The 60,948-nt window shown below is 44.4% G+C and overlaps 2 protein-coding genes across 7 annotated transcripts; both read left to right on the plus strand.

The window, feature by feature from the left end:
• Positions 1–23,664: 23,664 nt before the first annotated feature.
• Golga7 (golgin A7) lies at positions 23,665–38,926 on the plus strand. 4 transcript variants are annotated; one of them, XM_063275571.1, is made up of 6 exons: positions 23,665–23,764; positions 23,975–24,107; positions 29,874–30,026; positions 34,344–34,445; positions 35,546–35,613; positions 37,593–38,926. In XM_063275571.1, the coding sequence occupies exons 2-5, from the start codon at positions 23,997–23,999 to the stop codon at positions 35,582–35,584; spliced, it is 405 nt and encodes a 134-aa protein (XP_063131641.1). In that variant the 5' UTR covers positions 23,665–23,764; positions 23,975–23,996; the 3' UTR covers positions 35,585–35,613; positions 37,593–38,926. The 4 variants fall into 4 exon arrangements, with proteins under 4 accessions (XP_063131641.1, XP_017455674.1, XP_038950600.1 ...); XM_017600185.3 differs by having other exon boundaries at positions 35,551–35,613; XM_039094672.2 differs by having other exon boundaries at positions 23,711–23,760; positions 35,551–35,613.
• Positions 38,927–43,860: 4,934 nt separating this feature from the next.
• On the plus strand, positions 43,861–56,326 carry Gins4 (GINS complex subunit 4). 3 transcript variants are annotated; one of them, XM_006253313.5, is made up of 9 exons: positions 43,864–43,878; positions 43,977–44,194; positions 44,585–44,704; positions 47,423–47,509; positions 49,218–49,256; positions 52,277–52,374; positions 52,510–52,598; positions 55,844–55,934; positions 56,008–56,326. In XM_006253313.5, exons 3-9 carry the CDS (start codon positions 44,609–44,611, stop codon positions 56,102–56,104), a joined length of 597 nt encoding a protein of 198 aa, XP_006253375.1. In that variant the 5' UTR covers positions 43,864–43,878; positions 43,977–44,194; positions 44,585–44,608; the 3' UTR covers positions 56,105–56,326.
• The last annotated feature ends 4,622 nt before the right edge of the window (positions 56,327–60,948 follow it).

Below are 60,948 nucleotides of genomic sequence, written 5' to 3' on the forward strand. Positions count from 1 at the left end.
TATCATCATGTCGGAAAGTATGGCATGGCCCAGGAGCAGCTGAGAGTTTCAAAGGCAAACAGGAGAAGATTGGCTTTCAGGCAGCTAGGACAGGGATCTTAAAGCCCATGCTCACAGTGACACACTTCCTCCAACAAGGCCACGCCTACTCTAACAAGTCCACACCTCCTAACAGTGCCTCTCCCTGGGCCAAGCATATTCAAACCACCACACCCATCGATCCAGGTGTCAGGCCAGTTTAGGCTCCCAGAGGCATTCTTCAGAGTCACACCTGACCTCTGACTTCTGACCTCAAGGAATCAGCAACAGCGTCTCTTATCTGTCCATGAGGTAGTCTTCCCACCAGTCACCTACAAGCCATGCTGTCCTGGGGAGACGAATAACTCTTGGACACTAGAACACAATCATCGTCTGTCAAAGATAACAAGATCCCTTTGCTCGTTTCCTTCCCAGTGCCAGCATCATTCTTGGGGGAGTCCAGGATTGAAATATTTTCCAGAGAAACACAGAAAGCTAGGACGGGCAGAAATCTTGAGATAATCGAATCCCAGTGTTTTCCAAGTGTCACTTCCCTTTACAGTGTGCTTGAAGGCTTGATAAATATCCTAATGTCAAGGAGCTCTCTGTGGAGAAAAAGACTCCCATGGGCCAATGAGACTTACCCATGATATCACAGCTAGATAGTGCTAGCTACTCTTTGGCTCTTGAACACTTCCCAAAGACCTGATTGGTCCCCAGCTTGTGGTCCTTGAAAGGAGGTTGGACATGGTAAAAAGTGGAATCTGGTAGAGTATCATCAGGTCCCCGGGGGCATACCCAAAAAGTGGATACTGGGATACCGGTCTCTTCTCCCTCTGTCATTTCTGGCCATGAGGTGAGTGCTTTCCTGCACTATGTATCCCTACCATAATGTGCCATCTCTCCACAGACCACTAAATCCCCAATGCCAACCTATCGTGACCTGAAATCTCTAAAAGTATCAGCCAGGATAAGTGTCTCCTTTTTTTAAGCTGAGTAGCAGCTTCCTGTGGCCCGGTGATAGTGACTTACAGCTTTCTAAGTAGTTGCACCTGATTCGGCTAGTCTTGAAAGGTCAGTAAGAGGCCAAGCATCCCAGAGAAAGGAAGACTGTTGTGTTCTGTAAGCCCATCTTGTATTGCGTCTCAAGGGTTCCTTGTGTCCCATACTGACTTAAATTAATATGCTCACACTTCCTAGTGCCGGTGACTAGAAGTCCAAGGCCAACGTGACAGGCAGGTTAGCTCTGGGAATGACCAGCAAGGTCCCCATGATCAGACAAAAGGGACAACATACAGTGGCGGTCACTCCAGCTAAACTGTAGATAGTGTGGCATTTCTCTCTGATGCTTTACTGAACAAAATATCCTTCCATGTTGCATGTGTCTTATGTAGGCAGGATGCTGGATGTCAAAGGTTAAATGGGCTGGAAATCATTGTAAGTTTATTAGCAAAATAAACCCAGAAATAATATGTGATTGAAGGCCAGTATGTTTTCATTGTCTCAAATTCCTAGGAAAAAAAACTATTAAATTGACAAGCAAAGCAGTCTTTGCACCAAACAAAGAACGTTTTCCTTTATGGGGGTCTAAAGATGGCCGCCAACACACACTTCTGCATTTCACCTTCTGACAGTTTGGGACACCACTGTCGCCTCTGACCCAGGAGTAAATTTTTACAAGTTTTGGAGTCTCTTCACACAAAATTAATAATGGATTTTTCAAATCCTTCACAAATCCTGCCTTGTTGCTCTCAATCACTTCCAAATATCCCTTGGTACATAACAAAAGTTATCACATCTATGAGATACCAGGGAAATTCGTCTAACTCACTGGGCCTCTGAAAGAAAGAAAGGAAGGAAGAAAGAGAGGGAGAGGGAGAGGGAGAGGGAGAGGGAGAGGGAGAGGGAGAGGGAGAGGGAGAGGGAGAGGGAGAGGGAGAGGGAGAGGGAGAGGGAGAGGGAGAGGGAGAGGGAGAGGGAGAGGGAGAGGGAGAGGGAGAGGGAGAGGGAGAGGGAGAGGGAGAGGGAGAGGGAGAGGGAGAGGGAGAGGGAGAGGGAGAGGGAGAGGGAGAGGGAGAGGGAGAGGGAGAGGGAGGGAAGGGAAGGGAAGGGAAGGGAAGGGAAGGGAAGGGAAGGGAAGGGAAGGGAAGGGAAGGGAAGGGAGAAAGGGCATCTCAGGCTGGACCTGAACTCCCTGTATAGTCAAAGGTAATCTTGAACTTCTGATCCCCAAGCCTTATGAGTATTGGGACTACAGGCCTGAACCACAAACATCAGGTTTATGCCATGCTGGGGATCAAACCCAAGCCTTGTGCGTGCAAAGAAAGAACTCTGCTAACCAAGCTGTGTCCCTCCAGCCTTAATTTTCTTAAAGACTACTTGGTGCTACTCAAAACTACTGTGGTTTTGCGATGACCACTATATCCCTAACTTTTAAGGGAGAAGATATGGGGCCTTAAAGAAAACATATTTAAACTTTAGTTGGCTGACAAAAAAAAAAAGGAACAGGGAGGAGAAATAGCAGGAAGTGAATCAGCTTTGTCCTACATATGCGCTGCTGGGGCTGCGTAACCTCCAGGAGACATACGGAGGTAGGGTCCTCATACACAGTTCTGGTGAAAACACAGGCTTACCTCCTTTTTGCAGTGTGACCTTCATAATTAACTACACAGTAATATCTCTGACCCCTGGTTTTGTTTTGTTTTGTTTTTTATGTGCAAAGAGAAATCAGATGAGATAGCCTCTATCTTGTATGGGATCGTTTTTAGCAAAACAGCTGGGTGTTGTTAATTGATAAGAATGTGTTTCAAAGAAGACCCATCTGTTTTTAATTAGATTCCGGGTGGGACATCATTTTAAATTCTCTAGATGATACCTGCTAGGAGATACTAGAAAATGCATTCTGAAGCCATGTGGTGACATACAAAGGACAGATCCATTTAAATAGAATTGAGCCAGTGGCTGGTGGAAACCCGAAGTTTAAAGACTGAGCAAGAAGTTAATGATTACTGGGAACCAGAAAGGGAAGTGTATGTTCACCGGGAACTGGTTGTTCGTGGGAACACTGCAGGAAATAAACATCCCTAACATGTGGGCAGACTTTATAAAGGGAATAGGAAAACGGGGACCAAGAATGAAATACACAACTTGGTTAGGACTCAGCCACAGGGTGTAGAAAGGGAAGAAGAGAACGGAATCTACAGCACGTAAGTCTTACCCGGGATTGGGTCTGGTTTTGTTGTTGCTGTTGTTGTTTTGTTTTGTTTTGTTTTGTTTCTTTTTTCTTCTTTTTGTTTTTTGTTTGTTTGGTTGATTGGGTGTTTTGTTTTGTTTTGTTTTGGACAGCGTTCTGTTTAGAACAAAATTGCTCAAATATGAGTGGTGGGCATTTGTTGAACCTGTATTGACACATCATCACCCCAAGTACATATTCTACACCTTATTGCTTTTGTACATCCTTCTGAGTTCCAGAAACATCTGACGACATGTTTCCACCATTTTGACATCTGCAGAACAGTTCCACAAACCTAAAAGCCCTTTGCACCATTATCCTCCTACCCTCTGATACTATTGCTGTCTTCATAGTCTTGTCAAAGATGTCACAGAGTTGGGACCATTCCGTATATGGAACCTTCCAAGCAGCTTCTCCCACTTGCTTGTGCGTATTCAAGGTCCTTCTACATCTTTCCATGGCTGGATAGTTTGTTTCTTTTTGTGATAGATCCTTCCTTATTGCCTATTTATTTCGGGTGATTTATCCAAATACCTGCCAAAAGGCATCTCGCTTACTTCTGTTTAGTGGAGTGTGAATAAGAATTTATTTGCACAGTTTTATGAAGGACATAAAATTCCAATTAGTGTGATTAAACACCAAGAAGTATGGTTGCTGGGTCCTTTGGTACAGATCGTGTTTAGTTTTGTAAGGTGAAAAGGGAGCCCTCCCACCAGTGGTGAATGAGACTTCCTGTTGCTCTGCGGCCTAGTGTTTGGTGTTAACAGGGTTTGGGGTTGGGACATTCTAATAGATGTGCAGTGCTTCAAATTATCAGCCTCCTAATAAAATGTGATATTGAACCTTTTTATATGTTTATTATAAAGAGCGAAGGGGGAGGGAAGGAAAGAGGGAGATTTCCCTTGTGGGGTGTTTGCTCAGATATTTTCCCATTCTTTAATTTCCTAACACTTACTTTTTGATTTTTTTTAATGTAACTTTTCTGAGACTCTCATAATGAGTACTATATTCACATCATTTCAGCCCCTCCGTACTGACTCCATTTAGTGTTAGGACAGACCACCTATGATTGGATGGTCCATGTTGGAGCCCATCCCTGGAGAAAATGGAACCTGTCTCTGTCTCTGTCTTTCTGTCTGTCTCTGACTCTCTGTCTGTCTCTGTCTCTCTGTCTCACTCTGTCTCTCTGTCTCTGTCTGTGTGTGTGTGTGTGTGTGTGTGTGTGTGTGTGTGTCTCCATGGATCGCCTACAGCTCTTGATCTAGGTGTACCAGCCTTATGGAAACTTCCTGGTCCATGTCGCCACGCCAACTCTTGTAGCTGTTATGATATGATAGGTCTTCTTTAGGAAACCTTTTCTTTTTAATTTCATAGGTGCAGCTTCCCTGTTCTGTCTAGATGTTCTCTGGCAGCAGATGTCCTGGATCTTATTCTCATCCTGTCTCTCTTCTAGGACATTTCCTGAGCCTTAGTTGTAGGGGTGTAAATGTCAACTGGGGTTGGACACCACACAGCTACTTCTCTGAATTTTGTCCACTGTGGGTCTCCGCAATATCCTCTGAGCTGCAAAAACAAGCTTCTTTGGTGAGAGGTGAGAGACACACTTAGGTAAATACTGAGAACACGGTTAGAAATCATCTTAGTCTAGAAGGCAGCAGTAGGTTCTCCTCTAGAATCCCTGAACTCTACACGGCCACATGGAGTTGGCCAGGTTTACAGTACCAGGAACGAACTCTTTCGAATTAAGTGGGTCTCAAGTCCAGTTAGTAGTGTTGGTTGCACCCCAAGATACAGGTGCCACTATGACATCAATTAGGGATATCCAACCCTGCCGATCACTGTTGTAGTTCATAGGCCTTTACCTCGGAGTAGAGCCGTTGCTTGGTTTTCCTTGGCAGCTTGCATGGTACCTTCCAATTTTCGGAGAGCTTATCCTCAGGCAAGAGGCTTCCAGATCAGTTCCAGCTTGATTAACAGAGAAACATCAGAGTTAAATGATGCTCATCAAAAAGCACTAACGAATCAGTACAGAACATCCCACCCAAACAGGAAGGAGTATACATTTCACTCAGAAGTTTCTCTAAAATAAACAATATACTAGCATTCAAAACAAATCCTAACAAATTCAGAAACCCTGAAACAACTTGATTATTGTATCTGGGCAACAATGGAACAAAACATAAAATCAATAGTAAAGGAATCTCTAGTAATTACTCAGACTCACGATGGTTAAACAGCGCATTACTGAATGGTGAGTGGGTCAAGGAAAAAAAAAATCAAGAGAAAAAATTTTAATCCCAGAATTAAATGAAAATAAAACATCACACACACACACACAAAAACACACAAACAAATACATACACACACACACACACACATTGAAAGCGGCGGTCCCAAGACATTATAACTCTAAGTGCTCACATTTTTTTAAAAAAAAATCAGAATTATGACGAAACTCAAGAGAAACAAGAACAAAACAAACCCAAATCCAGTGGTTGAGAAAACTAATGAAAATCAGAACATAAACTAATGAAATAGAAACCAATAAAGCAATATCTCTTAGTCAGGGTTTATTGCTGTGAAGAGAAACAATGACCATCGCAACTCTTATAAAGGAAAGCATTTAACTGGGCTGGCTTATAGTTCAGAGGTCTAGTCCATTATCATCATAACAGGAAGCATGGAGGGTGGCACACAGGCAGATGTGGTGCTGGAGAGGAAGCTAAGAAGAGTTCTACATCCGGAACAGCAGGCATCAGGAAGAGAGTAAGATACTGAGCCTGGCTTGAATACCTGAAATCTCAAAGCCTACCCCTAGAGACACTGCCCACAACAAGGCCACACCTAATCCAACAAGGCCACACCTCCTAATAGTGCCACTCCCTGTGAGCCTATAGGGGCCATTTTCATTCAAATTACCACACAATAAAAATAACCAACAGACATAAGAAATAGATCTTTGAAAAGATAAACAAGATTGGCATAACCTTAGCCCAACTCACCAAAAGGCAAAGAAGACCCCAATTAAAAGTATCAAAGATAGAGAAACATTACAATATACACCAAAGACATTCAAGACACTATAAGGGCACATTTTTAAAAACTTTTACCCTAGAAGAAAGAATATAATCAAAATATACTGTATATAAAGTTTAAAAAAAAAACACAATATTCCATTAGGTTAGAGGACCTAAAATAAATGGATGAATTTGAAATTCATTAGAACCACCAAAGGTAAACCACCAGAAATAGAACTTACACAACAAATAAGGAGATTGAAACAGTAGTAAAAAAGCCTTCTGACTTTAAAGAGTTCAGGTCCAGATGTATTCACAGCAGAACCCCGACAGACATTCAAGGGAGAACTGCAGCAAGTACTTCTTTAATTATTCAAAAGAATAGATAGGGAAGGAGGACTAAAACGCTTTATATGATGCTCTAATACCCAAGCCAGGTGAAGATATACCAGAAACAAAATCTACAAACCAGTGTCCTGATGAAAATAGACGGGAAAATAAAAATAAAACACTTGTAGACTAAATACAGGAGTGCATCAAAAAGGTCATGCACAATAATCAATCTGGTGTTATCCTGAAGATTCATCAACGTTTCAACAGACACATCAACACAGTCAGTAAGCACAATCGATTGTATATGTGATCTTAAAGTCAGAAACAAAATGATAACCTCAACAGATACAGAAAAAGTCTTTGACAAAATCCAGCATGCCTTCCTGACAAAAAGTCCGAGAGATAATAGGCCTGCGGGGAAGCAGTTTATTTTATACCTCAATAAAATAAAGGTTCCATATGACAAACCCATGGCCAACATCATTGTCCTAAGTCAAGGAAAACTTGATACAATCCTATTAAATTGGGAGGAAGGCATGGCCATCCACTCTCCCTACTCCTTTCCAATGGTTCTTGAAGCCTTAGGTTGCACAGTAAAAACCAGAGAAGGAAATTAAAGGGATGAAAATAGGAAAAGAAGTCACGTTATCCCTTTTGGCAATGATATGATGTGTGTGTGTGTGTGTGTGTGTGTGTGTGTGTGTGTGTGTGTGTTGTGTGTTTGTGTGTGTGTGTGTGTGTGTGTGTGTGTGTGTGTGTGTGTGTGTGTAAAAATCCCAAAAATTAAATCAGAAAACTTTAAAAAGAAATTGTCATCCTCTTTTAGCCAAGTTAGGTTATAAAATCCATTTTCTTATTGTTTTGAGAGATCTTTATGTTTTAGATAACATCTTTATAAGATGTATCTTTTGTAAATATTCTCTCTTGGACTGCAACTTTCTTATTTTCTTGCTCACGCTTTTAAAATAACAATCTCTGGATAGAATAAACGAGGCTGACCTCATCAGAAATCTATGACTCCAAGGGAGCAATGGGTGATCAAAAGAGGGGAAGGCAGTACCTTGTCCGGTCAGACTGTGTAGTCAGGCTCTGGTTCACATGCTGACAATGCAGATAAATGCATATAGTGAGGTCTCGGGGGAGGGCTTGAAAATAGCACCCCTTGCCGTGGCTCACACATCCTTCTTTCTGTCCTCCATACAGTTCATCTTAAGCATCATCAGGTTTGAAGGACACCTCTTGCAGGAAGCCATGCTTTTGTGTACTCCGCCACACCAATCAGAGACTGTCTATGCATCCTGGTGTGTGAGCACTGGCCTTACTATACTGGGGCACGCATGCTATGGAGCGGAAATTGCCCAGTCTTGGTTCTTGCTGTATTCCAAAGCCTAGCATGGCATCTGTCATGTGACCAATCTTACCAAACGTTAGCTGCATGAATGTGTGAAGCAAGTACTGGAGGATGATGCAGAGCCCGTTATATTATTTTATTAGGGCAACCCTTAAAAGTGCCACAAATTGAATAGCTTAACCCACAGAAGCTATGGCATCATGGCTCTGGAGGCTATAAGTCCAACTGGAAAGTGTCAGCAGGACCATGTCCCCTCTGAAGTATATAGAGCGGGCCTCTCTCCCACCAGTTATGTTGAAGAAGAAGAAGGGCCCACTGAATTTTTTTTTTTGAGACAGCATCTTTTTATGTGGCCCTGGCTATTCTAGAACACACAGAAAGGTACTCGCCTTGCCTCCAGGGTGCTAGGATTATAGGTGTGCACAGTTATGCCCAGCCCTGACCCCAGTTTAACTGGATAATCCCTGTAAAGGCTCAGAAAAATGCTGGGATTGTGGTTACAACTTTTTTTATACAAAGGAGGAAAGTCACAACCAGACCAATGATTTAAGGGGAGAGAAAGATGCATTCCAAAATATTCCTTTGAAGGATTAAAAAAAAAAAACCCAAACTTCCCAGTAGGCCCACCTCCTAAATGATCTATAACCTTCCAGCAGTACCACATGAGGCTTTGTGAAGTGTTTCAGATCCGAACAGTAACCTCAACCCAGGCATGAGTTAATGAGTGCCGAAAGTGGATGGTTGCAGGAAAAATAAAGAACAGAATCCAGGGATGTTTAGGAGAAAGGCAGGAGGGGACAAACGACTAATGATGGTGACTTCCTAGTGTCAGGGTACTTACCAGTGGCCTCTCAGAGGCTCCGTGTGCAACCATGTCTGTTCCCCTCCCCAGGAAACTGTCTGGTGCTGTCCACTGGCCCAAACTCTTCCTTCCCACGCTTCTCCGTGGGAAGAAAATTCATCTACCTCCCGATGAACTCTTGCAGGCCCTCCAGGCTCCTAATATCAGCAGGATCCAGGCGGGCTGCTTCATAAATGCAAACATGCTTTGAGTGACAAGTGTGTGTGTGCACTTCAACCGTGACTTCCTGGTGCAGCACAAGCAGATCAAAAGCAGAGCCAACCGTTGCAATGGGGCAGTTTTCGAAGCTAAACAATGACTTGTTCCTAAACCTCTAACGCTCAATGACCCCCAACTACCAGCAATTTAAGTAATGGGAATAGAAGCCCATTTCCATTAAACTCTATTAGGAGGGCTGGAGAGATGGCTCAGTGGTTAGAGCACCAACTGCTCTTCTAGAGGTCCTGAGCTCAATTCCCAGCAACCACAGGGTGGCTCACAACCACCTGTAATGGGATCCATTGCCCTCTCCTGGTGTGTCCGAAGACAGTGACCATGTACCCGTATACAAAAATAAATAAATCTAAAGAAAATAAAAATACCGCACTAGGATCTAACTAGATTAATGTTCAAAAACTATATGGAGTTGAATCCATGCATCAGACAAGTATAGCACAACCGCGTAATGCAGCCTTACATTGTCTGTGGCTTGGCATGTGCTGTCAAGAGATGGTGATCTCCAAGCACTCTTCTGCCAGTCACATCAGATACAATAGAATCTGATCTTAACCTCAGAATAGAAGGAAAAGATCCTCTGCCAGCGGCGCCATTCAACCTTTCTCTTCACTCTCACGACACAAGAATCACAAAATTGCAGCCAGGGCAGCTCTTTCTCAGGCATGGTGTGCAGTGTAACCGTGAGACATCCGGGGGAGTCTGTTTCCTGAGCCTGGGACGTACAGTGTTCAGGATGGTGGGATTTAAATGGGGAGAAACGGAGGCTCTCAACTCAGATATGCTAACAGTGTTATCTGAAAAGGCAGCCAAGGCTGCTAAACTAGCTGCTGACTTGACAGCGCCAGCAAATGCCTAAAAACAAAAAGGCAGTGATTCTTGGAGTCTTGCCCACTGTGCACCCTAAAAATACCACAAATAAAAACTCGAAACTGCATCTTCTTGGCCACGTGGTTCTGTTGTGGTTCTCTCAGGGGAAACAAGCAGAGGCAAGCAGAGGCGATGCTAGATGAAGCGGAAGGTGGCTTTAGATAGCAACACAAGCCTGGCCGGGGGTGGCGGCCTAAAGCATCCTTAGAATAAGGACGTCTTTCAGTTTGACTTAAACCATCATGAAAAATATGGGAGGAAGGGATTGGACATTAATAAGAGAAAATGTGGAGGAGAGGGTAGCTGGAGAGAAGGAAAAAAAAACCTGCAGAGTGGGAGGCTGAAAGAAAAGCCGAAAATAACCCACAGGGGGATAGCAGGAATTGAGGCTGTGCTAGCCTCGTTCTGGTGTGGAAACTCTGAGTTTCAGATGAAGGGACTGAAAGAATGGGACAGTAGCATTCCATGCGGCAATGCTCTCAACGGGGTAACTAGTTCGAAACACCAAACAGTTGTGAAACTCATGAAAACATTGAAGCTTTGGGGTCGTGAAACCTCATCCGTTCACCTTGAGGCAGAGACGATATAGATGGGTTAGTACAATATTTACAACCATTTCTCCCCCCTGCTGAAGAGCCTTCCTACTGCAATCCCCACTCATCCCAGACACCCAGACTCAACCTACTTTGGAAAACTCATCATCCCCACTGAGAGTCTCTTCATAGGTTAACCCTCCCTGCTCCTCCTCCCAAGCTTCCGCACCGGTCCTGTCTCATCTACCCTCCTAGTCACGTGAGCTTGCCTTGGGCCTATCCTTTCAGCACCAGCTCCAAGGATTACTCAAAAGGGAACTCATTCTTCGTTTTCAAAAGCGTTCATTGGGGGTGGGGGCCTGGAGAGATGGCTCAGCAGTTAAGAACACTGACTGCTCTTCCAGAGGCCCCGAGTTGTTCAAATCCCAGCAACCACATGGTGGTCACAGCCATCTGTAATGAGGTCTGGTGTGCCTGAAGACAGCTACAGTGTACTCATATGCATTAAATAAATAAATAAATCTTTAAAAAAAAAAAGCTTTCATGGGAATATTAGGGACAAGGCAACATAACAGAGACTAATTAGTGTTCAAAGAAACTAAAGACATGCAAATGGTCACAGGCCAAGAGGAATGACGAAGTGGTAGTTTCCGGTTTCGTCGGAGACTCGGTCGTGTCATGCCATGTTTTTCTTGAGCCTGACTTGTGAGAGGATGTTTTGCTGAAGCAGACACCTGAGAGAGGACACGTGATGTTTGGAAAGAGTACAGATATCTTCCTCCTGCATTGGTTAGCCTTGCAACTCTTTGCTGACCTTTGCTAGGCCTTGCTGGGGCTGGTCTTTGCTGACAACACTCTTGCTTTGGTTCACCTTGCTTTCTTCCTTGACCTTTTCTTGTCATAACTTCATAGGGAGAAATGCTCTGTGATGGTTTGAATATGCTTGGCCCAGGGAGTAGTCTTGTTGGAGTAGGTGTGGCCTTTCTGGAGTGGGTGTGTCACCATGGGCATGGGCCTTAAAACCCTCATCCTAGGAGGGGTTGGGGATTTAGCTCAGTGGTAGAGCGCTTGCCTAGGAAGCGCAAGGCCCTGGGTTCGATCCCCAGCTCCGAAAAAAGAACCAAAAAAAAAAAAAAAAAAAAAAAAAAAAAAAAAAAAAAAAAAAAAAAAAAACCCTCATCCTAGCTGCCTGGAAGCCAGTCTTCTCCTAGCTCCCATGGAGCAAGAGGTAGAACCCTCAGATCCTGCAGACCCATGTCTGGCTGGATGCTGCCATGCTCCCACCTTGATTATAATGGACTGAATCTCTGAACCTGTAGGCCAGCCCCAATTAAATGTCTTTATAAGAGTTGCCTTGGTCATGGTGTCTGTTCACAGCAGTAAAAGCCTAAGTAAAACATGCACCAAAGAACTTCTGGTGGTATTCCAGCTACTTCTTGTTGTTTCCTCAGACTCATGTTGATCAGATCAGCAGGGCTTCACAGTTTCTTCTGGATTGAGCCACTGCTACTGGTTCGTGTTTGGTGTTTGGTAGTGGATTGTTGACAACAAAGATTGGAATCGCCCCAAAGACCTATTTCTAACAGGAACACACACACACACACACACACACACACACACACCACACACCCATTTCCTATTAGCCTTTCTTTTCCCCTACCTCATGTGTGTGTTGGGCTAGATGGGAGGTTGAAGCATTAAAGAACCATAATTAAAGTAGGTTTTGAAAAATCTAAGCCTACAGAATGAAAAATTTATTTGCAACAATATAGACTAATAGCTTTATCCCTTAAATTATTAAAGGATTTTGAACCATTAGAGAATCAGATGAAACTTTGAACCTTGCATAGGTAGATGGTTTGAGACCATATCAGAGTCATGTTATAATCTCTGCCTCCTGGAGTTACTAGCTGATGAGGTCAAGAAGGAGGTAGGACAGGAGACGGCATCTGTAATTTACTTAGCCTCATTCCTAACGTAGTCAAATGAAGAGTGGGTGTGGATGGTTGAGTCTATCTCCAGTAGGAATCCAAACAATGACTACTGCTCTGGTTTGGCTCTTGACCATCCACTTGTAAAAGCCCCATCCTCAGCACAGCATCATTGAGATGCAGCTTTCAGAGGTGGAGCCTAGTGGGAGGCCTTTAAGTCATAGGGGCGTGAGCTCAAACAAGAAGACACCACATTCATCCCCTTCCCATTTGTGGCTTCCTGGCCATGAGGTGATCAGTTTTGCTCTGCAAGTACTTTCTACCACCGTCATTCAGTGCCACACCATGGGCCTGAAGTCAATGATTTCTTGGACTATCTAACCTCTAACTAGTCGACCAAACTAACCACTTTCTGCTTTTTATCCATGTGTGCCTGTGTGTATATGTAGTGTATGTGTATACAATTATGTCGTGTGTGTGTGTGTGTGTGTGTGTGTGTGTGTGTGTGTGTGTGTGTGAAATGCAGGTGTGCATGTGCTACGTCATACCTGTAAAGAGAAGACGACAACTTTTGGGAGTTGATTTTCACCTCCCACTTTGTTTTTGAGTCAGGGTCTCTGTTTGTTGCTATTGTACCACATACTCCAGACTAGCTGGCCAATGAACTTCCTGGTGATTCTCCTGTCTCAGCTTCCCAGCTCTACATAGGAGGCCTTGAATTTCAGATATGTACCACACATCTGGCTTTTCATATAGGTTCTGGAAATCTAAGTCTGGGGTTTGTTAGACTTGCACAGTAAATGCTTTTACCCACTGAACTATCTCTCCAGCCCCCTAAGTTAATGTTTCATGTATTCACTATGTATCAAGTTCCTCACCCAACTGTACGGATTCACTAGACTGGCATTCCAAACTCCATAGCAGCCAAGAATGTCAGGCCTTCATTTGGAAACAGAATCTTTGCTGATATAATCAAGTTAAGTCAGGATTACTGTGTACCCAAAATCAAATGTTCACTGGTTTTTTTTCCAGGAAAGAGGAATCTGAAGACACAAAGGAGACATAGGAAAGAAGTGTGTGTGAAGACAGAGCAGAAATAAGAATGGGACTGCCACAAACCAAGAAATTCCAAGGGTGGCTGTGGCAAGATAGACTTCCCACACTCTTAATCACTCCACATTATATAGAACAATGTTGTTGTTGCTGCTGCTGTTTCCAGACTTTACCTTGCCCTGAGAAACTCCATTTTATAAGCAGCTTTTGATTCTATTTTGAGTGCAGGATTTCTTGCACCTGTTGTGCACACACAAAACCTCTGTCTGGCACCACCCACGGGGCACAGACTTAGAAAGAACCTACTCCCACGGTAAAAAGGAGTCTCCCTTTCAAATGCCTATAAACTCATCAAATCGAAACTACCTTAGTCACTGTTCTATTTGCTGTGAAGAGACACTATGACCAAGACAACTCTTATAAAAGAAAGCTTCGAATTGGGTGCCTCCTTACTGTTCCAGAGGCTTAGGAGCGTGGCAGCAGGCAGGCCAGGTGCTGGAGAAGTAGCTGAGAGCTGCATCCTGGTCTACAACCAGAGAGAGAAACCCCAAAGCCTACCCTGAGTAACGGGTCTTCCAACAAGGCCACACCCACTCCAACAAGGCCACACCTACTCCAACAAGGCCACACCTACTCCAACATAGCCACACCTACTCCAACATAGCCACACCTCCTGATCTTTTCAAATAATGCCACTCCCCGATGATGACTAACCATTCAATATATGATCCCATGGGGCCATTCTTATTCAAACTACAACAGGGACCATATGAGCACACAGACATATTAAAATACCAGGAAAACCAGGACTAAGGATGTATTGAATACATCAAACGAAGGAAAGGATGGAAACACCTGAACCTCTTAAACAGATGAACACCTAGCTCTGTGATTGCAGTAACTTCCACTGGCCTGGTGTGTGTGTGTGTGTGTGTGTGTGTGTGTGTGTGTGTGTGTGTGTTGAGTCACCTATGGGCATAGAACTCCCAAATGTCCTCTCCTACATGCTTCATCCTAACTACAATCCCACTGCTGGCATGGCCAACTGCACTTGCTGTGTGTATCTCTTTAGACGTGCTCTTCCACATGTTTGTCCAGTCCTACCCTTGCCCCCCATGCCCTTCATAGTCCTATACCTTGTTTCTCTGGCTCACCTCAAATCTGTGTTCCAGCAGTCTGACTTTACAGCAGCATCTCAGCAGATCTCCAACAGAGGTCATTTATCTAGACCCCCCAAACTCCACACAGAGATGCTCTTCAGGTCTCTCTAAAGCTTCTTTTGAACTCCTTATCCATAACTTACAGATAGATAGATAGATAGATAGATAGATAGATAGATAGATAGATAGAGAGATAGGGAGAGAGAGATAGGGATAGAGAGAGATAGATAGATAGATAGATAGATAGATAGATAGATAGATAGGAAGAGATATGTTTACTGTGTGATATGTATGTAACAGGTGATCTGAGAGTATTAGCAGTTAAGACTGGAATGGTTTTTTTCAATGCCTCGGACAATTTATAGGTAGTTGACTGTAACTGGGGAGAGCGGGTCATATGCGATATCAGAACTGCTGAGAGAGCACTATGCTAAAAACACAGATGAACCCATCTGTGTCTTTTCACGATGTCAGAACTTATTGACTAGCAATTGATTGATAAGCTGCAGGACTTTGGCAATAATTTGTCAGATAACCCTGCCTTACGTTGGTGATTGAGGAAGACAAGTAGGAGTTCTTTTATTTTAATCTTAATTATTAATATTAATTCTCTCACTGCATAGCACACAGTAAGTGTTATTACATACATGGTCACAGAATAAACACTAAGTCGACAAGAATGCACTACAGTTTAAGAGGTTTTGGGTGCAGGTTGATAGAATCAGAACAGTCTCTCAGAGAAAAGAAGAGCATGAAAGACTTCAGTTCTGCACAATAGAGAGTAATGTGATAGATATTCGTGGTTGTCAACTCTTTGACTACATCTGGAATCAACTAAAAATTCAAGCAACTGGGTACACCTGTGAGGAACTTCTCTTAATTAAATCACCGATGTGGGAAGACTCAGCTTTAATATAGATCTTTTGAGGCAGGAAGGGCCACTTTGAATCTGGGCTATACCTTTTGCTGGTAGCCTCTATAAAGGACATAGAAGAAGGAAGCTCTTGTCCTTTTTTTTTTTTTTTTGTTCTTTTTTTAGGAGCTGGGGACCAAACCCAGGGCCTTGCGCTTCCTAGGCAAGCGCTCTACCACTGAGCTAAATCCCCAACCCCGGAAGCTCTTGTCCTTTATCTGCTTGCTTTCACTCTCACTGGCGATTTTTATTCCCTTGCTAGCATTAGACCCTATTTTTGGGGGATTAAGGTATATACTGAAGACGAGCTGGGGCATCCAGCTTTGTGAACTGAACTGCATTCTGGGATTTTCCATTAGTAGGCAGTCATTGTTAGACTATCTGGATCACAGCCTGTAAGCCATCTAATAAATCCCAGATGGATGGATAGGGAGAGAGGGAGAGAGGGAGAGAGAGAGAGAGAGAGAGAGAGAGAGAGAGAGAGAGAGAGAGAGATTCATTAGAACAAACAGAATGAATATATTAGAACCAATAAAATCTCCTCGGATATAAAACTATCCATTGGAGCCTAGTAGGCTCACCAGTGGATACTCAACTGAAGTCAATGACTCATCCTCTTGAGCACCCATCAATAACCAATAGTTCTCCAGGGAGGGGTGGGGCCCCATGAGCCTGACTGCTGGCAGGTCCAGTCTTGTGCAACCCCAGTACCTACAATCTGCAGCTGGTGTGAGTTTATTGTTTCAATGGCTGTGTCATCCTCAGAAGATAGCCTTGTATAACCTTCCTCCCTGTCACCTGGCTCTTATATTCTTTCTTCTTCCTCTTCCGCAGTATTCCCCTGAGCCTTCTGGGAGTGGTATGAATGTTCTGTTTAGGGCCCAGCACTCGTAAGTCACTTATTCTCAGCATCTTGAACAGCCACGAACCTCTGAATTCATTGCCATTCACTGCAAAGAGAAGCTTCTCTGATGGAGACCGAGAGGTGCATTTGTCTGTAGGTATAGACGTTTAGAAGGCAGTTTGAAGGTAAACTAGCAAAACAACAGGAAATGAATCCAGATGCATATGGAAAGGTTATAGAGGGGGTTTCTGTATAGGATGGGAAGTTAGCAGGTAAACACTTTCAATCTTCATTTCTCTAGAAACCTAATGCTTCTGTAACAATATTCATCTCTGTGCTTACTATGTGCAATTTACAGCCTAAGAATGTCACTCAGTTGCTTGAAAGCCTGGTTAGCAAACACAAGGCCTTGGGTTCAATCTCCAGCACCCCATAAACCCAGCAGTAACCTACACCTGTAATCCCAGCACTTGGGAGGTAGAGGCAGGAAAATCAAAAGTTCAAAGCCACCCTTAACTACATAAGTTGAGACCAGCGTCTAGGATACAGGAGACCCTGGCTCATTATAAGAAATAGATCTCTCTCAATACTTCTGGTAGGTTGGCAGATTAGAAGCCAGAACACAGAAACTCAGTAACAGAGGGGAAAAATCATCAAGATAGTGCACAATAAGTTTTTGTTCAGTAGAGGCAAAGGAGATGGGAGGACTGAGAATTGCAGCCCAGCTGCAACCCCACTCAAATACAAACCACATAACCAAATTAAGCCGTAATCTTACAAGACTAGAGAGCTTCAATCCATACTTGTGGTGGGCAGAAAAATGCCCTCCTCAGGATGCATGCACACTATTGTCTCAAGCCTATAAACATGCTAAGACAGGAAAACGACAGTGTCTACACTCAAGGGGGTAAATGTTTGCAAACCACGTGTCTGTCTGATGGAAGACTTTTTGTCAAAATACACAAATCCCCAAATTCAGTGAGAGAAAACCCACACTGCTATGGTTTTGGAATGAGCTGTGTCCCTGGAGGGCACTGGGGGTCTACGGTAAAGATATGACCCTCAAGACATGGGAAAGTGCTATGGGGCACTGTGGGATATTCTTAGGTCAGTGGAGATGTGCTCTTAGAGTGCACTGTAGGACCTTACCCATCCTCTTCATCTGCTTTCCAGATTAGGAGAGATTCCCTTAGAACATTGCTTCTCAACCCGTGGATCACGAACCCTTTAGAGGTTGAGCAACCTTTTCACCATGGGGATCACCTAAGACCATCAGAAAACACATATTTACACTATGTTTCATAACCGTAGCAAAGTTACAATTAACAAGTGGCTACAGAATTAATTTTATAGTTGAGGGTCACCACAACATGGGGAGCTGTATTAAAGGGTCGTGGAATTAGGAAGGTTGAGGATCACCCACCGCCTTAGGGTGTGCCATCTATGCCAGAGGGGCTGAACCAATGGAGCTACCCAGTCTTGGACTCCAACTTCCAGAACCATGACTAAAATTAACAGCTCTTTACTTTATAAGACGTCTCTGTCACATATTTCGGTACACTGACAGAATTCTGACTACTATACGCACACACACCAAACAATGGAACCTATTGATACATATTCTAGCCTAAAGATTCATAAACAATTCTCCAATCGTCTGAGAGAAGGGGCTGGAGAGATAGTTCAGAGCCAACAAGTACTTAATGTTTCTCCTTAGTCAGGGTGACTATTGCTGTGACACGAGAACCAAAAAGCAAGTTGTGAGGAAAAGTGGCTTACACTTCCACACTGTAGTCCATCACTGAAGGAAGTCCGGACAGGAACTGAAACAGGGCAGGAATCTGGAGGCAGGAGCTGATGCAGAGGCCATGGAGGGGTGCTGCTTACTGACTTGCTCATCGTGACTCGCTCACTCTGCTTCCTAATGCTGTGGCTCTTTAATCATGCTGTAGTGACCCCCCCCCATCATAAAATTATTTCATTGTTACTTCATATCTGATGTGCAAGATATGTGACCCCTGTGGGGGGTCTTGGCCCACAGTTTGAGAACCGATGTTTGAGAACGATGTGACTAGTGTGTGTCACACTGACGTAAAACTAACCAGGACAATGATCTTGAAAAGGATCCAAGTTCAGCTCCTAGCACCCACATCAGGTGACTAATAGCCGCCTGTAACTCCAGAAACAAGAAGACTTCACACCTCTGGCCATACGCATACATACTGATACACATCATTTAAGATAAAACTAAACCTGAAAACAAACACATCCAACAGAGCAGGAAGTGTGCCTGCAATCTTGACAGTTGGAAGGCAGAGACGGAGACTGGAGGCTGGCCTGGGCTAAATGAGAGCCTCCCCCCATAATGCAAAATAAAACATATACTGTAGCTTTTAAACATTTGATAGGTGTGCTGTAACCCATATTACCACAGGGGTTAGGTATCCAGTAAGGGACTAGAGGAGAGTGCTGTCCCCAAGGAAGAGAAAATAGTAGAGATACAGAGAGAGATGGGAGTGAGAGGATTAAATGGGGAGGAGGATGGATTAAAGGAGTCAGGAAGGGAACATGGAGGGGGATAATGACCACTAAGAGCTGTTCGCTGGGTCACTACTACTGTAGAAGCTTTTTTTTTTTTTTTTGGTTCTTTTTTTCGGAGCTGGGGACCGAACCCAGGGCCTGGCGCTTCCTAGGCAAGCGCTCTACCACTGAGCTAAATCCCCAACCCCGAAGCTTTTTAAAATACATACATACCTGAAAGAAGTCTAAATAGAGTCACCAAATACTGGGGGAGACAGGGCCCCAACTAGACATCTTTCCCCCACCCACTAAAATATCCAATGCCGGGAATGGGTTACATCTAGTTGGATTGTTGGCCAAAGAAGTCCCAGGGAAACTTCCAAACATCTCAGACAAACTGGTGGTTTGCTGAAAACAATATTTATAGGTCTCATGGAACACAGAGACATGGAGAAACGCCTTTACCCTTACTGACTAATGTTGCTGGTACTGGAATGTACCCTGTACACTGCCAGAGGAGACAGGCAACACCAACCCAACTGCAAACCCTGAAATCTACCGTAGTGACCTGAGTCCGTGATATATGGTGGTGTGATAGTGGCACAAACGTTGCGGAAGTAGCAAACTACTCTCCGATTGGATTTAAGGCACAAGATGGAGACCATGCCCAACACTGCTCTGGTCACTAAGAACCTGAGACTAGCTAGACCATGGGCTTACGGGGAAAACCAGATGCTATTGTTCTCCTAAGGGAATGTAGCAATATTACTACATTCATAGGTTACTCCTAATGACCTTCTGCTAGACCCATCAGTGCTTTGATCAGCCATCATCGGAGAACTAACCTAGAAATCCACAACTGGCCAAATACGAAGAAACTTTGGAACACTCAGTTCTAAATAGGGTGTCCTGATTAAACCCCTCCCCTCAGGGTTCAGGGAGCCATGCAGAAAAGGGGGCAGGAAGATCGTAATAGATGGATGACACCAAGGAAACAGTGTCTTTCAGACACAACAGGATGCACATAAAAAAGAATACATAGAGACTGTGACAGCATGAACAGGGTCTGCACGGGTTCAAAAGAGATGGCTCCCAGTACTGAGAGGGGAAAGTGGACATGAGTTCTCACCCCTAACCAAGAAGCTATCTACAGCTGCTCATCGGATTTATTAACACCACTGAAGGGCGGGTCCCATGCCTAGCAATGGACGGCCAACACTAAAACCAACTCAATGGTAATTTTGTAGACTTTTTGTATCATCTTGTTTTATTGATCTTTTGCTTGTATGTTATGGTTTCTGATCTGGTGGGTGTGTGGATTTTGTGTGTACATCTCTTCTGGATTTGTGTGGTGGGTGATATTTGTTCGTTCTCTCACAAGAGATGGATAGAGAGGTGGGGAAGATTTGGGAGGATTCAGGGGAAGGGAAACCATGATTGGAATATATTGTATGAGTTTTTTCAATAAAAACTATGAAAAGGGGGCCTCCTTTTTTTGTCCCATTAGCAAGACAGCAGCAGCAGCAGCAGTAGCAGCAGCAGCGCATTGAAGTCCCTTTTCTCCTAATGCTGTTTTGTTCTTGTATACTGAATGCCAATCACTTCCCTCATTTTTCTTATTGCCCTACTTGTACTCCCATTTTCCTGATATAAAGCTTGTGGGCCAGGGTAAGGGGCAGCAGAAAAACTGGCTGATGTCCTCTCAGATAAGTCTATTAGTTTTCCGGAGACAGAATCAGTTGCTTCAACTGAAGTGTTTTGCAAACCAAACCAAGGTACTGTGAAAAATAAATCTATGCTAAGTCTACCAAGGATGATGATGAGGAGGATGACAATGATGAGGATGGTGATGAGGATGATGAGGAGGAGGAGGATGGTGGCGAGGATGATAATGATGATGATGAGGATGGTGATGAGGATGGTGATGATGAGGAGGAGGAGGAGAAGGATGGTGATGAGGATGATGGTGGTGCTGATGAGGATGATGGTGGTGCTGATGAGGATGAGGATGGTGATGAGGATGAGGATGATGAGGAGGAGGATGATGAGGATGGTGATGGTGAGGATGATGATGGTGATGAGGATGAGGATGATGATGAGGATGAGAATGACAATGATGAGGATGATACGAGGATGACGATGATGACAATGATGAGGAGGAGGATGATGAGGATGAGGATGGTGACTAGGATGATGATGAGGAGGATGATGATGGTGACTAGGATGAGGATGATGATGACAATGATGGGGATGATGGTGATGATGAGGATGATGGGGATGGGGATGGGGATGAGGATGATGATGAGGATGATGATGATGAGGGTGATGGTGACTAGGATGAGGATGATGAGGATGGGGATAAGGATGGTGATGAGGATGAGGATGATGGTAATGATGATGAGGATGATGATGGTGATGATGACGAGGATGATGAGGATGGTGATGAGGATGATGATGAGGATGATGATGGTGATGATGATGAGGATGATGATGGTGATGGTGATGAGGATGATGAGGATGGTGATGAGGATGGGGATAAGGATGATGAGGATGGGGATAAGGATGGTGATGAGGATGATGATGGTGATGGTGATGAGGATGATGAGGATGGTGATGAGGATGGGGATAAGGATGATGAGGATGGGGATAAGGATGGTGATGAGGATGAGGATGGTGGTGATGAGGATGAGGATGATGATGGTGATGATGATGAGGATGATGAGGATGGTGATGAGGATGATGACGAGGATGATGAGGATGGGGATAAGGATGGTGATGAGGATGAGGATGATGGTGATGATGATGAGGATGATGATGGTGATGATGACGGGGATGATGAGGATGGTGATAAGGATGATGATGGTGAGTAGGATGAGGATGATGATGACGATGAGGATGATGATGGTGATGAGGATGAGGATGGTGATGAGGATGAGGATGATGAGTGATGAGTTGTGTGGAGTAGTCAGTAAGTGCATAAAACACATTAGATCCTAAAAGTGTAAACTGTAATGTGAAGCTCCACGGCTTCTGTCCTGAGTGTCGATTCTAACTGGATAGAAGTTCATTTGTATAAATTTGGGGTCTGGCTAATTTTGGTGTGTGTTGTCTTTATTTATTTGCTAGCCTGTTAATAATAAAGTTTATAAAAGGAAAAAGGAAAAACTGTCTTTATAGGATTCTCCCATAGAAATTCTTTTTAAAAAAAGTCAACCTCTTTTAAAAATATATATATGTATATATATATATATATATACTTGTAGGTTAATGTCTATAGAAGCTTTATTTGCAATACTAAAACTGGAAATTTCCATGTCTATCAATAAATGTGGTGGTTTCAATATACTTCATCCAGGGAGTGGCACTCTTTGGAGGTGTGGCCTTGCTGGAATAGGTGTGGCCATCTTGGAGAAAATGTGTTACTTTGGGGGTGGCTTTCAGACCCTCCTCCTAACTGCTTGGAAGCCCGTCTCCTCCTGTTTGCCTTTGGAACAAGATGCAGAGCTCTCAGCTGCTTCTTCAGCACCATCCCTGCCTGGACACTGCCATGCTTCCCAACATGATGATAATGGACTGAACCTCAAAACCTCTAAGACACCCCCAATTAAATATTGTCCTTAATAAGAGCTGCCTTGCTCAAGGTGTCTCTTCACAACAATGGAAACCCTGAGACAGTAAGTGAATGAATAAATGGGGAATGTCAAACAAATGAAATTACAAATGGCACAACAGAGGAATCTCAAAATAATCTATATAATAAGAACGAGACCAAAAACTCTGATTCAATTTAAGGAAAATGCAAATTTATTTCCAGTGACAGAAAGGTTAGTGCTGGGCAAAGAGGTCTGCTGAATGACTAAAAAGGATGACTGTAAAGAATAAGGAAGGTTTTAGAGGCAGTGATAATTATCTTGATTGCACTGATGGTTTAAGGGCAAACTGTTAGCAAACTGTGTCCACATTAAGTGACTGGGTTTACGATACACCCTTTTCTGGGACAAAGTTATCCACTTTTGAGACAGGGTCTCACTATGTCAACCCGGCTGGCCTGGAACTATTTAAGTAAACTGGGGTGGCCTTGAACTCAGAGATCACCAGGGAGTGGGCCAGCCTCTACCCAACCCCGATGCTGGGATTTTTAAATGCTATTTTTAAAACCCCGAGAAATCAATTGTCAGTGATAATTGATCAAGTATCCGTGATATTAAAAAGTTGTATTAGAACATCACCACCAGGCGTGGATAGGGATTTTCTGGATGTCTTGCAAAGACAGGGTCAGTAAAGTAGGGAACCAATGAGAGAACTGTAGATACAGTCTGGTCACCTACGCAGGTATAGCTGATGTACATACGTCTCTGGGATGAAAAAAGCCAACGGCTCAGAACAAGAATATTATTCACCTCCCTCCCGCACAAGAGGGTACCAGGGTCCAGACGCACCCCCGGTAGCGCGCTTTGTAGTTGTAAATATAGGTGAACAGTCTGGGTTTAAGGGATTTGGAGAGTGGCGATTGTTTTTGTGGAGGGAGGTGCTGTAGCCCACAGGAAAACTTGAACGCATAGTCAAGAAAGGAAACACTCCTATGATCAGAAACCACTTCCCCACAGCTAACAGAATACGAGTCTCTAACCCCGGAGTCTTTCCAGGAACTCCCGATACACCGATCATATCCATATCCACCTCTTATTCTTCTTCCGCCCGGAAGGGCTTCACCCGCCTACACTAGGAAGACTTCTGTCCCAGCTACCGCGCACCTCTCCGCAGCGCGCAGCCTCGGAGGTATCCTTTACGGCCGGAGGGGGCGGGGTATAAATGAGTGGCGCAGAATGAGTTTAGGAGAGGCAAGGCTTTTTGCGACAGGACGTAAGTGACGACGAACGTGGTGCGACAGCTGCTGGAGGGCTGAGGAGGCGGGTTTGTGTTAACAGGGCCGAACCAGGATGTCGGGGGGCGCGGGTCCTGGGCTTGGGTAGCTGGAGGCTCTCAGCTACAGCCATGAGTGAAGGGGATCGGCGAGGGGGAGGTCTTGGGCATCTTTGGGCGGTGGGTGGCTCCGAAGGGCAGGCGGGCCCGAGAGCCGGCTCTAGGCCGGCAATCTGACCTGTGTCTTGCCCGAACTCGCAGAGCGGCGGGTCCTGTCCTCGCCATGAGGCCGCAGCAGGCGCCGGTGTCCGGGAAGGTCTTCATTCAGCGAGACTACAGCAGTGGCACCCGCTGCCAGTTCCAGACCAAGTTCCCCGCGGAGCTGGAGAACAGGGTACGCAGCCTGGATCCCTGCCCCCGCCCCTGGGGAGTGTAGAGTCCCTGGAGCGGGAGGGAGTGTCCCACAGTTCTGGAGATCAGGAGGCCTTCAGATCCATAGCAGAAGGTCTACGAAGAAGTTACGGTCTAGTATTTAGAGAAAGACTGCTAAGGCTAGTAATGCTCAGAGTGCAGTGGTCTTATAGAACTTTGGGATGCACGCTACCCCTCAGTCCACCCAAGAGTGTCCTTAACAGGACACCGACACATAAACGTACACACACTCAAACATACAGACACGGTTATTGACACCTTATTGAGGTGCACACACATACTCAGTTATTGACATCTTGATGAGGTGCTAATTCCTGGAACTCCGGGCTGCCTCATAACCTCCTGTGGTAGTCTATATCCTCAAAAGACAGCGTCATCGTTCTCATGACTGATATTTGTGGTCACTGTGCTGATCATGATGTTCAGCTGAAAGGGTTTATTAGTGACGTGCTTGGTAGTCCAGACAGGCCTTCTTGGAACCTGAAAAACGTACATTGGCTGGGACAGGTTGTAGCTGAACCAACCCTGCACTCAGTCATAATCAGTGAGAGCTTCCTGTTTGCCTTGCATATCAAAACGGTCACGGGCACAGGTCCTTTGGACAACCTTGTAAACAAAGACGGGATTTGTTTACCATTCCTTCGGATTTAACAACACCAGAAATCTACCTGTGTGCGTGTGTTCTTGTGTGTTCTTGTGTGTTCTTGTGCGTTCTTGTGCCTAGCCCGTGTGATTCTTTTGTTCTTTGGCCGTATTAGTCAGATTCTGTTTGCTGTTCATAAGTCAGTTTCTAGAAACTGAGCCAGGAGGATGAGGAACTTTGAGGTAATTAAGCGTGGTGTGGGTGTGGGGCTAAGAAATGCTGGTTGTGGAGTAGGTGGGTGGAGATGAGTGTGTACCAGAGAAATGTGTACCAGCCATTTAAAATCAGATTGGTGGTTCGTAGGCTGGGTGTGTAGCTTAACGCAAAGAGCCTGTTCTTTCCAGGTTGAAGGCCCAGGGATCTATCCCCAGCATTAAATATTTAGTCAGGACTACTCCCAGCTACTAGGGAGTCGAAGGCAGGAAGATTGAATGTTCAAGGCCAACCTAGGCAACTTGAAAATGCCATGCTCTAAAGTGGCTTGGGAAGGGTGGGAATCCTGAACCTTATTTCAGTGGTAGACCACTTGTCCACCGCTTCCATTCCCAGCACTGACTGTTAGGGCTGAAAAATCACTGATTCATTACCTTGCCCTTAAGTTTGATTTATGCCATAGGCAAGTTAATGGCACAGTTGCCTTTCTCGAACTGCCAATTAAAGATCCAAGAAGCTTTGAAAAGATACTGTGTAAATAGTGTGTGGTTGTGGACACTTGTAATCTGGAACCCGAGGGCCAGAGGGAGGAGGATTCTGAGTTGTAAGCCAGTGTGAACTGCATAGCAAGACCGTTGTCTCTGGGGCTGCAGAGATGACTCAGGGGTTAGGAGCACTGGCTGCTCTCCCAGAGGTCCTGAGTTCAAGTCCCAGCAACCACATGGTAGCTCACAACCGTCTGTAATGGGATCCGATGCCCTCTTGCCTCAGGGAGAGTGAGGAGGGAGAGGATAGCAGGTTTTGGTTGCCTTGTTTGTGACTCGTCATTTAAAGGCCTCTAATGGTTTATAAGTCAGAGTTCTTTGTTGAGCCAGTACACATATATGCGACATCAGGCATTAGCCTTTCATCCTGTGTGGTAGAACCTTTCCTTAATAATCTTAGCTTAAGAAAACCAGATGTAGTCACACAGACCTTTACAGGAAATTGATGTTGCTAAATTCTGCCATCCAAAAGTGGTACTTCATTGACTTGATAAACCGCAGAATTGCTTGTGGTACTGACCACTGTGTGGCATGTGCCTTTGACTATTTTAGTGTCGAGTTAAACACTTGCTGTAAACCACTTGGAAAAGCTTTATGTGTGTGTGTGTTGATTATACATTTAAGTTTCCTTGATTTTGTGTGATGAAGTTGAAAGGCCTCTTTATTTCTCTGCTAACCTAGAAAGACTGGTGATTGTGCTGGCCTGCTGGTAGGCCTGGCTTTCATTCTGAGGGAATATCACACTCGCCAGTGTGCTAGAGAAAGGAACTAATGCACAAGTGTCTCATGTTACATTATACTTAAAAATCCTTGCGAGCTGTTTGAGAGCCCCGAATTCTGTCAGCTGAGCAGTCACTCCCCTGCCTGTTACAGTGTGATGCTTCGATGCCTGAGAGCCCAGCTGCCTCAGTAGTTCTTCAGGTGAACCTGTGTTGTCCTTTTAGCCAACATGTAAGTGTTGTAGTCACCCTTGGTGGTCTTCTGAGAAGAGAAACTACAAATGGACGGCAGTAGACACACATTCTACTTATCTGGTCAGCAGAAGTAACCTTTGACTTGGCGTTGCACTTGCGATCACTGTGGGCTTCAGCAGTGTGCATTTCAACAACAAGACTTCTATCTAAAGACCTTTGGAAAGCTGATGACTGTCTTACTGTGCTTAGACATAGCAGATGTTAAAAACTCCTGAATTTGTTCTTTGGAGCTTAAGTCCAGTTGTGTCACTTGATAACACTGAAATATATATCACAAAGGCAGTTTGTTATGCTAATGCTGTATTTACACAAGTATGAAGTGTGGGCCAGCAGGAGTGCAGTGCAGAAGGAGAGTGGTAGCGTAGACTGTAGAGAAGATCAGTAAGGTGACCACTCCCTGATGCCACCAAGTATCTGTTGCATTTGTTGCACTTCTGCAAGGTGGATGCTTAGGGAGGGATGCATTGCTGCTGGTTACCATGTCACTAGGAATTACAGTCCTATGGGGCTACTGTCTCTATGTATGCCATGAGCTCAGAACATTATGGAGCCCATAACTGTTAATGCTGTTTGCCCTAACTACTCCCATCTATGCCCCATCCCACATTCTTTTATATTAACTTTTTAAAATCGCATGGACTTCATATGTGCATGCACTAAGGTTGGAGCCCAGGGCTTAGCCCATGCTAAGTGAATGCTTGACCACTGAAAAACCCAGTTTTCTTATAATATGCTTTTAAAACAACTTTATTCCTTTTTTTCATTCTTTAAAAGAAATTTCTGGCTACAGATTTGTTTATTAACCTGCCCTAGATTTGCCTCCGTCTTGCAAACTGTTAGACTCTGATAATAGTATTTCTAGTCCAAAGGACAATTTATAGATCTAGAAGGGCAGTTCTAATCTGGAAGAAATAAGGTAATCCTGATTGGATCGCATTGTTTTGAATTATATTGTATATAAAGATATCTAACAATGAAAGAGCTTATGAAATCATAACAGTGCCGGTTATTGAAGTAACAGTAAAGTCAGACTATCAAATGTGCACTGGCTACTGAGGGGTGAGTTCAGGCATCACTGGACTGTGCTTTTTCTCAGGTTAAGAGCACTATGGCTTCCATCCTCAGTGACCTTTTTTCCCTTTAAAGGGGGGGAGTGGGAAGGAGGGCTGTTTCCAGACAGGGTCTCACTCTGTAGCTCTCACTGTATTGGAATTCACTATGGGGACCTGCCTGGCCTCAAACTCACAAAGATTCGACTGCCTCTGACTCCCAAGTGCTGGGTTAAAGGTGTGCAACCTTGTGCCCAGCTCTCAGTGACCAGTCTTGACCCTATCCTGAAGTAGAGAAAGATGTGGGAAGCTGGCCCTCCTCTCAGTGTTCTTGTCCACCTAGCCCTTGTCACAGTAACTAGGGGCAAAGCAATGACGACAACCACTTCTGACCCAAGAGCTTTTAAGAACTCACAGAGAGGATCATAAAATACTCTCTACTTTCCGATTTATTTCTTGGATTGGAGATGCGGCTCTGTAGAATGCTTGCCTAGCATGTGTGATGCTCTGGGTCAGGAGGAAGGTGGCAGATGAAATGTTCTACTGTGACTGGGCTTTTAAAATTCTAGGATGAAAGAACTATGAAGTCTGCAAAACTTTGTTAGAAGAAGAAAGTAAAATCAAATTAGTGGGGGTAGAAATAGAACTCAGTTTTTTGTTTTTTATTATATACGAGTACACTGTTGCTGTCTTCAGACACTCCAGAAGAGGGCATTGGCTCTCATTACAGATGGTTGTGAGCCACCATGTGGTTGCTGGGATTTGAACTCAGGACCCCTGGAAGAGCAGTCAGTGCTCTTAACCGCTGAGCCATCTCTCCAGCCCTAGAACTCAGTTTTTAGAGTCCTTGGCTAATGTGCAGGAAACTGTGGGTTCTGTCCCCTACTCCACATAGAATTAGGTGTGGCAGTTTATGTCTTTAATCCTCAAAAGATGAAGAAGACAGAAGGATCAGAACATGAAAGTCATCCTGTCTTTAGCCATATCATGGGTTTGAAGTCAGCCTGGAGTACGTGAGACCCTGTCTCAAGAAAAGAAAAAGACAAAGGCATGGCTAGAGTAAGAGACAGGCTGGCAGCAGCAGAATTGTGCTGCTGTCACTGAGTGCACAAACGTCATCTGAGAGATGGTTGTGAGGCAGTTGCCTTCTCTGGGACGTACATAGCCTGTCCTTAACTAAAATATTACCAAGACAAATAGCAAATGCATTAGTATTAACGTAGAGTAATGGTGTCACAGAGGTCAGGAATGGCTTTACTGTGAAGCAGTGTGTCAGTTTGAGATTTTTGCCCTTCCCTATAGTATGAGCATCTAGTAACAAAATATCTGCTGCAAAAAAGGAGCCTAAAAAAGAACCATTGACAGCTCAGCCTAAAATATTCTTTCCTCAGTATTCAAACGTACTCTCAATCAGAAATGGTGATGCATACCTTAATCCCAGCATTTGGAAGGCCAAGACATGGAAATCACAAGTATGAGGCCATCCTGGGCTATATAGTGAGACCCTCTTTAGAAAAGCAAATGAATAAATATTTTTCCAGGGTAAAAGGAACCTCTTCTTATGTGCCCTTACAATTAAGGGTGTGTGTGTAAAAGACTGGCCATAGCAGTCTAGGTGCTCAGGGTACAATTATGTGTGACTAGAAAGAATGGCATTAACATTGAGTGTAGAGAAGTAGTATTTTGAACCTTCCCAATATCCAGTATCCCACAAGATGGGTAAGTTAAATTCTCAGCGTTTACATTGTGACATAGCTCTGGATTTAGTCACAGGAAGAGTTGTTTGCCTTATCTCTTGGGCTTTGTTTGCTTTTTAGACAAGGTCTCATGAGCCCAGGCTGTACGCACACTTACTATATAGCTAATGTCTTAAGTACTTTTCTATTCTGTAAGGAGTCACCATGAAAGCAATTGATTAGGGGCCTTGCAGTTCAGAGGGTGAGTGGACTCCGTGACCAACATGGTAGGGAGCTGGCAGCCGGCAGGCAGGCAGGCAGGCACTGAAGCAATAGCTGAGGGTTTACATTTGATCTGCAAGTTAGAGACAGAAAAAAGCTAACATGAGTGGCCAGAAGCCCACCCCCAGTGACACCTTCAATAAGGCTATGCCTTCTAATTGTTAGCAAACAGATCCACAACTGGTGACCAGCATTCAGACATGCTACTGACCCACCTCTGCTCGCACTACTGACCCACCTGCCTTGGCACCCATGTGTTCTGGAATCACAGCATTTGTTTCTATGCCTGTTCTGTTGTCTTTTAAATTTGGAATTTTGTCAAGACCACAAGGTCTGTCTGGTAGCAAAGAATGATTTGACCGTCTTCATTTCTAGAACTTATTTTTAAAAATCTTCTCCCCTACAGGTTGATAGACAGCAGTTTGAAGAAACAGTTCGAACTCTAAATAACCTTTACGCAGAAGCGGAGAAGCTTGGGGGCCAGTCATATCTTGAAGGCTGTCTGGCCTGTTTAACAGCATACACCATCTTCTTATGCATGGAGACTCATTACGAGAAGGTAAGGCCACATTGTGTTCAGACAGATCTCTAGACATCGTGAGAAAAGATAGTTTATATATTAACAGTTGATTTAAACTTTAGAAATATTTGTAATAATAATTCAGATTTTGCTATTGCTCTTGTGTCCAGAGCACATAGGAGTAGGTCCTACATGTTTTTGAAATAGGTCAAAATGTGTGTGTCTGCTTGGGGTGACAGCCAGTGTTCCAACTCTACATGCAAAGTTAATGTAGAAAATCTGGATGTCTCCTTGTCTCCAGCTTTTTGAGAATGTTTTTCACAAAATTTCCATTTTCAGTCATAGCCTCCAACTTGAGTTCTTTTCTCCTCTTTCCAGCTGCCTACCAGATATAGAGTTGCTAGTTGTCAACTGGAAATGTTCAGAATGCAAACCCCCATCTCCCCGTCCTGTTCAATAGCCCTCTCTGGCTGAGACATGAAGAGGGAGCCTAGCTGTAAAGGCTGCTGTTTTCTGTTCCCCTTTGTTACCGGGTCATGGTCTTCTCTGCTGTCGTCTCTGTTGACGCTCCCCTGTCTTGCTCCTAGACTGCTCAGCGCTGTCCTAACGCATTTCTCCTTGCCCTTTGCTTTTCCAGCTCACTTTCCACTGTCTTTAGAAAACACAGCCTTACTTCCTCTGCTACTCCTAAGTCACGACCTCCTTCTTCCCCAGTTATGACTGGAACGAGTAAGATCCTCCTGAAGCTGATATCAGGTTGCCTTTCGAGCTCCATCTCCCACGCCTTCCTTCACATGTTTCAACAGACAGACTGGATTAGAAGTGTAGACTTTATCTCTGTGGCAGGAGCCACTCAGAGAGAGCACAGATGTCAGGCAGCACTGATTCTAAGTAGGCTTTGGGTGTGTGGGGAAAGAGCCCGAGAGTGGCAATGGACACGCAAGGTAGGGAGCTCCACAGAAGCCCACGCTGAGACTCCTTGGATTAGGAGTGTGGCAGTTTGGGTGGAAGGAAGGGAAGGATTTCAAAGGATATGCTGATAGTAGAACCAGGATTCAGGGAGGAGTTAACTTTAAGGAAAAGGGGAAGTTGAATTCCCATAGATTGAAAACATAGTCATCCAGCAATGCTCTTAAGGAAGCGTTTCTGCCAGGGATGGTAGAGGTTTATCCTTTGGAGTGACAGCTGTAAGAGGGAATTAGTAATTAGGTACAGACAATTAGTAATTGGCTACAGGATCTTGGGTACATTCATTTCTTGGAGGTCTCTCAACTGTAAAGTAGATCTTGGAATTAATATGTTTCCTCACATATAGTAAATGTTTAATAAACACTTTCTTGAAGTAGTTTTTAAAAATATTCTTATGGATTTATATATTGTATTGCACACAAACATGCCAGGGCACCGGTGGAGCCCAGAGAAGAACCACAGGGACAGGATCTTGTCTTCCACTGTGTCTGACTGAGACAGGCTCTCTCTGTTGTTCACTGCTGCATCGTCCCCGCTAGCTGGCTCTCAAGCTTCCTGTCTCCTGTAAGGTGTGCTGAGACTCAGGCTTCTGTCCCCTGCTTTAAACAAGCTCTGAGCATTGAGCTCAGGTCACGAGGCTTGCACAGCAAACCGTCTCCCCATCCCCTGTCCTCTAGTTCCTCATGAAAAGGCACGATTAATCAATTAAACACCAGTGTTTTAAACATTAAGATTTCTTATTCTACAAAGGGTAAACTAAATATAAAGTTTACACTTTATTGTGTGGGTTAAATTTCTTGAAATTGTCAATAATCCTTTTAAAACTTGCGTGGACAGTTATGTGCTTTGTTGCTTATAATATGCTATTTATTGTTAAGACGATGGTGTTATTTCTCCATTGTTGCTATTAGAATTAGAGAACAATTGAGCTTCTAAGAGGTTTTCCTCACTGCCTGCTTTGTTTACCAACTAGAATGCATCTCTTCTGCCTGTGGGCTGTAATTAGAAGGACACTTGAGTATTTTCTGAAAATGCCAAGATCCTGTTCTCTACTGAGCCTGGCTCATGCAGTTTTGTAGCAGCCTGTTTACAGTCACGTTCCTGGGAAGAGCAGTTGTCTATTCTGGAAGTTGGATAATGTTGGATTCTGTACATATAACACTAGTTGAGGTTGTATTGGGTGTTTGGAAATAAGGTGATTTTGTTAAATATTTTGGTTTGTTTGACACTGATTTAAAGTGTAAGAGTCAGTGAGATGGCTCAGTGGATAGAGGAGCTTACGTGCAGGCCTGAAGACCCGAGTGTGAGCCGTGCGTTCTCCAGGATACTCCTGTAGTTGTGCTCTGTCCTTCACATACATGCCCTGGCTCAGGCACAAAAATCACACACACATACACATAAAAAAATAATGTAAAGGGTTGGGGATTTAGCTCAGTGGTAGAGCGCTTGCCTAGCAAGCACAAGGCCCTGGGTTCGGTCCCCAGCTCTAAAAAAAAAAGAAAAAGAAAAATGATAAAAAATAATGTAAGCATGAATAAAATGTCATCTTAAATTCAGGTGCGGTTTGGAGTGGCTGCCCCTATGAACATCTTCTGTTACTAGGAATGAAGCATCCAGAAGCAACTTGTATTGCCTTCTCCAAAATAGTATATGATTTGGAATTTTCCTTTTAGAGAGGGAGGTAGTAAAGGGAGAGAAGAGAGAGAATGAGAATGGCTCACTTGTTTCTGAGCTAATAGCCAGATGCACATAAATGATACTAAAATTTAAACAGAATCTTTGTCCAATAAAATTATGCTTGAATCAAATAATAGGAATGCTCTTTCCTGGATAGTGGCCTGAGGCCAAGGAGGAAAGCTGGTTTAAAAGAACTCATTCTTAAACCAACATCCACGCACACACCTCTGTCCCTCTGCTGTTACTGCTCTGGGGCTGAGGGAGGCCTGCTCTCCAGTTTCCCGTTCAGGTGATGAGGTAAGGAGATTGGAAAGATGATTGGAAGTCCTGAGCTGAGCCAGTTTGTGGGCCTTTCTCCCACTCATTCACTTAGGGTTATTGATGAACTGAAGACAATGCCCGAGGAGTTTGCTCATAATGACCAGCATAGTTCAGTTCTTAGAGCTGAAAATAACAGCAAACTCACATTGCTTCAGATAATGAGGCTCAAAAAGTTGCCATCTTTACAAATAGTGTTTTTAATTTACTGAAGAACCATGTAGATTGCTCTTTCAATAATGTCTCTCCTCACCTAAAAAGGAATAAGCCTGAGATTATGTTATCTGCAAAGACAGACTCTAAATCGCATGGCACATAAATATTTATTTATGTATTTCCATTCAGTAAGTAGTAAACTATTCAAACCTCATCGAGCTTTGTATTTTAAGATAGTTTACACTAAAATCTCTCAGTTGTAACGTCTCCCTCCTTTACTGCACTCCTGGTACATCGGCACTCTTAGCCCCTGGCGAACGCTCGACCTGCAGCGCCACTTTGCTTGCATACGTTGCTTTCCCTGTCTGTTTTGTGAGCAAGTTTGTCCCTCACCATGTTCTCACGGTGAAGATCTAAAGCTGTACTGTGTAACTTAAAGACTAAATGGCAGTCCTTTAGAGAGGGGCGGGGATGACTTTGAGCTGAGGTCGAGCGTGTAGCCCCTTGACTTTAGAGAGCCACTCAGACATATTTCTCACTTTCTCAGAATTGCCCTTATTGAAGCTGAGGATTTGGCTGTTTCTCAAGGTTCCTTTGTGTCCTCTCTGGGTTTTGTCTACATTTGTTTTGACTTTTTCAAGCTTAATACTACATTCATAATTTGAAGTTCTGTCTAGGAAATAAGAGCAAACTACAGAGCATCACTGTATGCAAACGCAGAAATGATTCGAGCCATCTGTGGTCAGAAACCCCACCAGCACTGACGTCTGTGTGCTCTACAAAGAAAAGGGGCCTCCAGCAGAGGGACAGAGCTCCCTTTGTCATAGGCCAAGTCATTACTTGAAATGGCTGAAAACACACAAAAGGGAGGAAAGTAGTTCTTAGGCAGGAAGACCGAGAGCAAGCCTCGTATTAGAAGAGTCCATCTCAGCTGCTGGCAGCATATGAGTAGTAGCAGGAAAACGTGTGTGTGTGTAAGTGACTTAGTCCCTGTACAGAATGGAGGTGAGAGGGAAGGGCTGCTGCTCACTGCATGTGTGTGCGTCCACTGCACTGGAGTCTAGCACACACCCACTGTGTCTGTACAGCGGATAGCAGCCAGACAACCCAGACTGTTCTGCCTTGTAGAAACCAGTCTGACTTGCATTCAAAGACAACTTGCTGTCTGAATATTCTGAGATCTAGCTAATGCTTCTGATGAAATCTATAAAAAGCTGTGGTGTTTCCTTCTGACAGGTCTTGAAGAAAGTCTCCAAATATATTCAAGAACAGAATGAGAAGATATATGCTCCCCAAGGCCTCCTCCTAACAGACCCCATTGAGAGAGGACTTCGAGTTGTATCCTTTTAGTCCAGATCAGAAGGTCTTAAGTATTTCTAAAAAGAAAACCATGGTGGTACTGTTTAGCCTTGGCCTTGGACAAAAAGTATTTCACTTCTGCTCCTCTTATGTGTGCCTTCAGAACTTTCGTGTGGATTCTATACCATAGGCATCCCTTTGCCAGCATGATGGTAGTCCGTGTCTTTCTGAACTTCACATTGCACGGGGCTCTGAACTGTGTACCTGTCTTCCTTGGTTCTGAGGGCATCTGGTAGAAGTGAAGCCTGAGAGAGTAATACATCTGAGCTGCAGGAACTGTGAACATGAAGCCCCTTTGAAGGGTGTGGTGAGACGTCATCCAAACGAATTGTGGTCCACAGGGTCACCTGGCTAGTTGGTCTGTCACAGCTGCCAGTGTGTCATCTCATCTTGGCATACTGTCCATAGTCTAGAGGCAGGAGGCTTTGGGAAATTACTGAGAGTGTTTAGTAAATAAAACTGCAAAAGCCACGTTTACTTATTAGTAAGTGAAGTCATGACTGAATGGTTTTAACCTAGTCACACAGTCCTGGCCCTGCAGGTGATAATTTTAGCAGGTATTTTACTCTGCAGCAATGATTCTTTGAAGGGTCATGACCCTCTTCCACAAAAACATTTTCATATAATTGAGGGCATTTTTGAGTCCCTCAATCTCTATGAATTCTCAGTTGAATCTCCTACTAGTTACAAATACAAAATACTTCCCAGGGGTTGGAGAGACAGCTCCTGGTGGGGAGCACTGGCTGCTCCTGCAGACTCGAGTTCTATTCCCAACACCTACGTGACACTCACAGCCACAACTCCAGCTCCAGGGGACCTGATTCCCTCTTCTGACCTCTGTGATGGACGATGCACACACTGTGTGTACGTCCATGCAGACAGAACAGACACAGAGAACACCGTGCAGAGTTGTTGTAAAACTGGTGTTTTAGAAGTGACTGTTCTCATCACTGCAGGCAATTTATTAAACTTTCTGCAGGCTGAAAAGGGAGTCTGCACAAACCAAACCGTATTATCTTATGTATTGTCTGTCTCCTCCATGTGCTACATCCTGGTGTGTTTTCTTGACGGCCATGCTGTTTAGATTGAAATCACCATCTATGAAGACAGAGGTGTGAGCAGTGGGAGATAAACCGTAGACGTAAAGGTGAGTGTGCATCCCATGGTTTCTATTACAGTCTTAAGGATCTTAGCACGCATGTAAAGAGCGGGTTAAATCATGTCGCATGTTCTATTGATTGTGTAAGCTTGAGTTAATCCCGAGGTCACCTTGTATTTTAAATGTGTATGTAGCTCAAATCTACTTGGTTATAAATTTAATTTTTAGTTTCCCCTGCTATCTCCAGGCTGGTCGTTACTTTGATCCTTAGAGAGGAGTTGACTTGGCTTGCTTTAACACTTTAGATGTGCTCTAGCCTCTTAAATGTTGGGTCTTGCATACAGCTGAACCAGCCTAGAGATTTTTGTCTTTGTACCTTGTTTTTAAGGAAGCCCAGGGAATTTCAAGAGTTGAAGCTTTGGAAGGAGCGTTATCTGGAGGGTACAACATAAATTTCATTCTTTTGGTCAGAATGTTAATATTCTTGTATAGCCAGGTGATGCCCTTTAATAAATAGAAACAAATTAGTTACTAGTGATAAAAACCTGTAGTCAGATATTGTTCAGTCCATGCCTGTGTTTGTCCAGCTCTTAAAGGACAGAAATGGTACTTCCTGTTCCCATCCATTTCAGTTACACATTCCGTTGCACTTCACAGGTACTTCTGGCACTGATTAACAAGCAGCACAAGACAGACTGTACACAGCACACATATCTTCTAGGGTAAAACTAGCAACCACCATGTCAGGGCTCCTCGTCTGCTATGTGCTGTACTGATGGTGTTTGTGGATCTCATAAGGTCTCCTCTCACGGATGAGCACACTGTGGTGAAAGTAGAGATCAAGTATTTCTCCAATACTAATGAGTATTGGACAGGCTCAAGGCCCTTTGTAGGCCTCAGTGATTGCAGCACAAGAATATACAGAAAGGACAGATGGTTCCTGTCCTAGTGTTGACTCCTTCCTTCTTTTCAGTGTCTTGTCTCCTGTTCATGTATTGGATCTGATCAATCTCTCAACATTCCAAACTGCAGTGTCTCAGCACTAGTTCTGTGTTGTCTATAGTTCTGAAGCCAGAGGACTCAATAATGACTAGTATGTGGTTTATTTCCTTTACAACTTCATTTTGAACACATAGCATGAGTTGTCCATACATTTCTCATGTACAGTTTCCAAACTGGTATTTCTCACATGAGCCACTCCACTGAGACCTCTGGTTTTGTTGCGTGCCACTGAAATAAGTTTGTCATTTCTAGCTGCAGTGACACGGCATGGTCCATTTGTCATGACTCAACTTGAAATTTTGAAATGAGAAAGCTTTGTATTCAGAACTTTAGATAGTTTCATGAATGCGAATATTTTTGTCCAATACAGCATAGTTTTCAGAGTTTTATGTTGCTCACTTCCAGGATCCGCTGTTGGGATGATTATAAACTAGAACTTACTCAGTTTGACCTTTTTTAAAAAGTCTATGAGGTGTCTGTAGGTTGAAGTATTATTAAAGGGAAATTAGCATGAAATCAGAAACCATGGGGAGGCTGTTAGTAGAGCTTTAAGCAAAAACTTTGTTGCCCTTTTCTAATATTGTGCATCTGTATTAGACACATATGTGTTCTCTAAGGTTTTCTATATTAAAGATGAAACAGGGGCTGGAGAGATGACCGCCTGCTCCTCCAGAGGGGGTCATGCAGCGATCTCATGCCTGTAGCCCTCTCCTGGGCTCCACAGGCATTGCATACAGGTGGTACATAGATACAGGCAGGCCAAACACTGCTGTGCGTAAAATAAAGGCTAAAAAAAAAGAGAGAGAGGTGAAATATAACTGCTGTCACAGTAAATCAGCGGGTGGTAAGAGAAGCTGACATTTGTTAGCACTTGTGTGACAGCACATTCTAAGTGATCGCAGATCTACCAAACAGTCGGGCACCAGCAGAGCTCATCATCTGTAAGAAGCCTTAGAGGGTTGGGTTGGTTTTTAATTTATTTTTTAGCATTCCTTTCTAAAGTGTTTGCTTTTCCCGACTTACAGATCCCACCTCCAGCTGGGACCTTCGTCTATCTACTGGCTGATGGCAGAGTGTCCCTACCTCCTCTCCAGAGCGTTAATCTCTTGTCTCTGCTGCCAGAGCCACGGTGCCACACCTGGAGTGACCGCTTGTCACTCAGCATCCACTTTGTGTCTCCCAATTGTGTAGGACTCAGTGATCTTTGATTTGTTTCCAAGAAAACACAAGGAAGCAATTCACTTTTAAAAATTCAAAGCCATTTAAAAAACAGGCAGTTGGACAGCCCAAGACAAAGTCGTTTTCTTATCTGGCACCAGTATCACTGGTTCTCCTCGTCCCGTGGGTCAGTTTCCCAGGTGGCTTTATAATTCCACGAGTCGTGTCTTAGCTCAATTCTTCCCCAGATTAGCAACAGGCTTCGAGGGTGTGTTATGCCTGTGGTCCGGTTAACCTGCTGCCCGGATTCCCCATGCTACCAGCCTTGATGTGCTTCAGCTCTTAAGACTGATTCCTACCGTTCAGTGTCAGAAGCTCCTTGAGAGAATAATCCCTTACTTGTTCTAGCATTGCAGTCATCATTAGAGCAGTATTTAAAGCAGTTCAGGTTATTTCTTTGAAGGCATTTCTGTCAATGTGCATTACCTCGAAGTGTTGGGGGACATTGTGTGTGTTGCTTGATCAGTACACAGATCCGTAAGCACAAGCCAGACACTCGGCCACCAGATGCTGCCCCAGCTCCGCCCCCCAGCTCCGCCCCCCAGCTCCGCCCCCCAGCTCCGCCCCCGTGTGGTGAGCAGGCACCCTAAGCACCTGACTCTAGTTTTGTTACAGATGTAACTTAGGAGAAAAAAGTGGTAGGAATAACACTGTATGTTGCTAATTTGTAACCTACTTATAAACTCTGATTCCTAGCCTCCTCACATACAGTATTCAGGGCACAGAAATCTTTTGATTGACTCAAGTAAGTTTTGGCTTCCATGTAACTTGCAAGTTCCAGTTAACTTTCCCAGCTCTTCTTTATCTCTGTCCTCTCCGTATTGGAATTTCTTGTGTCCTTTCTTTTAGGAGTTTGAGAGCACTGTTTGGAAGAAGTTAAGAGACATAAGGAATGAACAAAGCAGTTACAAGTTGAACTTTTAGAGATAATGTAGGTGCTAATACTGGATTTAATCTTTCAGATTTAATTTGTTTTCTGGGCCGTGTAGTGATTCAGTAAACTCCTTAGATCTATGTAATAATTTAATTGTACAACCCTCATTTGTTCCTTTAAAGCCTAGACTAGTCTGTCTGCCTTTTAAACTCGTTGCAATAATGTTGGCAAAATATTAACACATTAGTAAAACTTTTCTTAAATAAACCTCTCTGTGTCTTAGTTGATGTGATTTGATGAAGGAAATGGTCTGACATTTTACTTGGAAGGCAATATTGGAGTAACTGATAAAGTATCTGAGTATTTTATTTTTTACTTAGAGTACATGTGTGTGTATGTGTGTGTGCAAGAATGTGTTGTACGTGGGTGTACTCATGCCATGGCATGCATGTGATGTCAGAGTCAGTTCTCCTCCCACCACGAGGACACTAGGGATTGAACACAAATCACCAAGGAGACTACCTGCTAGCCATGTTACCTACCCTTACTTAATATGAATAGATAGTTTTCATTAGGAAAGAGTTGTCAGAATTACTAATCTATCTGGGGTCATCTGATGACTTCTTAAAAATAAGGTAGATTTATGGAGAATACAGAATGGGACTGGTAAATTGGTAGCTCAGTGGATAAGCCTGAGCTGCACCACGCCTGGTCCCTCAGGTCATCCCGCAGACCCACTTGATGGGAGAACCAACTCCCACAAGTTGTAATTTGACCCCTACACATGCACTAGGCAGGTGCATGCACACAATTTTTCTTAAATGCAAAATACTGTGTATTCTGACATTTTACTGTGAGCCTATTCCTTATAGGAGATTTTCAGAATCTTTCTCTTGAAATAGTCATATGTGTAGTCATACACTCTCCAATGTGCAAAACCTCGAAGAAATGTAAGAGGAACTGGGTGGTGGTGGCATATGCCTTAATTGCAGTACTTGGGAGGCAGTGGCAGGCAGATTTTTGAGTTCGAAATCAGCCTGGTCTACAGAGTGAGTTCTAGGACAGTAAAGACTACACAGAGAAACCCTGACTTGAAAAACCAAAGAGGAGGAGGAAGAGGAAGAAGAAAGAAAAAGGGGGAAAAGGCTTAGAAAGAAAAGAAAAAGGAGAGGTTGGGGATTTAGCTCAGTGGTAGAGCGCTTGCCTAGGAAGCGCAAGGCCCTGGGTTCGGTCCCCAGCTCCGAAAAAAAGAACAAAAAAAAAAAAAAAAAAAAAAAGAAAAAGGAAAGGGAAAGGTAGTAAATATCCAATTCACATAGTGTTTGCCCTTAGCCAAGATGAGGTTTTGGGCTGCCCAGCTCCTGAGATAATCAAGATGGAGTTTTGTGGGCCTGACAAGATAGATGGCTGAGAGTAAAGGCCTTTGCCACCAAGCCTGAGAACATGAACCTGATCACCAGGACTCACGGTAAAAGACAGCTAAGCTCCAGCAAATAGTCCTCTGACCATCCCCACTCATGCCCAATAAACAGGCAGTGGCGGACTAGGTCACAGTCACACGAGAAAGGATTATGGCTAGGTTCCATCTCGACCTCAGCTTCCTCAGTTGGAACCTTTGAAGTCTGCCGATGACCGAAGTGGCCTGTAGGGGACCGGGAGTATAGCTTAGTGGTTGTCTACCATATGTGAGGTCCTAGATTCAATGGCCCCCTGCAACAAAGCTCAGAACTTCATGGACTTGCGAGGTCCTTGTGCCTTAGCTGGGACCAGTGTACAGACACAAACTACCATGTCCGGAATTTAATTACTAACTTACGTGAGCCTGGCAATCTTCTCAGCTTTGTGCTATTACCTTCTGACACGATAGGGAATTCCTAAACCTTCAGATTCTAGCTGAGTATGACGCTAATAGAGCTCTTAACATGTATGAGGCCCAGCACAGAAAAATGATAAAATCTTCAGGTTCATAAGTCACCTTGCTTTTTAAGAATTTTCTGAAATTGGGTCCGGCTAGACATGCCTGTGATAGGACCGAGTCCAGCTTAAGAGCAGACTGAGTGAGACGGTGGGGGGCTGTCACTTTAGAGTTGGTTTTGGCTTAAGAGAAAGAGGGGCCCTAAGAAATGATGCTTCGACTGCTAGCCTGTGGTTCTTGGCCACGCGTGTGTTCTCTAACCTCATTTCAGATTAGTTTATAGGCAGGAAGTGAGCAAAGTTCACATGCAGAATGTCTTGGTAACTACTAATCTGGACCCCCAAATGAGCACTGTAAGGAACACTCTGACTGCAAATATGGCAGTCCCTTCCCAGTGAGGGACTAGCATGTGCAGCTCACCCAATTTTATATAATCCAGTCCCGCTTTCATGACCTTTGAAGAACCGTATTTGAAAACCACACCTGAGTGGAAGGAATCACACCTGAGCCTCCAGTGTGTCAGACAAGCTCTCTGTTCTGAGCTACACTCAAGTCCCTGAGTTTGTAATATGTCCTGGCCCGTGGGAACATCAACGGAGACCCTGGAGAGGGCAGTGGGATGGATGGGACAAGAGGTGCGAGACAAGACAGTATTCTGATCAAGTCTCATTTAATCAAGCAAAAAGCACTTGCTTATAAGCAGAAAAATCACACAAACACAAACTGGTAGTCAGGGTAACGATAAACATACGTCACATCAGAAACCAATAGCATAAGTTTTGATTTCCCAAAAACTTCTTACCTACAATAATAAGTTTTCCAATCTCATGAGTGAAACAATAGAGTGAAACTCATTCTTGTGTAAAAGCAAGCTACCAGGAAGTCTCCAGTATTCTCGGCTGGTGGTAACCCCCAGGTATGCTACTTGGACACAAGGGCCCATGAAGCGGAAAACACCTAGCTCAGAGAGAGAAAGGCATAAGCAGGCCGGGTGGTCCCGGACAGTAATACGTGGTTCTTCTATTTTCTAGACGCTTGAAAATGTCTAGAAAATGCTCCTAGGAAACAAGTTACATGTTGGGTATGATGGCTAATCCCAGTAAAAGCAGCGAATCTGTGTGAGTTCAAGGCCATCTAGGACAACATAGACTAAGGGGGGTTGCAGAGCTGTACAGCAGAGCACCTTGTATATGTCTATGGAATTGCCATGTTCACGTGATCACTCCTAGAAATGTTAAAGAAGGAGAGGAAAAGGGAGGAAAGGAAGAGTGTGGGAAAGTAACTTCCCTGGCTTACATGGAAGTGAAATTAAAGAATGGCCCAGTGTTCACGGTCAAGCTGAATTACTCACTACCTGTAAATGCCAGAGACAGACAGACAGACAGACAGACACACACACACACACACACACACACACACACACACACACACCCGCCCAGGCAAAAACCCAGGGTGATTTCAGCATTCACAGGACTCCATAGGTCCCGTGAACTAGTAGGACCGGAAGCTCATGCCTGAGCAGGTTCTAGAACTGCAGCTGCTTACAGACGCTACTGTAATATCCCAGACAGCCAACGCTTCTGGCTCCTGTTTCAGAAAATATAATAACTTCATAACCAACTTCACCCCTCAAAGCTAAAATGACATTTTCATAACTAAAGATAAATACAGTAATTTTGTATCACCCTGGGCTATTCTACAAATGGAATTTATCTTATCTGTGCCATGCTCATTTGATAGTAAAATACAAATCTAATGATATGTGGAACAAAATATAATCATCCTATTCTTCACATTTCAAAAGTCAGCCGATGAATTAAAATGTTGACACCATCAGGAGGCAGACATGGGTAGTAAATTAATTATACGTTTGAGGCCAACCTGATCTACATAGCAAGTTTCATGTCAGCCAGAGTTGCATGATGAGACCCTGTATCAATTAAAAAAATATTTTTTACATCAGTGATAAACTCTAGAAGAGATTTTGTTTAACTTAGTCACTGGAGACTGGACCCAGGGTACTACCACCCTGCATCCCCCTCCAAATCTATACAGATTATTTTTTTTTAAGATTTATTTTATTTATTATATATAAGTACACTGTAGCTGTCTCCAGATACACCAGAAGGGGGCATCAGATCTCTTTACAGATGGTTGTGAGCCACCATGTGGTTGCTGGGAATTGAACTCATGACCTCTGGAAGAGCAGTCGGGTGCTCTTAACCGCTGAGCCATCTCTCCAGCCCAATATACAGATTATTTTTAATGAAAAAAAAATAGGTATAATGCCAAAAGTCTTCAAGTTACCACAAATTTAAATTTCCACAATTTTCCATTAGTCCTGTTATTTCTTACTATTTCAAGTAGTAATATGTCAACATGCATAATTATAGGTATATGAAACTATAAAATTTGCAATATGATTCCATCTCTGAAGCTAACTAGGAAGTTTGATACTTAAAAACGTTAGGGTCCTAGGGGCTGGAGAGATAGCCAATTGGTTTAGAGCCCTGGCTCCAAACCAGAGGACTGGAGTTTGGTTGTCAGCACCCATGTGAACAGCTCACCATGTGTAACTCTAGCTCCATCCAGATCTGCTGCATTCTCTGGCCTCCGCAGGCACCCGCATTCATGTGCAAGCGCACATACATACATGAAAATAAATAAATCTGTAAAAAATAAACTTAAGGGGCTCGATGGGTAAGAGCACTTGTTATGCAGTTGTGACCTGAATTCAATTTTTAAAAAAAGAAAGAGAGAAAAAAGGAAAAAGCTCGACATTATAATCCCAGTCACGTGGGGAGCAGAGACCAAAAGATCACTGGGGCTTCCTGGATGCCAGCATAGCTCGGAGTCTTTTAAGCCTATCTCAAGGGACTAAGGATAGGCACATGTTCCTCACTCCCCCCATACTTGTGCGCATATAGTATATGTGTATATTGCATTCACACACACTAAAAAGGTAGAATCTTAGACAATAGACACTTTCATCACCAAAAAGAACAACTCAAATAAGATTAGAGAACCTTTCTGCACAAAAGAATGTAAAGGAAGGACAATGGAGTGAGTCTCTTAAATATGGTTTCAACATACATTTATGAATCTACGAACTAATAGGGCAAACAGGCGTGGCGACGGAACCAACCCATATTAAATGTTATAGGAAGGAACAGGGCCTGTACCAATCCGCCACAAGACGGCGCTGCCGGTTTCCTTGCTGTGTGAAGTGAGCGCCCCCACGTGGCAGTTCCGGGCCAGTGCCACCCGGGACTGCACTCCCAGCCTCTGTCACCGCCTTCCGGAAGTACGCTCTATAGCGTGGAGAGAGCCCGCCCCGGGGTGGGCGGGGCCAAGGGAGCGTGTCCGCTCTTCCCTAAGACTGATTGGTTAGTGCTCTCTCAGCGCAGGGATGTTTCCGGTTGACGCTGTGTTTCGGAAAGGAGCGCGGGAGCTGCTCAGGCGGAGGTCTGGTCGGTGGGTGCGGTCTCCGGAGTTATTTCAGAGAGAGCTCCCGCGCCTACCTCTCGTGGAGCCTCCGCCTGTGGTGCGAGCGTGAGGGCTGGGAGAGAACGGAAGAGGAATTCCCACGCCGTGTACCCGCTTTAAGTGCCTATTGCGAGGTGAGCGTTGGAGTGATCAGGCGACCCGGGTCACTTATAGCAGCCGACTGGATGGGCCAAGCACTTAACACGATGCACGTTTCACATTTGAACCGAACGGGCACTTGTGCCACTAAGGCACAAAGCTGGTACTGGGAACGAAAAGGAACACTTGCGGTTTAGTATGGTATCTGCTCGGTTCCAGACCCATGCAGTGGGAACGGATTAGGAGAGAAGCCGACAACTGACCTAATTAATCCTTGAGGGACTAAGCCCAACACTGAAAATTAGTCTTTGATTTCTTTCCAGCCCTGGTCAGCGCTCCCCCTCCAGCCCCAATGAACTTTTCCCTAAAAGCCTTTTCTTGCAAGTAAGGTTGAGAAACTTTTCAGGGTGTTTGTTTATTTTCAGGTGTAGGTTCCTGGTTCAGAAACGATGACAGAGGTTCTGGATCTCCATGGACAGGACTCTGATGAGGGTAGTGAGGAGGTGGTCCTAACTCCTGCAGAACTCATTGAAAGGCTGGAGCAGGTAAGCACCCCAAATAGAACCCATATGTCCCGTGTGTGCAATACCAGGGCTCAGAAAAGATGGGAACTGAAGATTTGTTTCTAAAGAGCAGTGCTTGTAACATCTGCATAAAAATAGGAAACCAGGGAGCAAGGCATTATCCAGAAGTCTCGTCATTCTTCTAGGATGGCCAGTAAAAGACAACTCCGGGCATATGCAGTAGAATGTTTCACAGAGCAAGGCTCTGCTGTGGTATTTTCAGGACATAAAAGATGTGTGTGGTGGAACCATGCACTTCTCTATTGCAGACTCCTCCTCTGCCCCTCTCCCGCCACTGGAAAATGTCTGCTCTGACAAGAAAATGCCAGCGTCCCTTTTAGTCTTGATAGCAATGGTTATTTCTTACATTGCAGTAACTTAGTTTTCTTCTTTCTCCTCCTCCTCCTTATTTCTTTCGTTGTATTAACTCAGTTTTCTTCTTTCTTCCTCCTCTTCCTCCTCCTCCTTCAATAATGTCTTCTCATGAACCTCTGGTAGTTTAGGAGTTCTGAACATGCTTGAAAGTTTTTTAGTTTGCTTTTGAGACTGGGACTAAGTATTGGTGGCCAGCCTTGAACTCACAGAGAGTATCTGCCTCTGCGAGTACACTTTAGCTGTCTTCAGACACACCAGAAGAGGGCATTGGATCCCATTTTACAGATGGTTGTGAGCCACCATGTGGTTGCTGGGATTTGAACTCAGGACCTCTGGAAGAGCAGTCGGTGCTCTTAACCACTGAGCCATCTCTCCAGCCCCTGGCATATACTCGTGAGTGTTGTTTAGAGGACCGCTGACCATGGGTACCCAGCTACAGCACAACCTGTACAACTCAGCCTCAGGGAACACGGAATTAGAGGGCAGAAGGAGCCAGAGGGACCAGGACATCTGCTGCAGTACTGTCTTCTAAGTCTGACAGGGATGCTCTGCCCATGAAAGGGCAATAATGTGGCTGTTTAAACAGTACCCGTAAAATGAATGTCGCGGCTGGGGAAATCTCACAGGGCCCCGCCCCAAAATGAGCTGCAGACAATTAGCTACTGCTGAGGGAAGGAAAATTTCGTCTTCCTCAGAGATAAGCTCCAATACCAAGTGGTCAGCCCTAAAAATGTACATCCGAGCAACACTAAATGAATCTAGCAGGTGTGTTTATGTATTTACATATATATGTAACAATAATTTAAAAGAGGCCATGAATCTGAGGAGTCAGGGGGTATGGTTGGGGGGGTTAGAGGGAGGAGAGGAGAGGAAGGGGGGGAAGATATAATTGTACTTTAACTAAACTTTAAAAAATAAAAGGTTCGTTAGGTATTTCCTACAGTGCAGAGTTTCTCATTTCAGTGACTGCATTTGTTTGGTGGGACTGTATAATCAAACAGATTGAGTGTCTTAACAACGGATTAATCTCTAAAGGCCAAGGTTAGTGTACTTGCTGGATGGTTTCTTCTGGGGCATCTCTCCTTGGCCTTTGGTAGCTGTCTCCAGTTGTCTTCACTTGGTCTTCTCTCTTGGCCGCGTCTGTGATAACATTTTGTTTTCAGAAGAGGACGCCAGTCACACTGAATTAGGTCCCATCCTCATGAGCTTGTTTTAGCACCCTCACTTCTTCAAAACATTTGGAGTTGGGATGATGGCATGTGAATTCTGCTTAGTTTTTGTGATTCTGGGGATAGAACCAAGGAACTTGCACATACTAGGCAACCACTTTGTTACTGAGTCAGAACCAGCAGTATGCAGATTTTACAGAACAAGATTCAGATGATAACAATGAAGAACATATTAAATTCTGATTGGAGGCTGGGAGTATGGCTCAGTGGTAGGGAATTGACCTACTCTGTGCTAAGCCTCAAGTTCATCTCCAGAACCACAAAAAATTCTTTATATATTTGTATCACTGTTAGAGGAGTTTGAAATAGAACTTACTTATATCAGAACAGTGTTTATTGTGTCATGATGATTATAATTGGGTAAGCAGAGACTCAAGCAACTCAGGAAGGTTGAGCTTGATTGTCACCTAAATCTGAAGTAGGCTAGAACTTGAGTCTCCTATAAAGAAAAGGTAAGTATGCTAGGCAGGCAAGATGCTCACCTCCAAGTGTAACAAACGGAGTTTGATCAATAGGACTTACATGTTGTCTTCTGACCTCCATGTGTGTGCTGTGTCTCTCTCTCACACACATGCACACTGAGTAGATACAATAGCAACAGCAAAAGAAATTACCTAGAAAGAGAACGTGTTAAGTCAGGTGAGGTGGCTTGTCTTTAGTGCTGGTACTCAGAAGGCAGAAGTGGGCCAGTGGGATCGAGGCCACTCTGGTCTGCATAGCCAGTTCCAGGCCAGCCAGACTACTACACAGTGAGCCGTCTCACAAGAGGAAGAAGGGAAGAAGGAAGAAAGTTGACGGTGCCAGGATTGGTGAGGAAGTAGGAAGGTGTTCCAGTTGCTGCTCTTAGGTGACAGGTAAGGCTAGCGTGTCAGGTGGCAGTACTCAGAACTTACCCTAGTGATGAAAGACGTGAAGTAATTGAAATAATCTTCTTTAGCTGAGTGAAAGCCCCTTCCTAACAGGAGACGGAAAGGCTCCCTTACAGCATGAGCTGTCTTGAGAACACGTGAGACATGCGTAACTGTCGGGGCCCCTGAACTGTCTCTAGTGTGTTTTTCTCCATTGCAAGTATCACATTTTTCCTGTTGCTTTTTAGGCCTGGATGAATGAAAAGTTTGCCCCTGAGCTCCTGGAGAGCAAGTCTGAGATTGTGGAATGTGTCGTGGAGCAGCTAGAGCACATGGTAAGAGTCACTTGTCTCTGGACTGCAGAGGAAGAAGGCGAGAAGCGTGTGGTCAGCGAGGTGAAGTGTGGTCTGATACGGTCATCGAGGTGAAGCGTGGTCTGATACCAAGTCTTTTTGCTTGGCTCAGCCCAACATTTCTTAAAAAGTAGTTTCCAGGTGTATTAGTCACGGCTCTCTAAAGAAACAACTGAAAGACTGAAGTCTGTGTTCATTACAGTGCTTACACGTGTGGCCTGGCTAGTCCAACAATAGCTGACTCCCAGTAGAAAGGCCGAGAATCTTACAGTGAGGGGTTCAGTCCAGTAGGATAGACGTCTCGGCTCATCTTCAGTACATGTTGGAATCCCAAAGGTGTGTCCTACTGCTAGGGAAGTAATGGGTAGATGAACTTGCCATCGAGAGTGAGGGCAAGCAGGCAAAATCAAGAGCCTCCTTCTCAACTGTCCTTTTATGTAGGCTGCCCACAGAAGGTGTGGCCCAGATTTGAAGGTCAATTTTTCCACTTCAAATGATCTAATCAGTAAAACCCTCACAGGTGTGCCCAGCTGCTTGGGTGTCAGTTGATTCCAGATGTGGGCAAGGTGGCAACCAAGGTTAGCCATTGCATCTATGTTTATAAACTACAAGAGTTTCCATCGCATTTTTTTACTTAATTTTTATTTTTTTGTGTATGAATGTTTTGCCAGCATGGATGTTTCTGTGCTACATGCATGTCTGATGCCCACAAAACCCAGAAGAGGGGATCAGATTCCCTGGAACTCGGGTTACAGGTGGTCATTAGTCACTATCGTGTACTAGGCACCAAACCAGAGTCCTCTGCAAAAGCAGAAGCGCTCTCAAATGCCAAGCCTTCTCTCCAGCCCAAGAGTTGCTATAAACACCAGTGTGCCAGCTTCCTGTGAACAGTCTGGCCTGTCACTGACTCTACACGAGAGGGTTTGCCAGAGCAGCTAAGTATCATCCTGTTCACTATGCTGTCCTGTTTCCTACCATCCTTGACAACTCTTTCTTACATCCCTAACCTGCCTGACCCTTGTTGATGTTAGCTTAGCGTGCTCTGGGCTTAGTTTATTACCTTCAGAGCAATACAGTGTGTGTTACAGCTCCTAGTGGACTGATTGTTGCTTTAGCTTTGTGTTATTCTCGAACACGTGTGTGTGGGTGTGAAGGTCACAACACAACTTTGGCAGTCAGTACTCCTCTTCCACATTGAGACAGGGTCCATTAATTGCTCACTGCAGGCCATGTCAGCCTAGCTGGCCCAGGAGCTTCCAGAATTTTTCCTGTCTCTGCCTTCCTTTGCTACTGCATTTGTGCTGGGGTTACAGACACGCACTACCACTCCTGGCCTTACTGAGGCTCTGGGAATACATACTCAGGTCATCATGCCTGCAGTAACAGACACTGTACCCACGGAGCTATCTACCAAGTCCCCAAACGAGTGTTACGACACCGGTTTATGGACCCTTACACATTTCTGCTGTGTGCTTTATTATATCTCGTTTACAGTTGGAACCCTGGACCCTTGTGACTGACCGTGTCCAGATTCTATTCAAATAGTCGCCTTTAAAATGGGTAGTTTTGAATTATATACCTAATGGTGTCCTTTATTTCTTAGTACTGCGTAATCTTTGGGTTCTCTACTTTACCAATGCTTATGGTGTTTAGTATTGGAACATCATGATTTGAATTTCTCTTATTATAGGAAGAAAATCTCAGAAGAGCCAAGAAGGGCGATCTGAAGGTCAGTATCCACCGAATGGAGATGGAGAGGATCCGCTATGTCCTTAGCAGCTATTTACGGTGTCGACTCATGAAGGTTTGATGGCCATTGATGCAGTAAAGTCTGGGATACTGAAAAGCATGGGGAGAAATCGAGGGCCTAAAGATTATAGGAGCCTGCAGTGTTGTAGCCAGGGAGTGAGGAGAGGACGTTCTGGGATGTGTAGTGGAAACTATAGGTTAGATAAGGCCAGGAAAATTTAACATGTTTTATATCTAACTTATTTGATGTTCATGGTGCTTGCTGGGGGTAGAGTAAGTCATGAAGTTGGAGCTCTGTATGAGAGCTGCCTGGCTGGTGAGAGCCAGTTGTAGTTACGTAGAATCTGTCAAGTGGACGATGAAAACTTGCTGTTGTACAGTCCTCTGGCCTCAGCACCTACACTAATAAACACTACAAAAAGAACGCCTGCTGAACTGGGCATCGTCTCTCATGCCTCCTCCCCTCCAGTATGTCTGTGTGTCCAAGTGTTGTGCCTGCATGTCTGGGGCCCCGGGAATGCACAATACCTTCAGAGTCCAGAAGAGGGCATCGGTTCCCTGGAACTAAAGGTATAGACGGTTCCAAGCTCTCATGTGGGTGCCGCAAACCTGGGTCTCCAAAAGAACAGCAAAGACTCAGCCTTTGAACTGTCTCTCCCACCCATTAAATGTGACCTTATTAAGTTGGGCCGTTATCCTGGACTCTGAATCCTGATCTTGTCGCTGAAAATACTAGCTGCCTTGTCATCAGTTCTGACGCATATGCAATAAAAATTTATATCTTATATTAATAAGACTGTTTTATCAGAAAATTCTCAGATAGACATCTAACCACTGGACAGTGTGTTTTTATTAGTTTTGTGGGGTTGTTTATTGGGGACAGGGAGTATCTTGGGACATGTCTTATTATGTACCCTTGGCTAGTCTTGAACTCACAGCATAGACAGGGACGGCCTCAAACTCAAAAGATTATTCCCTAGTGCCGAGATTAAAGGTGTAAGTTACCATACTCGGCTGCTTTTGTGTTTTTATTTGTTGTTGTTGTTGCTGTTGTTGTTCATGGGTTATTGGGATTTATTGTTTGAAGCTTAGTCTGGCTTCAAACTCACTCTGGAGCCAAGGAAGACCCTGAACTTCCCAAGTGTTGGGCTCATAGGCACGCACTCCCTACTGCTTTGCGTAAGGCTGGGGATCAAGCCCGGTGCCTGTGTATTGTAGGCAGGCACTCTGCAAGCTACACTGGGTCCCCAGTCCACGTTTGTTTAAGACAAAGACAAGTGTTCGCTGTAGTCCACACTGCTGTACTCCACGCTGACCTGAACTGATGATCCTTCTGCCCAAGCTTCAGTGGGCATTCTCCTTTTAACTTTTATCAGTGTGCTTGTTGAGGTCAGAGGACAACTGTAGGACTAAGTTCTCTGCATCCACCATGTTGGCTTCAGGGGATCAAATCCAGATCCTCAGGTTTCATGGCAAGAGCCTTAACCTACTGATCCAGCTCCTCAACCAGAGCTGAGATTTGAATTTAGGGCCTCACATATGCTAGGTGGCCTACCATGGATTCATTTCCATCCCTAGACCAATGTTCATCCATGAATAACCCTCCCTGTTCTTGCTATGATTACAGTTTGTCTACAAAGATAGCAGACCTTGCTATTACTAAGACCAGGTCTCTGTGTAGCCAGTGCTGCCTCAGACTTGAACTCTGCCTGTTTTCATCTAAGTGCTAGGATTATAGGCGTTTACCACCGTGCCTGACTGTTAGGTAGCTTTAGGAAACAGCATACAAGACAAAAACTTAAAAGAATAGATTTACGGTCAGCCCCCCGGTCCCCCGTCCCCTCTCCCCCGCCCCCTCCGTCCCCTTTGCCAGCCGTTGTCAGGTTCGCACTTCTGAAGACTGTTTCCTTTAGGAGGAACACCAGCGTTCCACACTGCAGGCCAGTCCTCCCAGGCTGCTGGTGCACGCCTTTCCTGTGTGTAGCATTTAGCATGTGGAGTGCCTGTGAGTTTGCCTTGGTCTTGATGCCGAGCTGCTTTAGGTCTTGCTACTGTTTTCCAAGCTACATGTGTCTCTCTGGAGATACTCTCACGATTTGGTGTCATTTTTGTATCTATTACACATTTTCAGCTTCTGTGTAGGTTTCAGCTCCTGGGAAGATACCCTATACATTAAATATTAAATGATGTCTCCTCTCTTCCTTAGCGTCAGTTACATTTCTGCTCTCTGAATTATTTTACCAAAGCTTTCCTCTTTGAATTGTCTTTCTTTTGGGGATCTTAGAATACATCTTTCTTTGAATTCTTAGAATCTTGCAGTTGGTGAGATTTTTTTTTTAACCCCTTACTGCTTAGGGAACTGGACCTTGTACATGCTAGACATGTGCTGTACCACAAAGCTATACTCCTGGCTTCTTGTCAGTTTTATTGTTGCTGTTGCTGTTAGTTTTCTGTGTATGGGTGTTTCACTGGCATGGAAGTCTATTCACAGTGTCCGTGTCTGGTGCCCATGGAGATCAGAGCGTCGCGTGGGATTCCATGGAAGTGAACTTAGATGGTTTTGTACTATCATGTGGGTACTGGAAATTGAACCCAGTTCCTTTGCAACTGTATAAAATACTCTTAACCACTGAGCAGTTTCTGTAGCCCTTTCTTGCCATCCTTTAAATTAGCAACAACTTAATTCAGTAAGCTCCAGGCCAGTGAGAGACAGTGTCTCACAAGTCGGGGTCAGTGGTGCCTGAGGAATAAAGTGCAAGGTTGTCTTCCGGCTCATTCACATGTATGTGTTCACATGTGCACATACATAACTGCACCCTACACACATATGCACACATGCACAGGCAAATACACAAAATGAAACGGTCTGGGATAGCTCAGTGGCAGAGAACTAGCATATGCAAGACATGGAGATCAGTCCTCAGCACTGCCAAAAGGGAAACAGTGCAAGCGTGTGACCCCTGAATGGTAGATTTTCATGATTTTTATTTCTCTTCACAGATAGAGAAGTTTTTCCCTCACATCCTAGAAAAGGAGAAAACGCGCCCTGCGGGGGAGCCTTCCAGCCTGTCTCCAGAGGAGTTTGTCTTTGCCAAAGAGTAAGTGATGAGAAAATGGCGAACTGCTTCTGTGCTTGCCTGCAAGCAGGGGTCCGTCTACAGTTGTCAGCCACTGACCTTGCTGCTCCTACTTGTGCAGTGCAGCCATGCAGCCTTCTAAATTCTTCCTTCCAGGTATATGGATCACACAGAGACCCATTTTAAAAACGTTGCCTTAAAGCACATGCCTCCCAACCTGCAGAAAGTGGACCTCATGAGGGCAGGTAAGCCTAGCTGCCTTTTCCAGATCAAGGTCAGGATCACAGTGTGCGCCCCAGACATCTTCAGATACCTGGGAGTCCATTCTCTTCAGTATGGAAAATAGGGAGGCAGAGAAAGAAGTAGAAGAAGGTTCTGGTTAAAAACAAAGTAATCAGAAGTAGATGTCAGGATTACTGTTTCAGCATTATTCTGTGTCCTGAGAACTGGATTGGACTCACAGCTCTTACTCAGATACAGACCCCCTCCCTTTATTCAGTCACACACCCACCGCCTGAGCACCTGGGGGGAGGGGAAGGGGGATCGGTGGCATTTTTCTGCCTCAGGAAAGGGCTTTTCAGCTCTGATATGACGATCAGCCAATTGAGTTGTCAGTGAAATCCTATCTGTCTGCCACAGCCTGTTCTAGTTAAGTCTAATGAGACAAAATTGTCAGACCAAGTCAGACCCTTCTCTAAAGCAGATCCCACCTCGGGTACTGAACTCAGTGTTCCTAGACCACACATAGAGCAGTGCCCTGAGAACTTATCCTTGCCCTAACACGGGTGCTATACCAGAGTCCTGTGGTCTGAACACTGACCTGTATTTGAATAGCTCACGTTGGTAGCTGGAAGTTCAAGATCAAGGCACCAGAAGATTTGGTGTCGAGGAAGAAGTTGTCTCCCTCCATGCTTCCTTCTATGTGTCCTACATGACCAAAGGGAAGACGTAAGCCTCTTTTTAAAGTCACTTACACCCTCTTGTGTTTTGGCATCCTCTTATCAGAACACTGGTCAGATTGGCAAAGGGCCACTCCTTAATGACCCTTAAACTTAAATACCTTCTTAAAAGCCTTCCTCCATAGTCTCACCCCAAATACTAGAAGGTGTAGCTTGCGTGTGTGAATTTCAAAGGAGTACACTTTAGCCTGTGATGTCTTGGAATAAACCAGACCCATACCCCTGTGGAGAATTTTAAATCAGCAAGTTCACCGAATCTGCCTTGAGAACTGCTGGAGCAGAGGAGCCCTGGAGCCCTCCCCAGCTTGTGACACATAACTGACAGGCGGCAGTGATATGGAAGGGTGGCACATTTCTTGCGAAGCTCCCATACTCTACACTCACAGTGTAACCCAAGCCTGCCTTTATGCAAGGCTGCAGGTTTTCGTGCACATTTCTACCTCAGCCTCCAGGAGGCGTCCCAACCTCATTCCTCCTCTAAACCCTGGCTTTTCTTTAAAGCTCACATCTGTTGCTTGAATGCCACAAATGTGAGGCTTCACCAGCAGCTCTGTTAAGCACCTCATCTGGACAGACATTAGACTTGCCCCAGTCTTCCGTACTGTGCAGTTGCCCCCACTTGTCTGGCTCACTTTTCAGTTTGGGACCTGTAGTCCTCCGTGTTGTAACACACAGTGACCAAGTCTAGAGACGACCTGCAAGTTTAAATCCTGCATTGCTGGGGCTAGAGAAGCGGCTCTGTGATTAAGAGCCCGTTTGCTGCTCTTGTAAAATTCCTGGGTTCAATTCTGGCAGGTCAGTACTGTTAGTTCAAGGGATCTAACACCCTCTTAAGGGCTCTATGGACACTGCGTGCAGGCACTGTACATCATACACGTGAATACCTAAAGAATACTTTGTAATCCTGCACTTTTGTGACCAATATTATAAAATCTCACTTATCGGAAAGCAGACATGATACCTCAGAACCTGTGTTAAAGTGGTAGCCAAATTATTTAAGTTTGTATAGACATTGTATCCTCTCCTCATCAAAAGCATGAGGGTAGGTTGAGGACAGTAGCAGAAACTATCAACTTTATTACAGTTAACTATTTATAATTTATTACAATTAATAATTGTTCCATTATATGATTAATGCTACTGAACTGTGGGGGGGGGCAGTTACTGAAACCATTGACTATTACAGGATAATTGCTCCATTATATGATTGATGCTACTGAAGTCTGTGTGTGTGTGTGTGTGTGTGTGTGTGTGTGTGTGGACAGTAACTGAAATCATTGACTGTTACAGGATAATTGCTCCATTATATGATTGATGCTACTGAACTGTGTGTGTGTGTGTGTGTGTGTGTGTGTGTGTGTGTGTGTGTGTGTGTGTGTGTGTGTGGACAGTAACTGAAATCATTGACTGTTACAGGATAATTGCTCCATTATATGATTGATGCTACTGAAGTCTGTGTGTGTGTGTGTGTGTGTGTGTGTGTGTGTGTGTGTGGACAGTAACTGAAATCATTGACTGTTACAGGATAATTGCTCCATTATATGATTGATGCTACTGAACTGTGTGTGTGTGTGTGTGTGTGTGTGTGTGTGTGTGTGTGTGTGTGTGTGTGTGTGGACAGTAACTGAAATCATTGACTGTTACAGGATAATTGCTCCATTATATGATTGATGCTACTGAAGTCTGTGTGTGTGTGTGTGTGTGTGTGTGGACAGTAACTGAAATCATTGACTGTTACAGGATAATTGCTCCATTATATGATTGATGCTACTGAAGTCTGTGTGTGTGTGTGTGTGTGTGTGTGTGTGTGTGTGTGTGGACAGTAACTGAAATCATTGACTGTTACAGGATAATTGCTCCATTATATGATTGATGCTACTGAACTGTGTGTGTGTGTGTGTGTGTGTGTGTGTGTGTGTGTGTGTGTGTGTGTGTGGACAGTAACTGAAATCATTGACTGTTACAGGATAATTGCTCCATTATATGATTGATGCTACTGAAGTCTGTGTGTGTGTGTGTGTGTGTGTGTGGACAGTAACTGAAATCATTGACTGTTACAGGATAATTGCTCCATTATATGATTGATGCTACTGAAGTCTGTGTGTGTGTGTGTGTGTGTGTGTGTGTGTGTGTGTGTGTGTGTGTGTGTGTGTGTGGAGTGTGTGTGGAGTGTGTGTGGACAGTAACTGAAATCATTGACTGTTACAGGATAATTGCTCCATTATGTGATTGATGCTACTGAACTGTGTGTGTGTGCGCGTGCGTGTCTGTGGACAGTTATTACAGTACAATTGCTTTATTCTATGATTGACGCTACTAAGCTGTTTGTGTATAAAGGATTCAGTGCTATTCACTGGAGTTCTTGAAATGGGCCCCTTTCATAGTAGGGAGCTGCTGCAGAAGAATCCCCTGGACAGTGTAGTCTGTCATTTGTGGGATGAGTAGTTTCTGTACCTCAGCATCAAGGCTAGTGGCTTTCATCAAGCTGAACATGTTAGCTGCTCATGGTTACATTTTTGTTTTCCTGGCAGTTCCCAAACCAGACCTAGATTCATACGTGTTTCTGAGAGTGAAAGAACGACAGGAAAACATACTAGTAGAACCAGAAGCTGATGAGCAGAGGTGAGTAGCATGTGTATCTTCCCCATGGAGAATCAGCTAAACGCCATACATCCAACTTTTTGTCCTTTTTCAGAGACTATGTTATTGACTTGGAGGAGGGCTCACAGCACTTGATTCGATACAAAACCATTGCACCTCTTGTTGCTTCTGGAGCAGTTCAGTTGATATAAAACAAAGCAAGCCTAAGAACGTGGACTCATAGACAATAGTGAAACTCCACCTCCTTTTGTGTGAAGTCATGTTACAGTTCGTCAGCAACTCGTGGACCGCATGGACACGGAAAAGGAGTCAAGCCAGGACTCCTTTGTTGCCATGCCCTTCTCCTAGATCTGTTTAACCAGGACCAACAGATGGGGCCCTGCTCTTTATACTCAGTAAATAAATCAACTGTCGGTGTGTGCCTTTTACTTTTCTATATTTATGGAGCTCAGGAAAGGTCACGAAGAGACTTCTCTGCCCTACCCATGATTTCAAGATGGATTGGGCATAACTCGATGATAACAGGAGAATTCCATTAGCTTTTCTGGATCATAGGCAGATTAGAGCAACAGTTGTGGTCTGCTTTTATATAGCATTAATGTGTGACCTAATGATTTGGAACCTCGAATATTGAACTTAGATGTCTTTCATGTATAACTGAAAAAGCCACAGCTAAATAAGCCACGGTTAAATGTCACGTTTGTGGTAGGAGACTTTGGACAATTCTTAGCTTGGTGTCTAATGAAGGAGATTCTCCCTCTATCTTAGGCAGCTTTGCCCAGCAAGCCTCCAGGCCATCTGGCTTTTGCTGATCCAGCCTGTGATCAAGAGCATCATTATTATTATTAACTGGCCTAAATCGAGACCTTGGCACTTTCCAGGAATATGGATAAAATCTGGTGAACAGCTTCACAGGGACACCTGAAGGGAGGATGACAGCTCATGAGTCAGCACTTGGCACTGATGAGAACAGCCTGTGTTTTGCACTCTTTCCTCCCTCCTGTTTTTTTTAAAGCTTATTTTGAGACAGGGTCATTCTGCTATCCTGGAGAACTAGGCTGGGTTTGAATTAAAAGATCCATCTGCCTCTGCCTCCCTATAGCTACCATGGCCAGCCAGTCTTTTGTGATAAGGTAGAGTTTCACTTAATATGATCAGAGAGTAAACCAGTGAAATTTCTTTGACTGCCAAGAGAACCAGTAGATAAAAGCAAGAACAGTTCTCTGATTAGAGCGTTTGACATTGCTCTAGTAAACTACACTCTCCGGAGTAGCTTCATCTCTGCAGTAAACGTGTGTGAGCAGACTGCTAGGCACAGCGGAGAAATGTGCCAAGTCCCTTGCAGAGAATTAGGGTGACTCATCAGAGTGGCCAGATTTGTGGTTGTCACTGCAATAAAACAACTGGGAAGGATTGAGGAACCTAGAGGGGATGGGGACTCCCCAGGAAGATCAACAGTCAACTAGCCTGGAGTCTTGGTAGCTTCCAGAGACTGGACCACAAACCAAAATGCACCAGGGGCTGGACCTGGGCACACATGTAGCAGATGTGTAGCTTGATCTCCATGTGGGTCCAACAACTGCAGCTGGACTTTACCCTGACTGCTGCTTGCCTGTGGATCCTGTTCCCCTAACTGAGCCAGCTGTCTTGTCTGGCTTCAGTGGCAGAGGATGTACCTAGACCTGGAGTGACTTGGGTGGGTTGGTGCCCAGGGAGTACCTGTCCTTTCTCAGAGATGAAGGGGCTGTGAGAGGGGCTTTATTCAGGATGTCAAGTGAATAAATTAATAGGAAATAAAACATGACCAAAAGTGGCTTGGGGGAGGGGGGAGTGTATTTCACTTTACACTTACACACCAAAGTTCCTTGGTAGAAGTGAGGGCAGGATCTGAGATAGCCTGAAGGCAGGAGCTGAAGCAGAGACTATGGAAGAGTGCTGCTGACTGGCTTGCTCTTCATGGCTTGCTCCATTGTCTTCCCTAAAAACAACCTAGGACCACCTGCCAAAGGCTGGCACTGCCTACAGTTGGCTAGACTCTCCTATATCCATCATTAATCAGGAAAATGCCCCTATAAAGTTGCTTACAAGGGCATATGCTCAACTGAGATTTCCTCTTCCCACAGTATTCTAACTTGTGTCAAGTTGACCCCCTTTGATTTGACACACTATATACTGCTATACTGCTATTAAACTATAACCTTTACATTCTTGTTTATCTCCAAGATAATACTAATATCATAAAACATCTAACTTTAAAAGTCCTCTAGTGGGGTTGGGGATTTAGCTCAGTGGTAGAGTGCTTGCCTAGGAAGCACAAGGCCCTGGGTTCGGTCCCCAGCTCTGAAAAAAAGAACCAAAAAAAAAAAAAAAAAAGTCCTCTAGTCTTAAAATTCAAACACAAGTTCATTCTCATTAAAATATCCAGAGTATCTAAAAATTAGGTTCCTGTAGTGTTAAAACTGGCTAGTGTACTTATCCCAAGAGGGAAGAACCAGGAACAGGCACAATCAAATCAAATTGAAGGGAAATCTGCGTGCAGTGTCTCACTCGATCTGGTCTCCACAGAGCTTAAGCAGCACATGTACTTTGTCCCAGTAGGCTCAGCCAGCTCCAGTCCACCGTTGCTGCCATCCTTCATAGTCTTCCCACAATCCTGGCGTTTCCAATATGTCTCCACTGCAGCTGAAGCTTTATCTTCACCAACAGCCTCTGTGACGGCTATTCCTGCTTGTCGGCTGCATCTGGAGCGAACTACAATCCAGAAATGGAGGGCACACCTGTGACCCAGATACTGAGACTGCAGGATACAGGCTTTTGATCTGGATCTTAATATGGGATGACAAATGCTTTTGATCCAGATCTTGAGGCATAGACTGCATGAAACCTTAGGTCCAGGTGAGGTAGTATATATATGCCTTTAATATCAGAAGACAAGAGGCAAGCAGATCTCTGAGTCCAAGGCCGGCCTGGAACAGCAAGTTCCACGTAAAGAGAAGCTTAGGTCCAGGTATGGTGGTAACACCTTTAATCTGGGCCATATCTTCTGCTGGAAGCCTATATAAGGACAGTGGAAAAGGGAAGAAGGGTTTGTTCTCCTTCGCCTGCTTGCACTTACTTGCCAGCACATCTGTTGGAACCTACTTCTTCAGGATTCCAGCTTCTACAGAAGATCTGCTGAAACAGCATCATGGGACTGAACAACTTCTAGATTCTTGGACTTCCTATCACAGATTCCCATTGTTGAGTTAGTTGGACTACAGGCTACAAGTCATTCCAGTAAATTCCCTTAATATACAGATTCCATAAATTCTGTGACTCTGGAGAACCCTGACTAATACAGCCTCTCGCAGAGCTGTTTCCATGACCTCTTAAATCCCGCAGCCTACACGTTGCCAAAGCCAGTACAAATGGAAGACTCTTACATGTACCAAGTTTGAGATAAGCCGCTGCTGTATCACAGCTTCTGTGGGCTAATCCTTAGGAAATACTTCACAGATTTGTCTCGGTGTCACTAGTCTTGTTGATAACAGCTGATTCTTCAGCTCCAGCTGATCAGAAACCACAGATGCTTAGTACAAATATTGTCTGAACTGCCCTAACAGATTCTCCAAAAGCTTTCCTCTGTAACTTCACAATTCAGGCTACCAGTCTGCTCCCCTCTCGGCTCTCATAGCTTCCAAGTTCCCACAGAACAGTCCATTAAACTTTGAGTGTATGACAGCTTTTCCAAACCATAGTTCCACACACTTCCCATATCCTCCCCAGTAATGTGGCCAGATCTGTCACAGCAATAGCCCACTCCATTCTCTCCTAGTTTGCTTTCCACTGCCACAGTGTACATGACCAAAAGCAGCTTGAGGAAGAAAGGGTTTAGACATCCTAGGCATACTCTGTGAAGAGGGCTCAGGGTGAAGTAGAGGTCTTGGAGGATTGTTGCTTACTGACTGGCTCTTTGTGGCTTGCTCAGCCTGCTTTCTTACACAAACTAGGATTACTTTGTGGCACTGCCCAGTGGGCTGAGCCTTCCCACACTGGTCAAGAAAATGCCTCTACAGACTCGCCTACCGGCAATCTGATAGAGGGATCTTCTCCAATGACACTCCCTCCTCCCAGATGACTCATTTCATGTCAAGTTGACAGAAATAAACAATCACTGAGTAGCACATAGTCTAGGGTGGTCTTACTGTAAAGATAATACTTGGGCTGAGGTCTGAGTAACTAGCTGGACATGCAGAGATCACATGACAGGGAATTCTAGGTGTAGAAGGTCCTGAGGCAGAAATGCCCTGTTCCGTCTGCTTGGCATCACTAGAGTGCAATGTGCAAAGACAGAGAGTAGTGCTGAATAACATCTGGGAGGTAGGCTGGGCCCAGATAACAAGAGCTTGCTAGATCCATTTGGTCCTCAGCAGTTCTGAAAGGTAGCTATTGAGTGGTGGATCTGAGATCCCTGCCCAAGCCTCCATCAGACTGCATTGTAGAGTTGAGCCTCCACGGGAGCAACCAGGGCTGTTGTCTAGAACAGTCGTATCCTTTTCTTTTTCCTTTTATTTGTGTTTGTATGTGGGTGGACATGTGCAAACCACAGCTCACATTAGTGATGTCAGAGGACAGTTGGGGAGAGGGAGTTCTGTCTTTCTACCGTGTAGGGCTTAAGGATGAAGATTAGACATCAGGCTGATAGGCAAGTGCCCTTACCTCTAAAGCCATCTTGCTAGCCCTAAAATAGTTCTTAAATCTTTGATGCACATCTCACTCACAGAGAGATCATGGTCAGATTTAGATGTCCAAACTAGGGGAACAGCTTAATGGTAGAAGTACTGAGTTCATAGTCCAAAACTATAATAGATGCTTAGTCAAAGGATGTAGATTCTAGGAAGGCTGGGTAGGGCCCAATTTGTGCAGCTGCTGCTCCAGGCACCGCACTGGACAGCAAGTTTCCCGCTTGTGCTGTGCATGCAGGCTGTTCAGAGGAGTTGGATTCTCTGCTAAAGGCACAGGGTCGATTGCTTCCTTTCTTTGAGGAAGACTGGTT

Source organism: Rattus norvegicus, chromosome 16 (genome assembly GCF_036323735.1).
Source record: "Rattus norvegicus strain BN/NHsdMcwi chromosome 16, GRCr8, whole genome shotgun sequence".
Taxonomy (NCBI): domain Eukaryota; kingdom Metazoa; phylum Chordata; class Mammalia; order Rodentia; family Muridae; genus Rattus; species Rattus norvegicus.

Excerpts from the sequence above, each read along its gene's own strand:
- Golga7 (XM_017600185.3), top strand. The coding sequence starts at position 23,997 with ATGAGGCCGCAGCAGGCGCCGGTGTCCGGGAAGGTCTTCATTCAGCGA. Across the intron at positions 24,108-29,873 it reads CCGCGGAGCTGGAGAACAGG|GTTGATAGACAGCAGTTTGA; the intron begins GTACGCAGCCTG and ends TCTCCCCTACAG. Across the intron at positions 30,027-34,343 it reads TGGAGACTCATTACGAGAAG|GTCTTGAAGAAAGTCTCCAA; the intron begins GTAAGGCCACAT and ends TCCTTCTGACAG.
- Gins4 (XM_006253313.5), top strand. The coding sequence starts at position 44,609 with ATGACAGAGGTTCTGGATCTCCATGGACAGGACTCTGATGAGGGTAGT. Across the intron at positions 47,510-49,217 it reads TGGAGCAGCTAGAGCACATG|GAAGAAAATCTCAGAAGAGC; the intron begins GTAAGAGTCACT and ends CTCTTATTATAG. Across the intron at positions 49,257-52,276 it reads CCAAGAAGGGCGATCTGAAG|ATAGAGAAGTTTTTCCCTCA; the intron begins GTCAGTATCCAC and ends TTCTCTTCACAG.